A 72,089-nucleotide genomic window follows, 5' to 3' on the forward strand; every position below is an offset into this window, starting at 1 on the left:
ATTCACAGTACAAATATACCCTGCTGGTACATTGGTTTTTTTTTAAGTCACAAAGTCTGATAAGGAGCACTGTTTCTCTTCTCCTCTGTAAAGCCGCTCTGCCCTACAAAAAAATCCAGCCCCCCCCCCCCAACCTGTTCAGTGCCTTCTGAAATTCCAGAACAGATCCACACCGAGTGCCTTATACAACTGGTAGTACAAGGTCGAGAGCATGCATTCCCACACACAGGCTCAGCCAAGGAAAAAAAAAACAAATTCCATGATTATTTGAAATCCACCTTAAGGCAACTAGAGATGTAGCTTCTACCTCTTGCTGAAAATTTTGACTTTTCAAGTTTCAAACATGAAGCTGCAATTCAGCAAATGTTCAGCATAAAGAATGCTTTAACCAAAAAGGAAAAAATGGAAAGGAAATGTTCTTCCCAGCAATAAATCAATTATTTTGTCTTAGTTCTATCTACATTTTGTTAAAGCATTTTATGCACTTCCAACAAAATCAGATTGCAAGGGGGGTTTATTTTGGCAACTTTTTTTTTTTTTAAATAAAAATCCAGACAGTGTTCTCTGTTTGCAATCAGAACCACAACCTTAGTGCAATATTATATTTATTTCTTACAGTAATTTTGGTTGCCATACAAGAGTATTAAGGATTGGGGAAAAGTGCAAGTTACAGGAGCTTGATTTTTTTTGTTTTAATCAGTCGAAATAAGAGGAATTAAAGCACAAAAATTACAGCAACATAGATAACGTGAACACAAGTTGTTACACAAACTATAGCGAGAAACATATTAATATCTAGAAAAGAAAAGAAAAAATGTAATGGAAAAATTATCAATATTTGTGGCTCATACACATAATCATCGCCAGATCAACTGGGTAATGCTTTTTAAGAACTGAGAAAAAAAAAAAATCACTATTTTTATTAACTAAAGTACCACAAATAATTAACTTTTGTGATATGTAAATTCTGTAAATCAACAGTCACATCTAGTCATTTTATAATATATTAATTAAACTTAAAATGTTCTCAGACACCTAGGGAAAGGAGTCTGTGCAGTTATACACAATTTACATCTTGTAAGGTTTTGGTATTGTATACACAAATATTACAGAAACTAGGCATGTAAATGCAATTTATTTAAATTACAGTATATAAACAAAAGTTGATCCTAAAACCCAGAATATCATAACGTATTTCATAGATCTCTAACAACGTGGTTTGCACTATCATAGTAGCATGAAATAAATGGGTCTTCTCTCCTCCCCCCCCAATATTTCCAGACCGATGAAAATAACTCGGAGGCAACGTCGTTATCTGTTACTATTGCTTTCTGGAGCAAAACCATCACCCAGAGCTAGCGACCAATTCATCTCGGCAGAGGTGCATTTTAGTGGTGAAAGCCGGTCCCCTCAGGTCTCCTTACCTTTCCTTTGTAAGACACAATGTAAAAAATAAACTATTTCGTTAGCTCTTTCATCGCGTTAAACCTCTTTTCTACGGATCGCCTTGTCCCTACGCTTTCAGTACCTGAAAAGAGACACGAGCAAGAAACACACCTGCGTAAGAAAGGGATGAACCGCCAACTGCACTTTGCCACTTGGTCAACGTAAAGTCAACAAGAAGGTTGTGATTAAAAAGCAGCTTAAAAGTCAACTTCTACATTTTCTTTTACTACCGTATGTTCTACTGTGTTTTCTGGCACATGTTATAGAGGTAATATCAACTGTACCCAAAGAAACAACAAAACAAAAAAAAAAAAAAAAAAAAAGAGCATGGCATTAGTGGTTTATTTACTGAATTCTGTCGTATCACCAATGGAAGACAATGATGGCTAAATTACCATTTTTTTTACACTTCTTAAAGTATTTGATGGCCTCAAGTTGCCTGTAGCGACTAGCTGAATGAAACTGCCGTTTTCTACACCACCTATGGAAAAATTCAGTACTCTTGGAAGTAAAACGCCTTAGTACTTGGTTTTTATTACAAGGTTACTTGGAACTTTCAAATACAAATATAGCGTAGTAACAGATGGTAAGTCAAAAGATTTGTTGTTCCGTAAAGGGGGCAGGAGGCTAAATAAGTTGCTTTTTTATGAGAATCCAATGCGTTGGTAACTATAACCACTTTTGAAGAAATATTCATCCTCCTTTGTAGAAGTTCTAGCAAAGATAGAAAATATAACACAGCTCTGCTGGTTCAGATGCATCCAAATGAGGTTGATTTTAAAAAGGTCAAGACTTTATAATTGTTCCACAGAAATAGTAGTAAACCACAAAAGTTGTTTTTTTTTTTTTTTATTTTTTTTCTGTTTTTAACTTTCTAGCACTGAAGTGGCACAAAGGCTGCCCAGTAGACCAGCCACTTATTTTCTTAAAATATTGTGCTTATAAACTATCTGTACAACTATTTAAACTTGCAGTAAAGAAAGATATTTAAAATGCTAAACTTTATGTACTCAGACTAGGGCTGTTGCAGACCTAATTAGACACTTGTTTGTGAGCAAAAAAATAATCACAATAAAAAAATTAGAGATAGGCTGGACCATATCAAGGACCATATCAAGGAAAGAAAGTTCAGGTACCTTGCAAAATGGAAGAGAACCTGAACGAATGGTAGGTAGGCAGTCTGGCCATCCACACACAATTTACCCACCTTGAACATCTTGAATGTTATGTTAATAAAGACCTATAAAACTCACAGATATTAAGAGGTGTTAATTACAAGGGGAGTTCAAACATGCAGAGAGAGACTTGTTAACTTTAAAAAAAAATAAAATTTTTTAAAAAGTCAGATTAACCAAATCTGTGTGTTTCTCCCTTGGTGACGGAAGTCTCCTGGCAAGCTCTCCAGCTCTGTCACCCCACCTCCCGGTCCCCACTCAGCCACAGCACCGCTCCCGTGAGCTCGCTAACAGCCCTGCAGCTGCAGAGAGGTCCCCGGAGGCAGACGGGCAGCATCCAGCTCCCCGTGAAGCGCTCAGTCTGCTCTCCTTGTCAAGAAGCCAAGACCTGTTAACAGCGATAAAAATGAGAACCTGGCTACCTACCCAGTTCCCCTGGCCCCTGGAACATGGGCATCCTGAGACACTGTACGCCTCTTTCCATCTTGGCATTACCTTTTTTTTTTTTTTAACAAGCTGAAACATTTCAATTTCTGCTAACAGGCTGAAATCCTTCTCTCTTAAAATACTGGCAACCTTCCCACTGACTTCAATGGGAACATTCATCTATCTTCTTATTCTTTCTCGGCCTGATGTTCAAAATAGCTCTAAGCACTTACCACTCACTGAATCAAACAGCATCTCTCAGGGTTCAGCATATTTGTCTGTGATGTCCCAAAGATGCGTCTGCCCATAAACCCCATTTTTTACTGGCTTGTAGAGTTCATGGTGCAATTTAGCAGTAGTTTAGCTGGTTGAAAACTGGGGGATCTCAGGTTCAAACTAGCTTCATTTGGTTGTACCTCTAAGTGTGCCTTCCTCCTCAGTTTTTTATGCAACGTCTGCATCGTCTTACAGGTCAAGTCAATGGAGCATGTATTGAACTTGTTCTGCCACCTTGGAAGAGCGCTAAGTATAACTGCAGAAATAAAGAAATACCAGGTAAAACAGAGCAAGGTTACCTTCGAACTAATTCCAGCAGAACAACCAGCTTCACTGCCAACAAATCAGAGAGCTAAACTAGTAAAAACCAGTAATATGAACTCTGTACCTGGCTTAATATTGTGCCTCGGCTACTAATAAAAATGGGTTTAAATGGTAATGAAGCAATCTGTCGTCTTAAAATGAACACAGGGTTGGGGAAGGAAGCCTGCTTGGAGACTGAATGTCAAGAAGAGAATATAGTGCTTTTCAAGAAAAAAAGGAAATGCTTGCAATTTTCAATGGAAAGAAAAGTGGTATGTAATGGTTCCAGCAGAAGGGCGTTCTCAAGAGATATTATTTTTGAAGTTAACAATTTTCTCTCTCTCTCATATCTCCCCACACCTTTGAAATAAAATGGCCCCACTCATGTAACATATTTAAATTTATGTTTGGGCATGTAGCATACAGTCTGCAGTACCTGAGTACCAGGAATTAAACTCTCCTCCCCTCCCGCCCCCCAATTTTGCTGGCACTCGCAGACAGACAAGGCATTTGGGGTATTTCAGTACCAGCCCATCTCTAGTTCTCAACAGAAGGTTGTGAGGCAAAATAGCTATTCTTATCTGTCCAGCAGCTGCTTCAAAGCTCTTTCTATGTTCATTCTGTGCCCAACTCTAGTCACTCCAAGGTCTATCAGATCTTCCTTTTGTAGATTTGGTAAATGAGTGCCATCTATTTCATTGTCCATAAATGTTTCTTTATGTTCACCTAAGTTTAGACTTTCCAACCAATCTGCCACATCTGGTTTAGTCCACAGGTGGACAGGCTTAGTTGTAAAAGGCTTATTTGAGATTGGCTGTTGTAATATTGAGGGAGAAGGAGACCTGCTGCGCCCTGTGGTCAAGCCAAATAAGTCCCCAGAAGGGGGCTGGCTGGGTAGGCTAAATACATCGGACAAAGTCGGAGAAGGAGATGAAGCTGAAGCAGAAGCAGTCAGAGGAGCAGGCATGATGTCTTTATTAATCTCTGTTGGTGAAACCACAGGGCTTGGAGCATGTCTTGCTCCTGAGGTCCTACTGTCATAGTCTGGGGACCTGCTCTGCAGTGTGATCGGCTGGCTGGTTCCAGGTCGGACAGTGAAAGTGATTGTTGTACTTCGTGTACCTGAGACAGTACTCATGACTTCCGTGCTCCTGAAATTGTAAACAGACATGGAAAGTTAGATACATCCCCCATGAGCTGAAAGGTTGTCCATATCAACACGTGGTAAATACAGTTTTGGAACGCTTGAATGGCTTCATTTTTTAAATGAGCAATATCAGGTTAAAAGTACTAAGATGGTATCATTAGGTCTTTCCCATCAAACAGTCATCAATGGTAAGCCATGGTTAAAAACAAACCTTTGCTTATGAGCAGTTCAGAGCACATTCTTCCTTTGTAAGGCTACAACAAATTCACTCCTGGTTAAATGAGAAACACCAAGTGCTGCCAAGAATTGATCTTCCCTTTGTGGTACAGAGGGGTGGGATCCTTCATTTCACTTTTAACCTGCCACGTTTACCCACTGTTAGATAACAGAGCTAGTAACAGTAGTTATGGAAAGTGTTGGAAGTGTATTATTTTCTTGGATTTTGGATCTTTGGGCATCTACTCAGTGAATTGGAGGGTATGTTTGTGTTCCCATTCCTTCACAGAACACGCTCCACAAGCTCCTCTTATCTCCCTTTCCGTTCAGCTGGCATTCTCCTGCTTTAAAAATGGATCAGTTCTTCTAAGCTTCATAAAAGAACATTTGTGTCCATTTCTTTCTACCCAGCAACTATACTTTGGCAGTTCCACTGCAAAACTTAAAAGAGACAAAATTCTTTTTCCTGTGCATACCCAGAGGTGATGTAGTTGAGATCAAGTCACCAGCACCTATCTCTTGCCTAAAGGAAATTTCAGATGCCAAGCTAAGCAGGCATGAAACCTGCCGAGAGGCTCTCTCTGATGTGGAGGCTGAGGGGTTGGGTGCAGATGAGTCTGCTGTTGGCTAGCGGCTATAGAACAAATTTAGAAGCAGAAGATCTGCGTTCGGGTCTGTTCGTATAAAATGCTTAACCCCTCAGCCCTTACTTCTCATGAGAACCTTCTGCCGGTCGGCATGTGCACGTCAGGATCTTCTGCTGAGCCCTTGGGTGCCTTAACCTCGGAAGTTTTTCACTTCAACTTCCTGACAAGTAGGAAAACCTGCAGAAAACTAATTTCGGGGACTTCCAGACCGAAATAAGGATTTATTTATCCTTGAAGCAATGTCACAGACTCCAGAGGACCATCTGGAGGATGCCCTAGTGAGATTTCTAACCCAGACCCTGTCTGAAGCCCTCTGTGCCGTCGTGCCTGGGCAGAACTGAGGCTGACTTGGGTGCACAATGTCAGATAGAAATGCCTTCATTAATAATGCAGATCCACCGCTGCGCAGAAAAGATCTTACGGAGCCAAAGGATGTTGTTCTGGAGCCCCCATATTTGAAGTGCTGTTACGGAAGAAACTGCAGTCTCGTCCCAAGTCAGTGCTTAAAGATTTTGTGCTAATTGCCAGCAAATGAAGTACCATAAGTGATCCACACAGCAGGGGTGAAACCCCCGAGGTACGTCTCTCACCACTAGATCTGCTTTATGCCCGAGAGGCTCTCTCCTGCTCCTCTGCCCGGGTTGATCACGAAGGCTCTGCTCCGTCCTGTGACTGCTGGGGAGGAGGATGCGGTGCATGGGGTTATCCTGCCTTACTGGATCCGCTCCCTCGTGCCATGTAATTGCGAACGCCCATGGAAGGGCAGTGACTTGACTTTGGTCACTCAAATCCCAAAGAGTGGCAAAAATTTTTAAATAAAAAGATGGTGGCACCAGCACTTCCTCATCTACTCTAACCCACTCCCCCTGTGCAGCACTCATCACTACCAACATGCAGAAATACAGGCAGCTGACCTGAGGTGATGAGAAGGGGTTATTCATTCCTTTCTCATTAACAAACCTGGACACCAGGTAACCCACAGCACTGCTACAGCGAGGCTCAGAGCTCGCTCCTACCGCAGCCAGTCTCATTCAAACACAGCTCCAACACTGTGCCCATCAGAAAAGAACTGAGAACAACTTTTTGGAGAACGTACGTGTTATTCACAGGAGCAATCCCACTGGTTTCCCACAAATTGTTCCATAGATTTCAGTGGGAACAGGGGGATCTTTTTGAGAGCTGAAAGATTGGTACTTCACTTAAAACACGGTAGGAACAACACTTGTAGCACTTGTGTCTTTGTAATCTAACAAAGAAGGGAAACACTTGGCAACGTTTTGAGTGTTTCCTGGGATTTTTTTGGAGCTTACTGGCTCTCATTGTCTTCCAGGACTGGAGCTAAGCATTCCTATAAAAAGTCTATGGCAAGAAGCTATTAAATTCTGCTAAGCAAGGGGAGCAAGTTATTTCTACCTACTTTAACATTAGGAGTCTCACACACTCTAATAAGGCATGATGTAACTTTAAATCAACAAAAACCTGCTTGGAAAAAGGTGGTGATGATGCTGTCCTAGCAATTGTGAGAAGAGCAGCATGGGGTTTGTACAGGGGTGGAAATGTCTCCCTATCTCTTCATCTGCAATTACCCTTTTACTTAACTTTCCTGTCTTGCAAATACTAGAAACGATGGGTTTGTATTCACACCCATTGTGGCAATATCAAATGGATGATGAAAATCTATCTTCTATTATGCCAGATGCTGAAAGATCACTTCTGTTACTTGACTGACAGCTCCAGGCTCCACGTACTCCTTCTGCTTCGGAACTCACTTTTGCTGCATCTTCTCTGTATTGTTCCTCTCACAGACTCTCTGCTCATGTTCAGGAAATCATTGTCACTGTTCCTTTAAAGAAACTATATTAAACCACTAAAACAAAACCCCTAAAAGGAAACTGGGGGGTTTTAAGTATTCCTTAGACTAGTGTTACCCAACCTCAGCCCCACGAGCAGTGACACTGGTTGAGCAAAGCGATACAGGCAACGTGGTGCTTGGCTTTCTGTCAGCCTGCATCACAGGAACAGCTTCACGTGGCCACAAGCAATAGGAAAACATCTCTGGGCATCTTGCTTTTTTCAAGCCATGGGTTCAGGACTACTGACTATTAAAAATACATCTCTGGAACAATGATAAGAATTTTTTTTTAATTTTAGCTGATTATTGAGACTTCAATACCAGCTCAGTTTAAAGCCACATCAGTACTTAAGCTCTTATAAAATTAACCCTTTCATTAGAAAGCTCAGAGCACTTTGTTAACATGAACAGATTTAATCCTACAGCAACGTACCTTCTTCAAGAAAGCTGTTAGTTCTGCTGCACACCAGGGCACACAGACAAGCCTGTGAGGCAGGAGATGTCCCCACTGCTGCGGTGAGGGGTCCTCTTTAGGACGAGTTTTAACCACAGCAACTTGAGGTCACTGCTGCCTGCACAATTATTTGGCAACCTGCAAGACTGAGTTTGCGCTCGGGTCCCAGCTGCTGGCTCTGCGACCAGCTCCACAGCCTTCCCGGCACAGACACAATGCTTGCGAAGGTCACACAAGGCTGCTGAAGCCCACAATTGCATTTCCAGGCTTTCAGTTCAAAGTTTTTAATTCCAAGATTCATTTTTTTACCTTTCTTTTTCCCCTCTTTCACCCGCCACATCAACATGTTATAGAGAGTGGGGTACTGTAATTGTAACCCAAGGAAAAACCCTCCCAAGTTCGTGTAACTCCTCTGCATCCTAAATGATCATTGATGACACCTCCAATACAACCTGTGCTGCAGATACAGCCTTGAAACCATCAGCTGTCTTACATTTTACTGTTGATTGGTATCCTGGTCAATAAGGAGCAAGTGCATTCCAGCTGGAGAGCAGGCATGGTTTATTGTCTTGGGGGTTTTCCAGATTTTTAATAAGAGCAATTGCTTATGCCTTATTTGATCATCTGTTATACTAAACATACTAAATCCATATTAAACCTGCCTAAGCCCAAATTTCATTTTAAAAAGGTGAAAAGTCTGATAATTATTTTAAATAAGATTTTTCTGTTAGAACCAGGCAGTAATTTCTACACATTTGCTGCCTTAATTGCAATGCCCATTATGTTGCCTCACACGAAAATCACAATATATAATTCCTATGTCACAACGGTGTGGCCTCCCAGCATAAATTCTTTTAAAAGAAATTCTTTTCAATCTAGAATGAGATTTGCAGGATTCAGATTTACTGTCAACTTAATATCAGCAGCAAATCAGGGCAAGAAGGCACACTGCAACAGCTCCTAGGAACCTCCCATGGGAAAACCCAAACCCCAAACAGCTCTGATGGGAGCTGTTTTATCCTGCAACTTACCAAAAGATTTCTTGATTCTGACAAAGCTTTTCCAGTGTGTCAGAGAAAAAAATCTTAACAGCCAAGAGGACTAATGAGTGAGGTGAGGCTCTGCCCAGAGGTACTGTGTGAAATTTAACTTTTTACAGATCTTTGAGAACATACAACCCCAAAACTTGGCCTTCAGCTTTTATAATATTTTTACTTTATTTTTGGATTGTCTAAGGAAAATTGTGTGGTAGGAAAGTAAGGCAATAATTGCCTGTTTTGGGGGAAGATTAAGAACAAGGGCTGATGTGATGACTGGCAGGATACAGAGCTTCTTATAATAGCGTTCCTTTAGTGAGAAGAATTGAGAAATGGTTGGTGTCTGTTGCAAGTAACTGTTCAGTTGGAGCGGAGAATAATCATTAAGGTCTGTGGGTGTCTGTTCAAGAACAAGTTTCCATGTGGATGGCACAAATATCTGGAAAACAGCAGCAAGGGAATGGTGTTGATGAGGGGCAGGGTATGGCCCCAGCCCTCCTTCCCGGGACAGCTGCAGGGAAAAAGGTCAAGGGAAGCTGGAAGGAAAAGGGGGAAATTCCCCAGCTTCCAAGGATGAAAGACCCAACAGGTATGACTGCAGCAGTGCTTGATTATGTTGAGGGCTAGTTTGTCTTTACTTTGAACCTTACATAGGTATGTAAAACTGCACTATTCATCCCTTCCCACCCCAAAGCGCTCTCCCAAAATCCCAGCAGAATTTGGGCATCTTTGAAAAATCATGCTCCTTATTTAGGGGCTCAGCCACAAGTTCAGGAACCTGGTCTGACGTGCTCGTTTGCTGAATACTTCTCTGATGAAAGTGGCTTTTATTTCAGCTTGCGATGACGACCTATTTCTGGTTTTGAATGGCTACCATTTCTGGATTAGGATGATCTAATCCACATTGCACTTTGTAACAAAGTCAATGCCAAAAAAAAAAAAAAATCACTAAATTCAATAACAATGAGTGAGCATTGAAGAGAAGCAGAATGTACAACATAGAATAGTCTAGGCTTTATGGTCATCACTTACTTCATGGCACTTCAGCACGCCCCTCCTCTGACAACAGCAGTCATGAGAGCAAATAAAAATGACAAAATGGAATGACTGAAACACTGCAAGAATTACTGACAAAGCAAGCAATCCTGTGAAATTGGCTGACAAACGGTTAACGAGTGAAATGAATCGAATGGGACAGCGGTAAACTGAAAAAAGCAAGGCTTGAGAATTATTCCACAAGATACAAATTTCACCATCTGCAAAATCCAGACATCCTTTACAATAAACCGCATGTAAGATCAGTCCCTATGCAGGACTCACTGCTAAGTTCAGTTCTGCCTTACCTGTTCGTGAAAAAATTGGAACTTTTCCAGCTAGTCATAAAAAAAAAAAAAATCAGAGATGAACAAAAACCTTGGTCATAGGCAGTTTCACTTTTAAAACTTGCTATGCCAACACAGGAGGGGTTATTTTTCCTAGAGGACTTCATCCTGGATGGTTAAGCACTCCCACGTTTACAAGGAGCATTTCCTACTACCAGGAGTGATGCCCAACCTGCCCCAGAGAAACATAAGCACTGTTTGACCTAGGAATTGTTTGTCCCTATGGCAAAGCTTTGCATCATTTTGGTTTGGTGATGGCAGAGAGCAGCAGCAGTTGCTGGTCATTATTCCTTACTGGCACACCGGAGTTGTGGCGGAAGGATGCCGTTTGCACTGGGAGCTGGGTTTTTTCTCCTTCGCTGCCACTGGGTCTATTCTGCGTTAATGATGCTGATATTATTGAGTCCATCTCGCAGGCTTGCACTTTTTATGTTGCTAAGCGACTGCTGGGTTCACAGACAGAGCGAACGCTCCTCCCTTAACCTGATGAAAACCCCTGCATTAGTCTTCTCCCCATTTCTTTTATCAGCTCCATAAAAAGTCAGTAGCCTCTCGAGTGAATTTATAGCACAGCTATATTTATAGCATCACGGTGATAGTGCTGTTACACATCTCCTCTTCCCCTCCCTGCTCGCCAATGGCAGAGCATCACCTGCCAAGAGCCCGGGCTGGGTTCTCCCATCGCTGTCCCTGTGCACACCCAAACTCAGGGACGGGCAGCAGGACCAGAGCATCATGAGGGCTTTAGCGCTGGGGTTTGGGGTCAAATGGAGTCTTGTATCCAAACACCCTCAAACTTTTCTGTGAGGAAGGTCTGATCTCTAAAATTTCATAAATTGGCCAAAAATGGCCAAAACCAGGAGTGGTATTAGCTCTAGTCCAGAACCTTCTGATCCATCCCTTTAATTACCCTTCTATTAGTACAAAGTCAGCAAGCACATCCGTTCACTTCTTCCTCTCTTTCCTTCCCCTACCAGGTTCCTTTTTCCTATCCCGCGGCTGGTCACTGCCGCTGAGAAGCAGATGGTTTCCAGCCAAACATTTCCATGCTCTATTTAAAAATCTTGAAACTCGGTGTCTCCATAAGAACCATGGAAAACCATAAATACTCTGTATAAAATTATTGCTAAACCAATGTGCAGAGAAAAAAAGCAAATCTAGGGTCATTTTTTAATGTGATAATTGAGAGAGAAATGCTGCTCAGTGCTGTAGAACAATCTCTTCCCAATCTTCATTTATCAGAAACATAGAGATAAGATATTTTTATGGGTTTCTGCAACAAGCCATTATCCAACTATCTACATTTTAATTCACCTCTGTGTTCCCCTAATGGGGCAATTGCCCTGAGCGAACTACAATCGCATGTCTGCTGGCTGTGCAAAAGTAATTCCTAGTGACGTGCAGGATTGCTATCCGGGCTGTAACTTCATCTATGTCTCAATGTGCAAATACACATTTTTAATTTCATCAGGCTGCTAGTGCTGTGAACATAACCCAAGCGAGCCTGTGAACAACGTTCCTATTTATAACACTTCCCAATACTTCTCTTTGGGTGAAGGATACGAACAGGCGTGCTCATTTTTCATCACTTTTCCTTTAGCAGCGCTGCTGAGTTGTTCTTTAATTTAGCGGAATCCTTGCTTTCTGTGAGCTAAAATTCCTTGTGCCCTTTCTAATGCTACCTCACAGAAAAAGGACTACAAGCTCTATAACTGATTGTCCAAGTTTTTACAGTGTTAAAAAAAAAAATCAAGAAATGAAGAATTTTAGCTTTAGAATTATAAATATTAGCTTTAATACTTGGGATTTTGGCAAGATGGTATTCCTTGGTCATAATATTTGACAGCTTTGTAAAAAATTGTGTCAGCCATGCAATTGGGCTAGAAAGGCTGTAATTTATATAACTTTTTAAAAGATAAGGCAGGAGTAAAAGCAGTAAATTAACTTTTTAAAAGATAAGGCAGGAGTAAAAGCAATTCAAAAAAATGTCTTTGTCTGGGAAGCGTTTACCATGCATCCACTGCTTTTATGCAGCACCTTTGAGAACAGAACTGAAACCTAATGCAGACAATTCAGGGCACAAACATACATAGCACAATAAAAAGAAATGGGAACGTTTTCTCCACTGTGATAAATTTTGCTATTAGCCTTTTGCTCCCTCTTTCCCACTCTTTATCAAGCTCTGAAATCAATCCTCTCTCATCTGCCCGTGGAACGTGGAGCTGGTGAAGCTCAGAGAGAGGGGATGGGGCCAGCCCTGCTCCTGGGCAGCTGGGAACCAGGCACGACACAGCTGGGCGGACAACGCTTACAAACCTCCGCTGGCTGACCAGTTGACTTCTGAACCAAAAAGTGAACTTCTCCATTTACATCTCTCCCCTGCACTCCTGTTCAGATGAAAAGGAATCCCCTGCAGCACCTTTTAAAACGTGTTTTAATGGCTGTAGCTAGTTGGCTCTCTGCTGCTGTCTGTGATTTATTGCTCAGCTTAAAAAAGAAATCCTGAGTAACCTTTCCTGAGCATTTTTAGTATCTTCAATCCACCTAATTTTCTGCAGCTCAGTTTAAAAATTGAGTTTTGAAAGCAGAAGGAAACAAAATGCAGTCCTCTTACTTCCATTCCCCCGGGGAATTCTGTGGAGGTGTCCTTTTCTCCCACAGTCAAACGGCAGCCAAGAGCTTGGCTGCCACTGTCAGCTTTTCTTATTTATTGCCTCGTGGGTCCTTCAGTAGTGTTATATCCCAAGATCCTCTCTCTAGTTTGCAAAGACACCTATTTGGGTTTATTTTTCAGGAAAGAAGCAGGACTTCAGACACATCGGAACAATGCTTTGTGTAGTTTTGTTTCCAAATGGAGTCTCTGTATTCCATAATGAAAACCATGTAATGTGCCAAATCTGAGTTATAAGAGTTAAAAAAGTTAAAGGACAGAAAACCAACCCAACTTTCTAACAGTGTCCAAGCCAGATCTTTCTCTAAAATGTAACATCTATGGGACTATTCTTGCTTAGATGATAGCTTGCTTTTCTCCAATGAAGTGATATAGTAGTTTTTCAATTTTTTTCCCATCCTTTATAACCATTTAAATGTCTTTTCACAAAAAAGATGTATCTCTATTTGCTTCTACGTTTTATTTTCCTCTCAGTAATGATAATACAGTACATCGCAGTTGCTAGCCTCAGTTATTTTCTAATAAAATAGGGGTGCTGAAGATCTCTACTGTAACCTGACAATAACTATCAGTTTAAATAGAAAAGATGATAAATAATATTATACATACGAAGCTAGAGGCAACCTGTTCATATGGCTTAACAAGAAAGATGATCGAGCTCTAGCAAAAATAGTATTCTTGAAGAAGTAAGAAAAAGAATATGAAATAAATCTGTCAGAATCATCTGCAAGACAAGACTTACGTAAATTTAAGATCAGTGCACAAGTATAGTTTAATGCTTGCCTGAGCTATTCGCAGACGCCAAGTGTTCAGCTGCTGCACTAACTTTGTTTAAAGACTGTCTTCACCAGGCAGCCAGTATATAGTTTTTCTTATACCATTTTCATTGTAATTTTTTTCTGTGTATTAAAGCTTTTCCTGTACAGGCAACTCAATTTCTACTCAGTTTACTCAAGTGTCACTGACAGGAATTCCAGAATTTCAGGTTTTTTTCTTCCATCCCTTCATTCTAAAAATTGTAGAAGCTCCATACCTCCCAGTCACCAGTTTGACAACTTCCATCTTGCAGGAAACAATATAACCACCCAACTCTGAACCTTTTGATCACTGTTTTCTGAATGAGCAATCATTTGCAATTAGCAGTCACCCTTCCCCTTAAACCAAATCAGCTTGCTGTATGCAAAGAACCGTAGCTTCTCAAAGGCCAAGTTAGTTATCACCCAGCAGAATAATTCCAATTAAATTTACTTAGACGGTATCTTTTTTAAAAAACAAAGTCAGCACTGCATTTCTGCAAAAAATGCATTTCTGTGGAGCAGTCTGAGCCAAACAATACGCAACACTTCAGTACCAGGTACATTTAACTGCTGCGTGTAAGGCCACACCATTCCACCCCACAAAAAAAAAGATACCTCCAGCTCTCAATAAGACAAAAATCACCTTTTTTTTTTCACAAGCATGGATTTCATGCTGTTATATCCATATTCCACACATATGTGACTACACAATTACTTGTGCATTTTCCCAATGGTGTCTGACTGTTGTAAGTTACTCATCACTTAAGTACCTTTCGCAAACCACTTATACGCAAACGTATTGCACTGCACTGCCAGGGATGGTGCTGCTGGGAGGAAGGAGCCACATCCTTGAACCTGCAAACATCCGAGACTCTTCACTAATGAGTGTGTACAATAGAGAGTAAGAACTTAAACCCCATAATACTAAGTTGGTAGAGATGCAAAATTAACTTTTTAGTAATAACATGAATAGCGCAGTGATTTCAATGAGTGATTTTTCTCAGATAGCTTTATCCTTCCTGATAAAGAGGATTATCAAGAATCAAACGGCATCACACAGTGAATGTGAATTAAGCCCAGGCAGAAACACCTTTTTACCTGTTTGAAGCCAAAATAAGTCATGGGACTGAAGAAAAATTAAACTATTGCCACATCTTAATTTTTTTTTTTTTCCAAGAGAAAAGTACTACTTAAAAGTAAATCTACCTCACACCAAAACAACTGCAAGGTTTGTGGAAACTGTCTTGGAAGCTGGAGAAGACTGAGAAAGCTCCTGTCCTATGGTGCAGACTAGAGAAACACTGACAATGTTGGAAATTCTCCTCTGTAAAACTGTCATGGAGTATTCATTAAGCAAGCATGTGCAATAGAAAGTACATTCTTCATTAATCTACGTGATTTACAGGGGAAATTAGTGAAGGGATGGAAAAAAAAGTCAAGCTTTTATTAGAAAAATTATTTGTTTAATTACGTTTACCTTGTACTGAGACTTGCAGTTTTTGTTCCGGTAGGTGACTCCAATCCTTCCCCTGGCTTTGAGGATTTCTCTCTGTTCATTTGCTGGAGTATTGAGTTCAGTTCACTAATAACATTAGCCTTTGGGCCTGAGAGAATTGGGCTTTTCACCTCCGTCACATCACCCCATAGCTTAGATGTCCTTTGGGGGACAACTTTCGCCATATTGGGCTGTGCGCTGATGGGAGGTGGGGGCGGAGCGGGAGGAGGGATAACAAAGCTGTCTACAGTTTCTTCAATGAGCGCATCCTTGTAAAGTGCATTGCTTTTGTTGATTATGGGCTTCATTTTTGGCTTAGGAGGTACTGGGGGTTTGTCCACCAGAAATGTTTGCCCATCTGCATAGACTGTACAAGTATCCACGTTCTCCCCCCCTTCCGAGGATAAGGTAGAGATGCTGGACACCGTTGAGATAGTGCTGGTTGTCTCTAAGTGATGGTCACTACTACTTCGACTGTCTACCTCCTCAATCCCAGAGTCAGTGACGTTATCAAAGCTGTCAGGGGGCGGCAGAAAGGAGGCAGGCAAACAGTTTGAAAGACCCACTTGCTTTTTACTGTCTAAGGAATTTGTTGGCTGGCTGGGGGCAAATGGCGCGGGTGAAGGCGTGCCATTTTTTCTTTGCTTAATTAAGTCTGTGAGAGCCGAACCAGGAGCTGCGCGGTCGTCGGGGATATCAAAGCTGTTGGCAAACTCTAAGGGGGGTGGTAGTGGCTCAGTAAAAAGAAACTCTTCATCGATATCAACTGATGCTAAGGGTGGCGGAGGGATGCGGAACGGCAAGATGACGGGGTCGTCGACAGAGCCCGCTGCTACGATGGTTTTGCAGGGAGATGCCGGTGGCTCAGGCGCAGCAGGCACGTTCAGCTCGCTTTCTGCTTCCTCGCTCCCCTCTGGCCTCTCTGGTGGGGAGTTTTCAGGGTCCGGTTGCATTTCAGCTCTCTTCTCCTCTTCATCTTCAGGCGTATCATCTGACTTTGCTGTGTCCACGGTATGAACCATTAACAAGCCAGCTGACTTTTGCTGCGAAGTATCCACAATGTTTATCAACATGTTTTTCTTCTCCTCTGCTTTCTTTTCTTTCCCCGCATCTGTTTCATACTTGTTCTCGGTCTCCTGCCGTCTCAACGGGCCACGAGTATTTTGCCTAGTGACAGTAGCAGTAACAGGAAAAGTCGTTTCAATATTGGGTCTCAGCTTCGTATCGATGTAAAGTGGTTTATTAAGGTCAGCTTTAACAGCCTCTCCTTTGCCTGGAATCTGCTGTGTTTGTTCTTTCATGGCTCTGTCCCTGGCAGAGAGAGCGAGGGCTAGCGGTGAGTTTGGATCTAACAGCTTTCCTGTGACCGGGTGAACGTAATTATCTGAGCTGGATGCGTTTGTGGACTTAGCTGCCACTGTACTGTTTTCAGTACCTTTCGTTTTGGATGAAGCGTTTAATGTCCTTGAATCACTTTGATTGCTGGGTTCGCTGCTATTAAAAATATTTTCAGGCTCTCTAGGTGCGGGAATCGGAGATGGTGACATAAGCTGTCTAAACCCATCTTCACTACTAAACATTGCTTCATCGGTAAATTTAGATTGCCTCATACGGGGTGTTGGTGGTGTTAGTCCAACATCCTCATCTCCTAGGTCTGTGGAAAGGAAGGCTGGAGAATTACGCCTTGCTTCCAGCCTCTTTTCCCTGTCCCTCACTGCTCCAGCAATGGCTGCGGCGAAGGGGCTGCTGACACCTAAGCTATCGTCGGGTCGGAGCTGCCCAGGTTGCTCTGAAGACTGAGGATCAATTTCCATGCTGCTCCCTTGGCTGCTTTTCCCACTGCTGCTGGTGGACGGCTCTTTCACAATAATTGTCGGGATTGGAATAGAGCAGGTCTTTTCCGGACTGTCTTCAACATTGGATTGTTTCACCAGCATCCCCTTTCGCCTGGCTGGTTTGGCTGGCACGTAAACTGCTTTGCTTGCAATCTTCCCAACCTCAGAATACGGGTTTTCTGGCATCTGACCCCTCTTGTTCCTGAAATTTGCCTGAGCTGCGGCACTCCGACTGTACAGGTCTTCAGAGTCCAGAGAGTATCGGTCCAGTTCTCGTCTGTAGTAGATCCCTTTGTCCCTTATCATCGTTCCCACATTCTCAGGCCTAACCAAAGAAATTTTTGCACCTGAATTCTGATTAAACAGAGGTTTGATAGTTCCATAGCTCCTTGATGTTGGGGATTTGGGAGAGTTGTACAGAGAGGGAGAAGGTGGTGGTGGAGAAGGAGGTAAGGACTGTGGTGGTGGTGGGATATCTTCAGAGGTGTCAGGCATTGAAAGACTTCTGGTAAACTTCAGCATAGGAGGAGCCAAAAACTGCCGTTCTTCCTCTGTTATTCCTGAAAATCAGAAAGTATATTTAAAACAGTCTCCCACTGGGATCCCTCATATGGTGTTATTTCTGTATCCAACCTAAAATGCCAGGGTGCATTTCGTATGACATGAGGCATGCACAAAACTGTCAAAGAGGTCTTTTGGTTGATTCCTACCATAAGTATTCTTTCTTGTTGCACTTCCAGAGACCCGGATGCCAGAATGAAAAAGGATGCTACAGAATTTTAATTAAATTGATCATTGATGTGTAGGCAAATGTTTTGGTTTTATGTATCATCAAGGTAGCTGTAGAAAAGCACATTTTCTTTGAAAATTATTGAGCAGAGAAGACATTCTGTGCAGAAAAGTAGCTTGTGCCTTGCTCTAGCACTCTATAAATGTATATAGTAATGTAACTTAGAAACCTAATGAATTTTTAAGATGCATTTGAAACTTAGCAAAGGGACTGCGAAGACTCTACTGGGGAAAATAATCATAATGCTTCATTTCAACAGATGGCATTATATTATTACGAATACAGCTTTTAACATAAATAAACTGGATAATATTGGGATAATTTAGATGCTAATTTTACATCAGCATAATGTGTTTCTAAATTGATAAATATCACTGCTAAGATTACTACCAAGAACAAAGCAAACCCAAATTTGGTCGGTTCTTTTTTTCTCTTTTGTAGAAACATCCATTGCCGTCATTTGGAATGAAAAAGAGGTGAATTTTATGCCATTTGATCAACAGAGTTTCCTTTGTAAACTACACAGCATTAAACCACTTTTGCCTCAATAACAAAGAAAAAAGGAATAACATTTTGCCCTAGATAATGCATTGCAAAGGGCTTGTACTGATCTTATTTTTTTTTCCTTCTTACTGCCTTGTCTTATATATTCTAAACAAAGGAATTAAATGATAATTCCATAATAGTTGCCTACTGCCATCAAAGCAGAAGGTGGAAATAATGTCATCTTACACACAAACTTATTTTCTCATTAATTTTGTATAAAAATGAAACAGCCATTCACCAAGGTAAAGATGTTGGAGAAATATGCTTTAAGAAAGAAGCAAAGTTACTAAAGGTATGTGGTTAATGCACAAGCAAACTATACACGAGAAGCATTTTACCTATAGATTTTTGTCTTCTCATTGTACCCCGAGGTATACCCAGAAAAGGACCTTGAGGACTCCCTGGTACAGTGGGCGTCATCACAGCAATACCCTGTCTCTCATACATGGACTAGAAGAAAGCAAACAAAAAAACCCCACAAGCATTAAAGCACACAAATCTTTTACATGGCAATAACTCTTCTGTCATATCTGTTAATCCAATCCCCTTTTGCTTGGGATTGGTATTATTTTGGGGAGGAGATGAAGAGAAAGGCAAGGCTGGGCTTTATTTACATGTAATTAAAATGACAACAGCTGTAAGTGGAGCTAGCTGAAATGCTTTACGAGGCAATTATGTTAAGTTTGCAGCACATTTTGTGTGCGGTAAGAAAAATGAAGCACGAGTGATTGCATTTTGTTTCACTGAATTCCAAAAACCTCGACACACGCTGCATAGGTGTCAATGCTCACTCTGCACCAAGCTGTGTGATCTCTTCCCTTCTGAAGAGCAGCCCTGCTCTTGCACAGCTCAGGGTGTCTTGCACAAGGTTACACTGGCAGTCAGCATCTCAGCTAGGGCCTGAGGAACGCTGCCGGAATCCCAATGCACTCAACTGTCTCTCCTTGTAGGTCACCACAAAACTCTTTGTTTTCTGCCTCTTAGAATAGCCTTAATTTCCTTTCATCCCAAGCTGCTGAGAACAGCAAAGTGCTTGTTGTGTCAGGAATGATGCTCTTTTGGAGGGGTGGGCAATGCGAAAATACATCTAAAACGCAATAAAACCAATTATTTTTTTCACATACGAAGCTCTGTAAGAGCAAATTCTGCAATTGAGTAATCCAATTTCAGAGTCTGGAGTTTAAATCTTTAATACATGCTATAGTACTAATGTCAATTCCTCCCTTACAAATCATCATGTATTATTTAATCAAGATATTAACGCCATTAGGAATAATAAAAAAAACCTGCAGCAGGAGAAACCTTCACATTAGTCGAAACCATGTGGCTGCACTAACTAGCTGAACTAAACTAGCACACCTCGATTTTCAGCAAAGTTTTTTAGCTTGGGTTTAGCGTTGTACTGACACCTTCAAGTTCAGAACTTACTGGCGTCTCACCAGCTCAGATTAGAGGCAGAACAAGTTCACATCTGTTTCAATACCACTGAGGTAGCAATGGTGTTGATGCGACAGTCTCAAAATAGATATTAGGATATAACGAGAAAAGTTTTACAGGGCTACGTAGATTCTTCTGTTAAAAAACTATCATTAGAAATACAGAGTAGACCACAACTTAACAAGACAATAATAGCAAAATGAGTACACAACGCAATGTTTGTAGGTTAGTTTTCTGCTTCTTGCCAAAAGACCCCCTCCAATGTGTTTCAGAAGCGAAAGCAGTACTTCATAGCTACCACTCACATTCATATCTGTAGCTGAGGGAAAGCATCTACTAGAAGGCCGCTGTTTAATAGTTGCCACTCTTGAGTCCACAGTTGCATTGTCTGCAATTCTTGATGGCTTGGAAACTGGTACTATTTCATCCACCTTATCTGTAATATAAAAGTATTCAGTAAAATAAATATCATTTGTCCAAAAACTGAAAATCTAAGTATTGCAAGGTCAAAGGAAGAGATTTACTTTTCAAAAAAATGCAAAGAAAAAGTTTTTTTGGCATTTTAACAAGGCAACGCTTGAGCATCATAAGTCGTGCAAGCCGAGCACTTTTTATTGCTGCTACATAACATGCATGCTTTAGTTTTAAGCCTGCATGCATTTAATGTTTACTTAGTGTGACTCGAAAAACAATCCTCTTCTTCAAACCTTCAAAATGTGAAGGGAGAATATCTATATAGAAATGGAAAGAAGACCTTTAGAAATATTGAATCTGTACAGCACTGTTTCAAATAGAGATAAGCAGACTGTACTTAGTCATCAGAATTTCAGTGATATTTTGGACAATAACAAGTACTCCAGTGCTCTTTTACGCCTATTCTCCTTAAGTAATCACATCCTAATTTGTTCACACTCTTGGATTATTAGATTAGCATTAGTAACTGAGTCCTTTGTTCAAATGGAACTTTTCTATGTCTATTTTAATAACTGCACAGTCTGGGAATGTATTTAGCTGCAGTCATAAACAGACCAAATAGGTGAAGTCCAAATCTGAATGAGAACTTCAACATTTGGATTTGAGAATCTGATCTACCATATGCTATGATGCTAAAATAGAGGGAAAACGTTAATCAAGATCTTTTGAAGTTTAGAGTGTTAGTTTTAGCCCCGTCTCCAACTTTGGTCACAAACAAGGTTCATCAGTATTTAATAAATAACATTACTCCCTCAAACTGAAGACCTCGAAGTACCATATATTCAACTGTAGCCTGGCAGCTCCTTTATTGCCGCTTCTACTACCATGAAACTAAGGCATGGAGAAATTAAAACACCAGCCTAAGCCAGCAGAACAGTTTGATTTTTGAACCTGTACTAGAATCCAAACTTGAATCATACCAACAGGTTTCCTTACTATGCCTTCCATTGCATTTGCTCTCCCAAGAAAGCACAGACTGCACTGTATCACGTTAATTTAGTGGCTTTTTCTCTGAGGTGCCACCAAAGTAAGGATTAGTTACGTAGCCTGTGGTATGTATGTGAGTGCAATACCTTAGTCTGGCTCCTAGGCTTCCACAACCTGAGTCAGAGCAATGTTATTTTTTAGCAATTAGATCCATCTCCCAAATGAGTGATTATTTGCTTCAGCAAATAAAAGATAGCTACTTCATTAGGATACGATAGACTTAAACCCCCCAGGCTTTTGGTGGCCTAGAGATGGTGTTACTGCGCCAAGTATCAGATTTAGGGATTTAAGTTTTACCTCTCACTGGAGAGCAGCTCAGGGCCCTGGGTATGGATATGGATGGGAATAAGGCAGGAGGAGGAAAAGAGCTTTTGATCCCTCTAAACAGTAGATCTGGCTGATGCAAGGATGAGATTTTAAATGGGAGAAGAGAGGGAAGAACATTTAGCCTTCTGGTTAGGGAGAAGGTTGTTCTAGAAGTGGATATTTCAGTGTCACAGAGGGTCAGGGAGCAGGCAGGAAAGGAAGGGTCGAGCAGACCAGTAAGCTGATCACCGTTGAAAACTGTCTCACAAGGGTAGTGTTGTTGTTTCTTTTCAATTGAAGTTAGCAGTCAGTTATTTTAATTGGTCTGCTTTATTTTTTTGTGTGTTTTAAATCATCCAGTGGAAGGAGAAAAGGCAAAAAAAAATTCTTAAAATCATCACATGTATTCAAAAATAAAACAAACTTCAAGTCACATTTCATCAGACTTTGTAATACAAACTGTGAACTTCTGAAAGAAAAATATCTGCACTTCTGCTCAGCAAAAGGCATCAGGAAGCAATGGCGTAACCACGAACATTTGACCTATGCAGCAAAAATATGGCTAGACTGTAGAATTGTCCTCAGGGGATCTATCACCAAGAGCTTCAATCGGGCAGAGATTTCCTTTTAAGTCTCTCCCACCCTTTTTATCATCCCAGAAGGCAAACCTCTGGTCTTTGGGATACAGAAAGAAAGCGATTTTGGAAACTGAAGCACTAGGTACTCAAAATCTGTAAATAAGAAATATAAATATACCAGGTAAGAGCTGATCCCCTTTATTTGTAACAGACACATGTAACCATATACCCATTCAGACAACAAAAAGCTACAGGGGAAGAGCGATGAGGCTATGACAGACACTTGAAAAGCATGAAAATATTTGTTTGGGGATGAAACATACATACCCTCCAACTGCACTGATTTTGCTAGACAACACTAGAAGTCAGATCCTAGTTTTGGATCTGACCAAAATATCAGTTGGTACTAATTCTTCACACCATCTACTATTTCCAGTTGGAAAAAAAAAAAAAAAAACACCTTTGTTTTGTGTAAGTTTATTGCAGGTTTCTTGTCTGTAGACAGGGTCTCGGTCCTTCTATAGCTGCTCCCATTCGAGTGGTGCTTTGTGCCTCGCCAAGTCTAGCTAAAGCACTTTGAAACGGGAGAGGAGAGCAGGTCAAAGCTTAAGCTGCTTTGCAAAGAACTCTTTAGGGGTTCCTCGCGTAGTATTTCCAACGGCAGCACTGCTACATCTGCGCAGCTTCTTCTTTTGCTCTTACTGCCTTTGATCAGAAAGCCAAGGTAGGGTGGAGGTTGTCGTTTTAAAACTACGACAGAAATATTGGAAGCTACAGAAGCAGCCAGCGTGTGGAATGAGATTTATTCTAAATGGCAGCAGCTACATGGCGGGGCCTGCAGAATACGTCAAAACCTTAGCACCTGGCCGCGACTGCACCACACTTTTGAAGTGAAAGCACCATGTGAAAATAAAAACAACCTCACTGTCTTATCCAATGTGCTAATTAGGCCAAGAAAATTAACTGGCTGAGTTGTATTTAGCTTCATTCAAACTCATCCCAAAGAAATAAGACGTAAGCATATTGGGACAAAGTGTCAAGAATACGTCAAAACCTTAGCACCTGGCCGCGACTGCACCACACTTTTGAAGTGAAAGCACCATGTGAAAATAAAAACAACCTCACTGTCTTATCCAATGTGCTAATTAGGCCAAGAAAATTAACTGGCTGAGTTGTATTTAGCTTCATTCAAACTCATCCCAAAGAAATAAGACGTAAGCATATTGGGACAAAGTGTCACTTGCCTTTGCCTTTAACTAGGCTGGTCATATCCCCAGTACCAGTGTGCAAACCATGAATGCACCAGAACCACATGTTCAAAAGGCCGCACATACTGGAATAATTTGTCAGGCTTACTAATTGGCTTTTCTTCCAACCTCCGTGTGCTCTTGAATACCCTGCAGCATGCATTGCTTGTACCAATGAGAGGGGAATCTCACACGCTTGTGTTGGAAATTCTCTGAGGATACCTTTGCAAACAGTTTTAATAAAAGAGATATCAAAAAAGCCACAGAATGGGTGCAAGGATTGCACCTGGTGTGAGGTGTGTTGACAGTGTGGCCAAAGAAGCATGCCTCCAACAGTATTAAAAGGAACGCAGCTGGCTGTAGGTGGAAGGGAAGAAATACCCTGTCGTGGACAAAGCCTACACTGGAGGTTGGCCATGCCAGCTGCATTTCGTCATTAAACCACTCATTTAGCAAAGTACAGCCACAAGCACGCACGCACACACACTTATAAGGGAGCAATTTGTGGCTGACTGGCAGAATAACAAAATACTATCATCTGCTTTATTTTGAATAACTTCAGTCTCGCCGAAAGACAGGGAAGAAGCGTCTATGGCTCACTGGACAGAGAGCGCGGCTCAGTTGTAATCCTAGAAGAGGATTTTTAGCCTACAATTATTCTCTAGTGTTTGCCAGAGGAGGAATTAATCACTGCTTTTGCCATATAAATTCTTCTGAACCTTTACGAGAAGTTACAACGCTGAGAGTCAAACACAGGAGCCATGCTACACCTGTGAGGATTAGTTACCACCGCTCGAGGGGCTCCTGGTGACAGCATCCTTTCGGAGCACTGTCAGGGCTGTCACATGTATAAGCCAGTCTGATGCCTCTGCATGCATATAGCAATTTGAGTGCCACTAAATCAAATTCCCCCGAGAGAGGCAGCACCAACAGATATAAAAAAATTGATTGCCAAGTGCGTTTCCATCTGCCCTGTGGGTTACCAATTGCACCCGTCCTCTGCTCAGGGTGCCAGCCCTCAGGAAATTAGATGGCCTAAAGGCACAGAAAGTGGTTGCATTTGATCAACATGTAGGTTGTCTCTGATGAAAAGCTCTGAATCACAGACATAGTAGCACAGTACCCAACAGCATGTCATGACTTTTACGTTCTCAGGAGGTCTGGCTGCTAGGCAAGATGCTTTTTCTTTTCTTTTTTTTTTTTTTTCTTTTTCTTAAATAATTAATATCTGTGATAATTACAGGGGACAGTCTCCTCCTAATAGATTTGTTGCAGGAGATGGCTCTTATCCCCATAAACACGGTGCTTAGCGACTCCTGTTTCAAATCCCCGGACTCTCTCAGAGGAAAAATTATAATGCTGCCCATCAAACCACCAGATCCATCGTAAAAGGAACTTTGAGAATGAGAGTCAGGTGCCTAGATAGATCTGGTGGCACATCACTATCCAGGCCCCAAAAGAGAAATATGAGGTATGATCCTGGCAACATTACTTATTGTACAACATAGCCAAGACATGTGGATTAGCTCCACCGAGGGTCTCAGAAAGTGAGCTGGTCAGACCCACAGAGGATAAGAATGATCATGATCCGGTACAGGCTAACCCCAACACCTCAGGCTGGCATGCCAGAAACACCAGGCAAAGACTGATCGAACACAGTTTTGGAGGCGAGTATTGCCAAGACCTGTATACTTACCACCGAGTCCCGAATGCTTGCTCAGAGGGAATGGGATAATGGAGAAAGAAAACTCAAAAAACAGCTGCCTCAAGAAATGACTTGTATTTGTAAGAAAAGCAATGAATGCCTGGCACAGAGTAAAAAAATGCTCGTATGAAGTTAAAGTGAAAGAACAGAGGCAAATGTTCTTCAAATACCAGCAGCACACATCGTTAACAGTGCAAATATAAACTACAAAATGTTAGACTAATCTAGTCAGCCAGAATACAATGGTAGCCAGTGTAGGAAATGGTTGAATTCTGCCACCGATGGCCTTATGGCTAAGAATTAAAAGGACAGGCACATTAAAAAAACCCCTAAAAATCCTACGGTGTGGTTATTTTTTCTTCCCTCCCCCTTTTGCCTGGCGTGTAGGCATGGGCAACGAGGCCCTCTCGGTTATGGCTCTCTGCAGCCGGCCACTGCGACAAGGCAGCGTGGCCTGCGGTGGTTCTCGAGAGTCGCTCATCCCTTCGGCCCCTGGTAAGCACACAGTGGAGGATGCCACTGCGTCCTCACCGGTCCATGTCGAGGCACAGGTTAACTCGACATGAGGGGTGGCTCTTTGGGAGATGCGTGTTTCAAGGACCTGTGTCCTCGGCTGCTTGAGGAAAGCTAAAATCTCTGACAGGTAGTTATGGATGGCTCTTGTGGAGGTAGCCACAATGCCCAGCTGCAGCTCCATACGGCCCATGGACTGCGACATGAGGCCCATGGACTGTGCATGCTCCCTCTTGATATTTTCCAGCAGCTGCACAATCCTACTGTTGGTTTCCATCAACAGCTTCTCTCCCTCTGTTAGCTGGGGCTGCCCTCTCCAACCCCGATCCCTAGGGACAGGCTCAACACCGCGTTGCTCTTCATTCATTTCATCATTTCCCTCCTCCTCAGGAGAGTCACTTTCAAACTGAGGAGTCCTACTGAGTGACTGATCCCCGGGAGACTGTATGTCCATGGTACACTCCGGAGTCCGCGCTGGCGTTTGAAATCCCTCAAAATCCTCCCCAACGTTGCTGTGCGTTTCAGACGAGGACAACGGCCACTGCCAGCTCTCTGTGGTCCTGGCCGGTGAGTCTTCGTCAGAGGCAGGCACCGAAGATTCCTGTTCTTCGGCCGGCGTGGATGGCGAGCTCCCTCGGTGACGGCCGGCTTGCCCCGAGGATCCAGGAACCTCCCCATCTTGTTCCCCAGTGACATCTGGCAATCAAATAGAGGAGCAACAACCACTGTATCTGAGGCCAGGCAGATGGAGGTATCTACATGCATTGGACAACACATAGAAAGAAGCCAGTTGGGAAGCCAGAGTGTATGTGTTTGGGCAAACGGAAGGGCGGACTAAAGTTTAGTGACTGCTTTGGGCACGTGGCAGTTGACGTTATTAACGGATTTGGTTTAAATGCACACTATCCTGTACCCATAACACACACAGCCGTGCTGCATCCCAAGGCAGGAACTACCCATTCACCTCATCGTGACTGTGACAGGAAATGTCAGTGAACCTATCGAAAAGCTCACCTATGCACTGCAGTGGTGTCAGCCAGAAATCCCTGGGACGAGCTCAGGGCCAAGTGTCCAATTGAGCTTCCTGGGGTGCAGGATGTGCTCCACCACTGGCTGAGGGCAGCCCTTTGTTGTTCTGAAGCACTGCTGGCTATCTTCGCTTTTGTCCGACGTCTCACGTCACCCCCACCCCCAGTGCGCTCTCTCCCAAATCACTGCTGCAGCACCAGGGGGGCCGTCCACAGCATTTATCCCGCGAGCAATGCCCTCCCCAACGTTTGCCGGATTTTCTTGGTCTTTTCGCCAAACAGTAGGTAACACTGTCTGAGGGCATTGCTCGCCAGGATCTCATCGGCTTCTGAAAATAAACTTAGTTTTCATAGAATCATAGAATCACAGGATGGTTTGGGTTGGAAAGGACCTTAAAGATCATCGAGTTCCAACCCCTTACCATGGGCAGGGACACCTCCCACTAGCCCAGGTTGCTCAAAGCCTCATCCAGCCTGGCGTTTTGCCCTCCCCTGGCTACCTCTTCCCTTCCTGAGGGCACACAGTGGAAATCTGGGTGCAAGTGGTTCCCTGCAGCAGCTTAGTGTGCAAAGAGGCATTGCTACAGATGGTAACCAGGAGGATATTACGTATGTGCTTACTCTAAATCCTCCCCTACATAAAATGCACTCCCAAAGGCATGGCTAAGCTTTGCACCTGCAGCGACCACTGGCTCACGGTAGAGTGCCATCTGCCCAGCACCATGCTTGATTCCATGAGTCAGTGGCCGTAACTCTCACTCTTTACATGTTTTCAGAAAAAAAAAAAAAAAAAAAATGAGTCCACGTTGGCTTTTTGAGGGGGACAATTTGGTCATCAGAAATTAATCTGGGGTGGTCTGGCTAAAATCTTGCAGTAGGGTAGCCCAAAGAGCCGGCGTTCCTCACGCTCAGGCAAGGGGAACGTGGGAGAAGTGCTGCTGTCGGTGCGACCGGGACCTGGGAGCAGGGGCTGGCTGTTGCTAGCTGGCTGGCTGTGCTGCTCAGTGCTCTGAACGCCAGATCAGTAGCATGCCTACCCTCTGGCATCCCAGCCTTTAAAAATGTTATTCCTTAAGGATTAATTTCTGCTCTTTGAAATAATTTATACGCTGCTCTTCAGACCTCAATTTGATGCTGTAAGCTTGCATCTGGAAGGTGTTGCTGAGGACATGTTAAATGATACTTCTGGTTCTGTTTAGGAATCAGGGGCGGGAGTGTTTTATTTTTTATTGTTTATTCTTTTATTTTATATGGTTTTAAATGAAAGCTCCTTCTTACAGACCCAAGGATCCCTCCTATATATATCAGCCCCTGTCTAGCCTAATGTGGCACTCTTTATTTCTACACCCAAGTGCCTCCACTATGATGCTGCTCTAAAAAAGGAATTCTGTGTGGCTTAATATAATTATGATTTTTTAAAAATACTAAAATAATGGATATTATGTGCATTTAGCATTCAAAGTATTCACATTCAAAGTATTCACATTCTCTCTGTGTCTGGCTGGACTGTCCAGTTGCATGTTTTATGGAAAGTGAGGATGAGATTGTATTTGTAAAAAGGCATGAGTTCCTTATGAAAATGGATTTTAGGGACAAACTGTCATGCAATCATTGGCTCTTCCACTCCATGGAGATTTGAAAGGGATTGTAAATCAACATAACTGCAATAACTGCTTCTTCCTTTCCAATTCTTCTTCCCCTTTGCCTAATACAGCCGTAGCTGCAATCCTGCATTAACAAATCTCTCTTAACAACTACAGTGTAGGACCATGAAATTATTTCTCAGCATTATCCTATTTGAATACACATTAAAAAAAAAAGAACAAAAAACCAGGGGACCTATTTTTATCACACATAGCAAACACACAATTCAGTTAAATTCTATGGAATCGGAAAAAGACAAGGGATCATATATATTCATTCTGGCAGAGCCACTGGTCATATGAAATGTCTTTGTATTTCCTTTGACATGTCATCAGAAATTTCCCTGTATTTGTAAACTCCATTTTCCTGACAAGTGTTCTAAACAGAGCCCACCTAGCAATTGGTAAGTAGTGGAACCAAACTAAATTTAAAGTCAAAAACTGAAGCAACACAAAATAAAAAACCTCCAAACCCCACATAAACTTACGAATATTTCTGTAAATAGTATCACTGAGTATAGTTTGTTCAAATTCAGGGGCATCATAACACTTTTGTTATTTGTGCATGTTTCCACATTTGCCAGAGGCTCGTGAAGAACAGTTTCTCTGAAAAAACATATTTTTTTGCAAAGTTACTAATTCTCTATGAAAATTTACCACTTGCTATCCTCCTGATCAGTATTTTCAGCCTTTCAGGGTTGAAAGAACAGCATCTGGCATAAGTGCTGCCCAATAACACAAATGACAAAGAGGACAAGCAAGCAGTCTGTGAAAACCCACGGGCAGAACGTTAATTGTGGAAACTGTTGGCGAATACTTATGAATAATGAATACATTCACAGGTTTTAGGGTAGGTTTGTTTACTTGACTAGCAATGAAAAGGAGGAATATTCATAACTGTTATCATTCTTAACAAAGTGTTCAACAACTCTAGTAACTCCAGTTCCTGGATGATTTTTGAAGTATTGACATGGGGCATGGGGAAACCGAGGCTGTGTCACTGGCATGGCCTTACAGAACCAGCCATGGGAATACTGCCTGAAGGTCAACAGCTTGATGAATGGGTCAGTCTGCGCCCTATCAATCCATTCCTTGATGACCAAAGGTCGCCCTAAATTCAGACTGGATCTTGGTAAGATGATTGCACCAGTGGCTAGGTTGGTGCTGTGGAAAAGGTGTGCCAGTTACAGGAGGGGCACTGGAAAACCTGGCTTGGCCAGGAACTGTCCTTATCGGCCAGGGAAGAGGCTGACTGCTGTGGACAGCTCCCGACAGCAGGATTAAAGCTGGCTTTGAAAAAAAAAAAAAAGAGAAAGAGGGCACTAAGACTGTCAAGTCAGAATTGGCTATGGACCAAACTACATATCAACATGGTTGGTCTTGGTCGTTAACTGGCTTTAAAAAAATCTCTCTCCTTTAAAACCAAGCTTTAAATGCAGTGGGTACAAAGAAGCACAGCTGGCTTCCTTAGGTGGGAAGCAAAGGGAAGAGGGCAGATTCTCCGACCTTTCTAGTTGTTTCCACCTTACACACCATTGCTACATGCAGCGTTTTGCTCACAGTGATATATACAACTTACAGGCGAAATAGGTCACTTATGTCTTTTACAGATATTTCTATATTTACACCTAGTGACACAAGCCAAGAAACCGGCAGGCTCCAAAGCTGTGGCTTGCTTCATGTTCCTAACCTCATGTCCCTTGCTCTGATGGGGCATGACTCCCATTTTGATCCCTAAATGACCAAGTAAGGGAATCGGAAAGGAGCATGCATATGGGCTAAAGGACATGGAAACATCTGGAAGTCAGTGACCCCTTGCACTTTGACTTCAGTGTTTCCTCGCTGTGAGTCCTATGCAGCTATTTCCAAAAGCCACAATGGGACTCACAGGTTTCCAAAGACTGTTTTTTGTTTTACCTCACTGATTCTGTTATGTTTAAAGAAAAAAATAAGATCTGTTATGAAAGTGATCATGTAACAGTAGCTAGTGAATCTCCACCAAAGTCCTGGCTATCTTTCTTTCCTGTTAGGCAGGTGCTCTGTTTCTGCAGCAAAGCTTGCAGCCAGCTGCCTGTACGGGTGTTGCACTGGGCTGGTACTGAGCTTGGTCTGATGGGGTAGAGCAGCAGTTGCTCCTGGCGGCCACAGGAGAACTGCTGCATCTCTTGTGCCTGCAAAGAGCAAAGAGCAGGGGTGCTCTGTGGTGTGCCCCATCCTGGTCTGACCATGGTGATTAGCAGCCAGGTTGATTCCAGCCTTTAGGTTCCCATACTGTATCTTTGCACCACAACATTCATTACCAGTGAGAGTTAAGTTTGTTATTAGACACATTTAGGATTGTAGCAATTATTGGGTTGAGATACACAAATAAATGAACGGTTGATTCAGCTGTAGGGATAGAGGACTGAGACAGAGGCCAAGAACAGAGCAGGGCTTTGGATACAGACAAACTTTAGAGACATCAGAGGTATTTCTTTAACTTTTGCTCACTGAAGAACATTTGAGATTTATGCCTGTGTTGTGCCTTACCTGCCACTTGGACTGGCAGTTGATCCCTCCCCTGAGATGTGCTGCTCTTTAAGAATCCCTCCTTTTGCAATCCCACCATTTCTGTTTCACCTCTGCTACCGGATCGTTGCCTTTTCCATTATCTTTCCTTTTCAGACTCCCCACCAGTGGAGCTGGACGTGGGGTACCGTCTTCCAGGTACCGTCTTCCGGCTGACAGGTAGGTGGAGATGTTCCTTGGCCACAACAAATGGGCCAGGAGCTCAACAACAGCAGTAACAGAGTTGGGGAGCTTCCTGGGACCTGCCTCTGCTGCTCTGGACCTGGGCCTCTGCCTGTATCTGCATCATGCCTCCTGGGTGGGTGCATTTTTCAAACTGCTTAGGTACCAAGGTGAGAGATGCCTTGTAAATACCTAAGATAGATACAGACAAAAACTGTACCAGGCACAATCAGTTACGCAAAACTTCATACAATGCCAACGGCACCTATATGCTGTAGGATCACCCACCTTTTCTAGCATCTGCAGTCAAGCACAGTCAAATATTTGGCACATGTGTTTTTCCTTTGGAAAAAGTGATGGGAACACAGGACATTCATTCTTCCTTGGTGGCACATAGCCCTTAATATCAGGTACTGCACATGCACAGAGTTTGTTCCATCGCCTTCCCTAAATACGAGTTTGCAAGTTTAGTTTAATTTTTCTCATTAGCTGACAAAACCCGTTTCTTTGTAAAAAATCTGCAAAAATCAATTTCGTAAGCAGTACTAAAACTAAAGGGGTAGTCTTTATGTGTGCTTGTTCAAAATGCATAGAGACACTTAAACTACATAAAAATATGGCTGTGGTGTTGCTTTTATCTTATGGATTAATTTTTAAAATTTCTTTTATTTTTAACTATAAGTAGCTTGGTTTTAGCATAAAGACCAGGAGTTATTATGTGTATAATTTTTAATGTCTGGAAAAAAAACCCAAACGTCTAAACCAAGCAGGTGTACTTATTTACATAGAACCCTTCTAGATTTTTGCCACTTCCCATATTTATGCAAAAGACCTTGTCCTGCTTAGTTTGTAAAAGAATATCTGGGAAGTAACTTGATAAATATTTCCGGGTGAATATCTACGAGTGAGGGGAACTATGGAAATGACAATTTGGGCAAACAGTATGTATGGGAATCTAGACAACGCTTTCAAAGAAGCAGATGAACAAAATTCTAGACCAGTTTCCCAGTACTGATGGGGTGGTAGCAGAAAGATGAGAACCTACTGATTTCAAAAGAAAGCTTGATCATACTATAGAAGTTCATATGACAATGTTGCTTGTCACAGAAGCCATTGTACTTGATGAATAAATCTCTAGTGCCTCTGGGGAAAAACAGGTGATTCCTTTTTGCAGATGGTTAAAAATGGATCTCCGTTACATTACCTATGCCCACTGAAAACTAGTGTCTTGTTGGCTATTCACATAGGAATAGATGTGCAAAAATTCATCAAAAACCAAAAGTAGGTAAAGCATAATTAGGCCTTCAACATATTGCTAAGAATTTAAAGACTAGCTAAAGCCTTGTTTCAGAGTAAGAATATTACTGGTTAAGATTTAAATTTAAATTTGTTGTTTATGACCATATTTAGGGGAAAGAAACAACTTCAGCCTACAGTTATGTCATGTAAATGTATGGTTAAAAAAATAGAGAAATGGAATTATTTGAGTTTTTCGTTTAGACAATTAGGCTAATCCTCATAAATCTGCCACCACGAGCACATTTTAACCTGGAATTAACTTCTTCCAGCCCCACCCCAAATGAACAATTTTCAGGATTGTGCTTAAATCACAATGCCAAAATCACATATTTACCATACTGCAAACAATAGGCAGAGAACATTACTTCAGCAGTTAGCATAATGAGGAAATAACAGAAGTGCTTTGCAATACAGTCAAAAACATAAGCCATTTGAAACACTTTCCTTCTATGAAAACTGAGTAAAAATACTTGTATGTTCTCTGGGATAGTGTAAACTCTACAAAGTACACTAAAATCCAAAAAAGGGAAAATTAGGTAAAATAAATCAGTAAAACATAAAAGCTGCTTAGTGACTAAAATTAATCATTTAACATTGAGTATCTATAAATACCATTACATGATTTATGAAAATGATTTGTATGTATTCACAATAAAAAACTATCAAAACTTTCTTGAAAGAAAGTCGTCTGTGTGTTTCTAGGGCTGAACATATCTTCACATTAGTACATATAAGTCACATTTACATATTATCATCACACCATCAAAAATAATTTTAAGGAAGGCAGAAAACTATGTTCAAATTTTTTCTGTAGATACAATTTTCAAGTACCAGCTCTTTAACAGTATGTTCAATTAATGAAATAATTATACAGGCATTCCAAATGCACCTGCAATGCTGAAGCCTTACAATTCAGCCTACCTTGAAAGAGGAATGGTCATTGTCTAACAGTGGTTTCTGTTCAAGAACAAAAACAAAGCAGAGAATATAGTCAATACCCACTCCTACCCTGCAAGCCAGGTGGAATTTAAGCGGCAATTTGATGTTCTGTTTAAGAGACAGCATTTGAAAATTTGGCCTAGCCACAAAAGAAAGACAATCAACTGAAAGAAACCAAAAAAAGAAAGGTGGAGGACCTAGGACACTTGCAGCCTTCTCTGTTCTTGCACTTACTCTCACGCTTCCACACCGAGGGGAAAAACCAAACAAACTATGATGGATGATCTAAAACCATTTATTTTTAATTAGAACTTAATTAACATGGGTATTGAACATTTGAAGAAAAAAAAAAGAAATAGCAGCAAAGGGAGTTTTGAGATGAGGGAGATAAGTCCTTCATCTCCCTGGCTCCTGAAAAAGAGAGAGAACACATTACAAATGTTGAAAAAATTTCCCACTGCCCTAACTGTACCATGTGGGGAAACACATGCAATTTTTACTGTTCCTCAGGCACTCATGATTTGGAACATTTGGTTAGATATTCAATTAATGATGTCTGAGTATAGCAAGTGACACTCACATATGCCAATGTATTTAATTCGCCTGTTTCCAAACACTACAAAACCCATATTTTCTTTAACACTTACAATTCCTTTTCCAACTTCTTTTATACCATTGTCTTGTTTGGCTGATGCAGAAAGGTTTTGAAAACCTTTTTGTTTACTGTCCTAGAGTAAAGAAAAACAAGTGTCACCAAAGGCTGCTATGTACTCCAGAATAAGCTGATAAATTCAAAATAACAGTAGCATAAATGAAGAGAACACCCACATAGAGACTCAACTAACCTCTGCTCAGGATTCCCAGCCTTTTCAAAATGTTAGTTAAAGCTGCCCACCTTGAGCAACATAAACCCTGGTTTGAAGAAGTGCTCAGTAGTAGAGAGTTACCTGGTGTTTTAATATTCTGTGCCAAAAATTGTTAATCACCACATTGCCAGACAGGTGTCAATTTTTTTTTTCAATGGAAAACATAGGGTTAACATTGTTCTCCTTGAAACACGCCGATTTTCAACACTTTTCTCTTACAAAGTGTTTTAGAAGCATATATGTCATAGGCATGGTCCTAATCCTAAAACAACTTCTACTGCTGTGGACTCCCCACAAGCTAGGCTGCAAGTCACAGAGCCTGTAACCTTGCTACACCAACAAAAAGACAGGGCCAGTATTTTTTCACGCGTATACTTCACAAATTCCACGCAGAGTCACTGCTTTATGCTCATAAAAAATGACAACCTGATGACACCCTTTATCTTATTCCTATATTGCTATCTCATTCGAGTTACAAATATGTAATGCAAATCAGTTACTTACGAGGATACCCTTCAAGAATTCTTCATTAAGCCTGATGCCTTTCGCTCTCATCTTCTCACACACAGTGTCTGGTGAAGATCAGAAAACCTTCTTCCTACATAGAAGCACTGCAGATGCTGGAAACTATCAAAGGAGTTGCTGCTGTGAGTGCTGTAAAAGTCGCTTTGACGGTATTTCCATTGTTTCCTGCAGACAAATCTCCATCATCAACTCCACCACAGTGAAATAAAAAAATGATTTTTTGGAACCCAGACGTCTTTGTGAGTGGTTTCTTCAAACATAACATAACACTGGGAGCTAATCCGCTGCTTGGCATTCAGTTATATATATTTGCTCTGCAATTTCATTGTTTCAGATGCCATTAGAATGTGCCACCTTTGAAACAATGGACAACAGGAATGGGATGAAGTGTGAATGCTTATTGCAGACAGAGCTAATAATATTTCTTTTGAATGCCATCAACTGATATTTTTTCTGTGCAAAGGTTGCTATAGCCATAGTCTGTGTGGATGATATCACAGTGATTCTGTATCTGAGAGGTGGTACTAGCATTCTAACTCTTCAGAGGAGGAAAAATCTTACATTTGTAGCTTGTACTGTAGCCCACATGAAAACCCAAAGATCAGTGTCAACACACAGAGACGGATTATTTTATATTGATTACCATATCCAATCGAAGGAAAAACAAACCAGCCCCCTAGCTCACAACTGCCACTCGTGTGACACTCTCAAAGTAATATTTATTAATGCAGAACAATTATTCACCTTGCCATTCCCATTTCACTAGGAAAATTTAGTCTGCTCTATTCTTAATTTTGTACTTTCTCTTAGAGCGTTTTTATGTTAGGTTTTAAAAAGTGAACACTGTCCACTTTGCTTTCACTGAAAAGCCCAAATTACTAAATCAAACCCATTTCCTGGCAGTAAGAAAAGCTTAGGAAGATGAAACTTCTCAATCATGTATCTAGACATTTACAGATCCTAGTTTGTGGATGTGTTCCTTAACTATCATGTAATTTTAAAATTCTCCATCCACAAGAAGTTAACAATAAATAAAACTGAAGGAAAAATCCTTTAAAAACAAGCTTTTCATAAGCCACATAAACTTTTTTATGAATAGAGATAAATTTATTATTTTAAAATATTAATTTTGAAACTCTTATGATACCTATTTTTTGTGGTGATGATGAAAATATGACCAAGAAAAATGCATTGGGAGTTTCATAAATTTTCTTTTCATGTTTTCCCTTTAGAGTATTTTCAAATCTTCATTTTAATTTACCGCATGAATACTTTGGTTATTCTTCAGTATTAATGGGCTAACTACACTTAACCTAGAATTATATTTTAAGTACTGCCTCAAAAAAATTGCTGCTACAACTATTAGTTTACATGTTGCCATAACTTACTCATTCTACAACTCTTGAAAACCTACAAGGCACAAAAGAAAAAAACCCCACCTTTTCCACCTCCCCGCTATCCCGTAAAATCCAGCAAGTGGTTTCACTATTGAAGACACGTCCCCTCCAAACACACAATTTGAAGTTGGATGCTGTCTTTCTGATTCAGGCAGCTACTGTCAGCAGAAAGTCAGTGGCACGGATGAGGTATGGTTTATACTTTAGTAATTCGTGCTATGTAACTGCAGTGAAATGATAATACTGCGCATGCTGTACTGCTGTGAACCTCAAGATTTTACTGCCTCTCTCTCTTTCACCTCCCGATGAACCAGGAGCCCTCTCAACAGACAACCAACAAAGCCAAACAGACCCACACAAGCCATCATTTCCATCTTAATGCCTCCCTCATCTACGACCCAGAAAACTGAATTTTTGGTTGACGGAAGATTCTACAAGAACAAGGTGAAGATTATTTTTATATGCTGCCAAAACTTATTTTTTCAGAAAAAATACCAGTAGCAATGGGGTTTATTCTGTCATATTCTCTGAATGGAGAATAGAAAACATTACTAGCTGGAACCTCTGTTAGTGACCTGAAAGGCGGTCAGGAAAGAGCAGAAAAATAAAGAGTCAAAAATAGCCTGATTTTATCCTGTTTAACGTTAAAAAGAAAAAGCTCCCCTGTTGAGAGAAGATGCTGCCTACAGGCTAGCTTTCCTGTCTGTGACACTGAACTTTGTCAGAGAGGACATAGACTGTTCTACCAGCTATCACCTGGGGGCTCAGGGGGGGTTCGAGACTCTTCCTTGGGCTAGATGCTATGAAAACGTGCAAATGACACAGTCCCTGCTCAGGAGAGCTTACAATCTAAGAAAGCAAAATGACGTACAGGAGTATGGAAAAATACAGCTGAACAGGAACATACTTTGTATACATAGAGATACAGTTACATTTATAAAAACTATTAAAATAGCACCACTATTTCTACCTACCCCTCTGCCTAGCCAGCATTACTGAGATGATTGCTAAATAGGGATCGTAGGGGAAGTGGGTCTTTAGGAGAGATTTCAAGGAGAAGGTGGTGGCCTCATGAATCAGCTCAGGGAGGGCACTCCATGCATACGGGACAGCGTGGAAGATGTTCTATTGAAAACTTAATTGTGCAGAGCAGCATTTCTCCAGGACAAAAGTTCAAGTGTTGTGTGCAAGATCCCTATTTCCTGAGACAGAGACAGTGTGGTCATGGGACTAACGTCTGGCCATTAAAAAGACAAGTGAAAGCACTAACGTAGGACTACACTGAGGATATGTCACCGGCCACGTATTCTCGGTGGCTGCCAGTTAGCACAGTAACTGTGAGGAGATGGTATGGAAAGGTTTGGAAAAGAGTCGGATACAAAGAAGGAAAAAAAAAAAAAGGCAAGATGAAGGAAAGGAGACAAAAGGAAGAAATGGGGGGAATATTTTCAAATGTAGTCTTCTGTTTGAGTTCTTAGTGTGTTTGCAATTTATTAACTAAGTAACTAAAAAACATATACAATAATTAATGTACATTTGACACCATAAAATAAACTGGACCATATGCCAACATTTACATTATGTTAATATCCTTCACTATGGAAAGGTGAGAAACAGGTTAAACAAGAGACAAAATGCTTCCCCTTACCCTTCTTCTTCCGTACTGAAGCTTGGAAATAGAAAGGGAATGAACTGTGAATCAATTCTGTAGGTAATTTTTATATGCTAAATCCTTGTCTGTTATTTTGAGCATAAACATTTTTTTTCCATCTAAGACGTTAGTGTCTCCTCGCTAGCCTCTGCTATGCATGAATCTATCAAACCACAGGAGATAAACAGCTCGCAAAAGCACAGCTTATCAGGGTTTAGACCTTAACTATAAGAAGATGTTCCCCTGTAGATATTAGAGATACATGTCCAATTTTTTTTTTCTAAATTATTTTCTAAAAACAGTAGTTGGGGCAACTTACTGATACCAGGGCTTTCAAACTACAATAACAGGGCATTTTGAGATCTTTACAGATTGAAGTGGAAAGGAATCATTAACACACGTTATCTGCCGTATTTTGGATTAACTCATTTGAAAGTGAACAACTGAGATGGTCTGCTCAGTATCATGGGGAACAGAGTAGCTAAAAACATGCCAATAAAACCATAAGTATTGTTCAGAGCCAGGCAACAGAAGTGACTGTCAAGACTGCAAGATGTACAATATTTTTTTTAAAATTATGTTGTTTAGTTTAGCTAGGAGAAATTACAAAAACATACACTCTAAGTGAAAACGAAGGGGGAATGTCTACGTATCTTTTTTTCTTCTATTACATAACAAGGGACATTCAATAAAATTAAAGGCATCACATTTAAAGCCAATAAAAAGGAAATACATTTGTACACAGCACAGAATTAGCCTGTGGAATTCTTTGCCACGAGACATTATTAAGACCACGAGCTTCTTCAGTTCAGAAAAAAAGATTACACATATAGATTGATGAGAACATCCACAGCGTTCATCGAGGCATACTTCCTGTTTAGTTTGCACATATATGTTATGAAACAAGTTCTTATTCATTAGGTAGTTTAATGGGTATAAAAATGTGGGTGTTCTCATAGTTTGTACAGATGTCCACTATGTACACATATACATATAGAGATATATAAATTATATATAAATACACACAGACAATCTGTGGTTTATGTCAGAAGACAACTTTTAACTGATGATAGTGAGAACATTTTCTCTTTGGAAGCTTGTTCCGTTGTTGTGCAATTTAAAAATTCTTGCTCCTTCTGATAATAGCCCTTTTACAGGGCAAATACGAAAACAGGTAGACCACAGACGTTATTGATAACAGCAGTTATATTGGTTGCTAGGGTGGCAAATGTTCAGAGTATCTGGGAACTGGTATTTACAGTCTTGTTTGGGAAGAAGACAAATTTCTGCCATGCTCTAGCAGGGGACATACACTTCAGGAACATGCTTTAGGACTATTCTTTAGAATATAGTAGTGTCTTGCCACTGTAATATTTGCCACATCTGGATAAAGATACGGATGGCAAATGTGCTTAAAGATTCAAATATGTCCCGTGGCTGCTAGTCAAGAGTTGCAGTGGCTTCTGCCAGCTGACGAGAAAAAATAACAGATCAAGTACTATAACCTGAAGAGGGGGGTGAGAGAGCTCAAATCTGATGGTCTTCATTGCAGAGGGGACTTTACTATTAGTAAGCTATTTTCCCCTAGAATAGAGTGCTGCTTCTTTCTGCTTTAAGAACAGTATCTACTGTGTGATATTGAAAAGTAAGAGAAATAGAATACCCTCGGTTTGAAAGTGATTTGCAGAAGGGGATAATGAAGGGGGAAAAATGGTGCCTAGGTATTTCTGTCCCCTTTGGAAGTTTGTTGATAAGCCAGTAAAGTCTTACAACCTCTCGGCACTCCATGAAAGGAACACAAGTCAAAACACCCAAACCCCCAGAGTGGCTCCAGAAACACTATTTTACATTTTAATCCTGGAAGAAAAATTACGGAGCATTCACAAACTGCTGAAACCTTTAGTCAGGCTCCTAAACTTCCCGGCACAGAAATATCATTTTTTCAGACATCTGTCAGAGCTAAATAGTCAAGACTGTTTCATTTTGGTCTTCATTTGGTCGTTACACCATAGAGAAGACAGTAACCACCTCAGCACCCTTTGTCAGGTCAGAACTCCCACTGAAGCTGTGTCACTTGACTCACTAAAGGATGGATGGGGTCCATCTGCCCCAGGAAACACTGACTTCCTGGGAAAAATAAAGTGGCCACAAGGCTTTGATTCGTTCCAGTTGGCTTTCATATGAGTCCATGCCAGAAATAAAAATGATCACAAAATGTAAGTATTTAAATCAATGTAGGGTTACACGGAAAAATGGGTTTATTGTACGATAGACTCTTACTCTGCAGTGAGGGACATGGTTTGTTTTTATACCCAATTATCACTTGCTAAACACACTGTTCCAGTGTAACAGCCATATATGAATAGGCACTGGACTTTTCTCTTTGAATGTATGGTTCATTCATAACATATTTATTAGTCTAGCAGCAGAAATTCTATTTTTAAATGACCTAACACATTAAAGCCGAGAAGAAAAGAACTATTACCTTCCTCACTTCTATAAAATAAATCAAAATTCCCAAAGAATTATGCATATCTATAATGTGGATGATCAAGCAAAGGAATCTACAATCACAGTTCTTAAAATTAGCAAATAAAAGACTGAATGCTCAATATTTTTTTTATTACCAATAATGAGAAGAATTAAGTTTATATCATGCACAGTGGTCAAAGTGCACATATGTGCTTTCTCAGATCAGGGTCTAACGAAAACAAGTTGAAGTTGAAGCTGCTTTAACACTGTCAGCTTTTTAACAACAGCTTCTGGCAGCTTACCTTTATCCACTAATGAGAGGCCACAGAAATTTAAAATAAAACAATATTAGATGAAGTGAAAATTTAGAAAGCAAAGCTAACAAAATATAATACAGCATTACTTTTGAGTAGATGTGCCAAACTTTGATGATGCATAAAATGTATCAACATTCTCTTGCGTAGCAGTAAAGGCACAAGTTTAAACAAAAATTATTCATGCGAGTCATGCAGATTTGAACTCTCCAAAGATGCAGCATTCTTAAAACCTTTTCTGTTCTATGTACTGTACACAGTGCAGTTCCTTTTAGCCTACTTAACACATATATACATATTTTTTTTTACATTTCTATTATGCCAGCATGCTTGTCAAAAAACACTTTCTTACCAAGCTCTTCAAGCTCTGAGGTCATTGACTTAGACCGCAAGGTCAGTGCAGTGGTTGGAGCTCGCTTAGGAGGTGGTGGGGCTTTGCATTAAACAGAAGGATACACAGTGTAAGCAAATACATACCTCTCAAACACTATATTCACATACACATTTATTTAAAAGAATATGCTACATTAAATAAGGTAATATTAAATACCTACATGCGGAGGAAAAAACCCTGAGATGCTTTTCATGTACTGAATTTCTATACCGTTTCTACTTTTAGCGTAGGTGGTTTGACACATCAGCAAGCTTTTATGTAACAGGATACATAGAGACATTTAAAGCTAAATAACTGTGCACTTCTATTTTTCAGTAGGAGAAAAGACTTTCTAGAGAAAGTGCCTCACAGCAGTTATGCCCCTCCTTCTAAGAAATACACAGAGCTAAAAATCTCCTGGGGACCAGCCAATCTCTGCCAGATTAATTTCAGCTTTGAAAAAACTGCTAAATCTGAGAAATACAAGAAAGAAGATTCAAATTTCTCTCAGTAGTTATGGTGAGACATGGGAAAACAGATGATCCTCAAAATAAATAATATCTTAAAACATCAAGGCAATCATCTAGCACAGAAACGCCTCATGATAAATATTTCTGGCGGTCAGAAAGGGGCGTAACATCAGAAAAGATTTTGTCAATGTTGATAGGAAAGTTGGAGACTTCCAGTAAACAGGAATGGCTCTGGGATACCAGGAAAAAATAAGGTTTTTTAAGTGTTTTGGTCAATACTATACATCAGGCTACACCATTTTGACAAAAGGTGGCAAAGCAGTTTGCGGGCGAGAGTGATGGAGGAAAGAAGACAGTGTTCATCCTGTATCGTCTATATCCACTATGTCAGCGTCATCCTTTCCCTGTTAAGCTCCATCATCTTCTCAGAAAGGCTTGAACGCCAGTGTGGCACAAGAAAGCAAAGATATAGCTCAGGTCTGCCCTTGCCCAACAAGAAAAGCAACAACAAATCTGAGGGAAACTGCCCAAGATACTGGATTGTTTGATGAGGTTGGTGTCTGATACTGATGGCGAGAAAATCCTTCCACACAATTCCCAGGGTACGATGGCAATTGCCAGGTGACATGAAAGGCTACCAACTTGCGTCAAAAAGGGACAAGATTCAAAAGTGAATGAAAATGACACAGTATCAATAGAAGGCTCTGGAAAGATGAGAAAGAGCTGGGTTTGTTTTTACAGAAGCAGGTTCCCTTTGGGTTGTATACAACAGCACTTCCACCGAAGGCCAGTATGACACATCCCGAAAGGCAGAGGTGAAAGGTTTGTTCACAAAGTGTGAACAGTCATTCTATCGAGCTGAAAATAATAATGCAGGACCATGTTTGGACATTATTTACTTTAATATAGCTTTTTTTTCCCCCTGAGGTACTTTTTTTTTTAAGAAAAAAAAAAAAGCAATAGATGTCAAGAGCACTTAGAGCACAGACAGTCAGTTTTACTCATGGACACAGAGGGGGCCCTCGGGTGCCAGCTTCGAGCCCGCTCTTGTGTGAAGAGCCAGGCAGCTGTGAGTGACAATCCAGAAACCAGTGGGAGGAACAGGAATTTTCAAAAATGTGATGCTGCTGTATTGAAGACTAGTTAGCAGCAGCAATCTTTTCTGCTTAATGGTAATTATGAGAGCTCAATGACTTCCCAGAGTTGCTTTTACCTGAGCAAACTCAGGGGTATCTAAGGTGAAGGAAATAGTGCAGAATGCACTTTTTTTTTTTTTGGTCTTTTTGGGTTTTTTTGTGATGTTTTGGTGGTATTTTGTGTGGTTGGGTGAGTGGGTGGGAAACACAATGAACTTCTCAAGGGAGTAGCCCAGACTTATTATATAGGTTAACCCATAACATCTATTAAAATTAATATATTAAAAAAAACCTAGGCTGGAAAAAAACCTTGTCCTCTTCGCATGCAGACAATTCTTTCCCAAAGTGTTTGCGGCACATGATGCTTTACCAACCTCTCCTGACGTAACTGCTTTCTTGCCTGCAGCCAAGTGGCAGAAAAAGAAGCTGTGCATGTTTTCTACTTATGGCAGGAGGAGGGATTTTCCCTGGCTGGAACAACCTCTCTAGTTTGAATTAATCTAAGTAATTTTCCCATTACAATGCACTTTTCTACCAGAAATTCAATCTAAACATATTGCTTACTTTTCTTATTCTTACAGAGGTCCTTTCTACAACATATTTCGCAAAATTGTTAAGTTCTCAATGGTTTCAAGAAGACTTGAAATAACCTCATTTCAAATACGTTTGGAATTAATCAAAAGATAATCTGTTCTCGGTGCTTCTTCTCTCTCACTGCTGCAAGAAACTTTACTACAAGATCTTCAATCACATAAATGTATAAAGATCCATAAAGATGAAATTTCACAGCAAGCATGACAAAATAATATTATCTTTTTTGTCACATATTAATGTCAACAAAATTAAATCACTCTAAATTGAATAACAGTATGTCAAATTTTAAAAGTGAAATCTATGAAACAGAATTTTTAAAACAGTAATTTCAGGTCCATATTCTGTCTTCTAGGGAGTGAGAGCAAACGGAATCCATTAGGAAAAGTGAAAAATGTACCTTTCTTTCTAGCTGTGTCATCTGGATCAAGATTCCTGGTTACTGTGACAACCTTAAGAACTAGGTGATTGCCCCCTTGCCGAATCATGTTCACCACCTGCCTGTGGCCAACTTTCACTACATTCTCGTTATTAACCTGCAAAGAAAGAAAACAGTCTTTTAGATCAAAATGCAGAAAAAACCTGTTCTTTCAGTTTTACAAACAGAAGAAGGAAAGAAAAGGAAAACACAGAATTTCGAATTACTGTCTTCTAATAAAAATACATATTTAAGAAAAAGTGTATCGATGACACTAACAGGAAAATGAAGCTAGCTTTTCATGAAATATACAACTCATTTCCTGATAATGACCAGTTTAAAAACCAAAAAAGTTAATGAGTTCAACCAAATTGTTTTTGCATATTTCCAGCAATTGGTGTGCTACATCTCTGCATTTCATACACTAAAAATATTTTCTTAAATGATAGTCCTTTTCATGAATGCATTGTCCACAAATGTTTATACGGATTTTATGCCCTCTAACGTAACCAATGAGATACTAAGAAGCTTTTCTTTTCAGATCATTCAGGAAGAGAGCTTTTCACTCCTGAAGCAAGTTCTCATGTTCAAGTGACGTTCTTTTACTTTATGCACTCTCCTCATTTCCCAGCATCTGATCTGACGTCCTGGACGCAAAGGCAACAGGGCCATAGCAGTCCAAAGGAGTCTTCATGGAAAAAGAGGAGTTAATGACATGAAGCCCTGACCAGCTATTACGGTCCTGCCAATTCCAGTTTGAACTGCACTGCAACGTGAAACTTTAACATGTATACTCTCTGGGTAATTCCTAGTGCTACGTCATCATTTTTGCTGTCTTTCCATACGTCTTTCCATAATGTTAATTAATAGATACAGAAGAAAGCATAGGCGTAAAAACTGCAAATAAGCATGGATAATAGTAATTTATTTATTAATTCAGTCTATAAGAAGTCACTGAAAGTTATGTGAAATTAGAATGGTAGCAGCATATCAGACTGAAGTGCTGCTTGTGCTATTTGAACATAAAAGATATTGAAGAACGGAATCAGTGAAGAAGAGATGCTGCCAGAATACATGCTGGGAATTTGATCTCTATCCAAAATTCAACTGACTCGGTTATATTTCATCGAGATCACTTGGTGCCTTCCAAAATGAACAGTCATTTTCAAAGTAAGTGTTTTTAGCCTCCTCTATTTATTCTGACAGGCTGGGCATCTCACACTCTAAAGAATTTACAGTTTAGAGCTCAACCTCTCATTAAATATTATTGCCATTTAGCAGAACAACAAGCACAAGCAGACCCATTCCAACTTGCAATCGTTTTTCCATCCACTGTATCAAAGGAAAATCTTGCCTTTTTTCAGGATTTAACTGAGACAAAATGCATTAAGATGAAGTAACATCTTGGTAAACCATATTTTTAATCCAACACTGCAGTCAGGAGTCTGGAAGTATGGTCTGTGTACTATGTCTATAAGCTTGAGGTGCTTTTTTGAGACCCTTGTTTAGTTTTGTATACAGGGTGTAACACATGCTGAACATCCAGACCTGTTGAGCAGGCAAATACAAAGTTCTCTCATTCTGTAGGTGGAGGATATAAAAGAATATCAATTTGAATAGCACTGTTGCTGTTTTGTTTTATTTTACACTTTCTTAGCATCTGGTATTTAATTCCAAGATAATTATTTAGCTGGACCAATAGCATCTAAATTTAATCTGTCTGAAACATTTTAGCAGAGTTATCCATTTACTTCTGAATTCCTTCCAGTATTAAAACCTCAAACAGGTAATTCTTTTCCATAGCGAAAAGGTTCATGCAATTAAGAACCACAGAATACATCTACTCTGTCTTCACTGGAATTAAATTTTAAGGTTGGAAGCCTGTAAAGATTAGAATATATCCCTTAATGCTCTCAAAAAAGAGAGACCTCCAAATAAATAAAATGTTAATATTAATCAAACACACGTACACTTTGCTAGTGTAAAGAGATAAATGTGTAAAATGACAAACAGCTTATGCAGCCATACCATCTGTTTGCATCGTTATGTGCAATGATATTTAACATTTAGAGCAAGAGCAAATATATACGACATGTTTTTTAAAGCTGTCTCAGAAACAGAACCTGTAAATGACTGTTTACAGCAGCTTTGTTTAAAAGGCACAGTTACAAAAGCTGGTACCAAAATGATTTATGTTGCAAAAAAATAAAAATGTTGATAGGAGATCTGAAGATTATTTACCTCAAAGAGTTTACAGAAACACCTGATAACAAAAGAACAATGAAATCAGCAGAGCAGTACCTCGTCTTCGCTCTCTTTAGCACCTCAGTGGGTAAAACTGTGGCATGATTACAAAGCAATAACATGGGAAATGGCAATAGCTTAGAAGGAATTAGGATTTCAGTGCCAGATTCTCTATTTGTTTTAACCTTCTTCAATATTTATATGTAAGCCCAATGACTGCAGAAATGGTCATCAACCAGCACGACACCACAGTTCTGCCAGGTTTGTTTGAGAGTTTTAGGCTGATATTGTTCAGCAAAACTTTTTCAGGTGTGAATAATTTGATGAGACTGTTCCTCTGCTTCCACTTCAAGCTTCAGCTTCCCAGAGCAATGCAATGCACTTGAGTACAAACCATTCAGTTCTCCAAGACAAAACGCGGCGTGCTGTGTCTGCTCTCCACCTCCCACCACTGTGACCACAGCAGACAGGTCGCCGTTCCCTCCAACACCCTCTTGGACACCTCACAGTGCTTTGGGGCTTGCATTCAACGTGCTTCACAGTCGGGATTCACACCTGCTTAAAGCTCCAAACTAGAGGCTGTGATCAACAACGACGTTCCTCTTGCACAAAGAGCTTTGAACGCCAGCGATGAAGAGTTGTCTCTCCAACACAGCCATTCTCTCACGAGATGATTCAAAAATATGGAGTAAACTTGTGGCAAAGCCAACTGACAGTCATAAACCTCACTGTCCGGAATATCCAAGCCCACCACTCTGCCTATCTTACTGAGCATTTATACAGAACAACATCTAAACCCCACAAAACCCAATAAAAATAATGAAACTTCATCCAAGAATGAATAATGATGCAGTCTCTCCAAGAGCAAATTATTAACCAGATAATAATTTTTTTTCTGTATGAAATATTCCCTACATGAAAGAGCCCTCCATACAGATGATATATGAAAACTCCCATGACATCAATACATTTCTCTTGAACTTTACAAAGAAAAAGATGCTCCTGTTCAGGCAACCATGTAATCCTGATTACACCAGAGACGAGCACACAGGACTGAGAGTAACAACAGCTTATGAAATGGAAGAAGTTTAGGAAAGGATGGGATAGGGTAGACAGTGGTTTACAGCGCATATGAATGAAAGGCGGTAAAATCACTTGATGGGTGATTTCGAGAAATGTACTCTAGCTGGAAAGAATACTAGAACAGAAGGCATGAGCCAGGAGCAAAGGAGGAAGGCAGAAGCAGTACTTAACGTGAGATGACTGCTAACAGCACAAAGGAGAGGAAGGAGGTATCTTCTCTCCTGGTCTGTTTTTCCAAAGGCACTCTAGGAAATCTCCAAGGCAGCAAATGGTTGAAATATGATGCAGTAAGAGAGAGGACTACAGCAAGATGCAAGGCAGTGTAGCCACACAGATGCTGCTGGGAGCTATAGAAAATTGTAAATTGATTGTTTCATGTATAATTGCATCCACACACTGCTAAATGATCACTATACTGCCTCCGGGGCAGCTGGTATTTACTTTAGAAGCAAGGTTAGAGATAGAATTACCCGGAAAATTGTTTCCTGAAGATTAAATTTACCCCCCTGCCCCCCCAATAAATGTATAATTCCATATCTTAAAGAAAATGAACGAGTGTATTAATCTCCATAGTACTAATTCCCCACAGGAGCTAGCTGGGTGGGTCCCCATTCTTTTCCCACACCCCACCACCACGCAGTATTTAATTGCAAATACTTTTCACTGTGTAAATATGTGCATTTAGTTTATTTACATGTCCAGATTTAGGCCAGGAAAGAACAAATGCTATTATTTAAAAATGCGGATTTTTTTTTTTTTGAAAGACCACGTTAATGAGTGTCCAGAGATGCTGGGGTAGATTTTACGAATATTGGGACAGGCTGCATAAAGGCATTTTTTCCTGAAATGTATAACTATGCCATGGGTTGAAAAATAGAACAAACAAAAATAAAATAAAAAATAAATAAAATAAAATAACCTGCATATTGTAGGATAGCAGATGCATCAGCTGGAACACATTCACCAGAGCAGCCTTCCCGTAGGAAGGTGCAAAAGAAAAAACACTATCAGAGAAAGAGACCTTTGCAGAGTTTGTTCTATTAATAAAAAAAAAAAATATCTTAATCTCTTCAATGCATCATCCTAATCCTTCCATTATTGAAACATTCACTCAGTGGAAAATGCAGTCAATTATTTTTAACAGCAATTAAGTAGACAAAGCTCAGTCATTGTGCTCAGAATGACAACTGCATTGGTGCAACGGGGAATAAATTCAACCTGCAGTTCTGAATGTGCATTCTGTCCAAACAAGCTTCTCAGAAGCTCTTCCTATCCATTGAACTCAAAAAAACCCAACAAAAGCCCAAACCTGTTACACATCCTTACAAACCCTTGCTTACATCTTAAAAATCCACCATTTTTCACAAATACTTAACACACCCATGTCCAAAATTTGCACTCTACAAGAATACTTAGGGTCAAAAAATCCTGTTATTTGCTTTATGTTAAAACCCCTTAATTAATTCTAAATGCTGAATGCTTTTACCAGTGCTTGCCTTCTGTTGTCAGTATTGTAAACCAGCATCATCCACAGGCACCTGAACAGCACAAAGGTACATAGTCCACCTAGAAAAGCTTCTGCACAAAGCAAATTTTAACCAATTCTGTTGGCAGCGTACTTTTCCCTGGGTATTACAGGAAAGGACTGAATTAATACATTTTCTGATAAGAGTTTGGAGATCCAAATGAGGAGGAAAGTCAAAAAGTCCAAATCCGAAACACGTTTTGAATTTATATGACATTTTATGTACTTATAAAATGCATTTAACCACAAACACTTTCAAGATTCTTTGCCTTAAAAAGCTGGCACATGAGTTTAATCTGTGTCTCAGCCTAAAATAGAAGGTAATAATATAATAGATCAATGAGCCCCATAATGGAAATCGATTTATGACCACATCCCATTGTCCTGGGTTCAGCTGCTCCAGCCAGGCACCAGACTTTTCCTTCAATAGATGTAGCAGTGGCCAAACTGTCGTCTTCTGAGCTGCAGCACTAATCCCGTCTCTTTCCAGAGACAGCAGAGCCACGCTGTTGAGGAAGGCTTTAGGCTGCATCTCTTCATATCCTTGGGTAGCATCAGTACTGTAAATCTTCAGCTTCACTTTGGAACATCTATTTCTGATAGAAGCATCAGAATGGAGGCATCTCAGATCATCAACTCCAGACTCCTTTGTTGTCATGGCAACTGCATCACATAATTTGTTTCTTAACATTTAGCCAAGCTCCATCTTGGAACTTCTTGGATTTCTTGTCCCTGTTATTACTGTTAGGCCCAGAACCTCTGAAAAAAATATTTTTCTTTTTTTTTTTTTTTATATAATTTCCATCCTAGGTGTGACTAGTTGATATTAATCCCTTTTTCCTGTGCCAAACTGCCAATATCCTAACGAGCTGTTTTTCCCCTACTCTCCATGCATTCTACTAAAAGATCAGGTGTGAGTAACATCCTGTCTTGGCTAAGCAAGCACTTTAATAACTTATTATGACAACGAGTCTAAAACCTGAATGGAGCACAGCAGCTGTCCAGAGCTTCAAAGCCAGTTTTGTTTTGTTTTGTTTTTTTTAAGTGTGCCTAACTTCAGTCCAACTAGCTGACAAAGATGACATTTTTGAGTATCTGACAGAGCTGCTTACAGACGGCCAGTGAAACACATTTGGGACTTTAAGTTGAGCAACAAAATATTTGACCTTAATGTTGGTTTAAACTGTAAAAGCCCTGACCTTTTTCCACAAGAGTTAAGTTGTGAATTTTGCCCGTGTGACCATGTACATATCTATACAAACAAACACAGCAGAACAAGAAAATATAACCGGATATTTTAATGGAATGTCCCTTATCCCCAGTTTAATTAAGGGTGTTCGATAATAATCCAGCCTTACTAGAAAAAGTAAGCAATGGAATAATACATCAAAGTGGTTTCTCAATAACATATTGCTTTGTCCCATTAAAAACATTGCCAAATAGCACAAACAACAGTATTGTTTATGTACAGAACTCAGTGATTACGTTTGGGGCCAAACTTGGAAGAATACACCATAAGAAAAGCAGCAGAGATGAAGGTTGCTGTTTATCTCTTACCCATGCCATGGTTTAAAAGGTGGAACCATGTCAAACTAGCATTTTAATCTAAAATTTTGCATTTTGTGCACCAATACCTAATCTGAAAGCTGTTGAAAGTAAATAACTACTGTCCTCATGAGACTACCTTATACAGAACATTTAAACATCACTCAATTACTTGGACCCATTCCTATTAAAAATAATTGTCTCCATTAATCAGTAGCTGTTACTATTTTGGATTGTTTGGCTTAAATCACATTTCTTAGGAAAGGTTCAATTAACTTTATTGCAGTTGATTGAATTGCAGTGTACCGCAATCAATTAAATTACACTTAGGATGAATTTGCCCAATGGCTTTCAGGTGCAAGAGGTGGCAGTTTTTCATGTCGGAGCTTCTCTTAGGGAAAAAAACCAAGTGATTTGTGCACATCTGGTTTGTTCTCTCATACACACACCTGAAAAGGTTTCCATTTCTGAGGAATCTTCAGAACAGCGTTACACCTAACTGGTATAGATTGATACACTCAATATTTTAACCTGGTTTAAAGAATGTGACTTATATTCACTGAATGCTTAATGGGCTGGGAATGGGAAAGATGACCAAAAGGTGCACAGCGGTTGTCTGGGCAGGTCTCTGCCCCGTTCACAATTTCTGCAGGCTCAGAGTAGTTATCAGACAGGAGTTTGCACCTGGGAATAAGGTTTAGAGGTCCCCAGCTAGAGTCTGGGCACAGCTTGGTCCATGGCTAGGCAGAGAGTCTGGGCACAGTTTAAGATCTCATCTCCTTTCTCTACCAAATCCCTCTCTTCTTCCCTCCCCCTGATAACTCAAGGAGTACGCCAGAGCCAAGTATGTCATCTGGCTGGTTCACAAGGATCCTTAGGAGGAGGGTGGCCTAATTTAATCACAGAGGTTGGGTTTGGCATTCACCTCACCCCTTGTCCTGGTTTTGTGGGCATCCTATTTATTTGCTGCTCCTTTTGCCTTGGCAGCATGTACTCATTTTGTATATCCGAGTTCCAGTAGTCCACTTTCTGGTATGTTTGCTTCTTTTTGCCTTAAAATAAACTCCATGAAAATAAGCTGGGTGTTTTGGTTTGGTTGTTTTGTTTTATTTAGTTTTTGCAAATTCCAATGCTTTATAAGAATATGTTCTAATTTAAAATTCAGTAAAATTAAAATGCAGTTTGAAGTGCAACAGCGAGTATATTAACATTCATTTCATGAACATGCCTCTTAGATTTAATTTGTTCTCACATGCTTTTATAGCCTATAAATTACGATACACAGCCAGCACCAAAAATAGGGTACCAAGAATAGCAAACTAGAGGTCACCCATATACTAATGAAACATCTCTAGCATATCTGCCCTTCACAGATGAAAGCATGCACGAAAATCTAAAACTACTTTACCATTGCAATCGGAGCTGCTTTCAGCTCATTTCTCTGACATATCCATAGCTACCCACCTCTGCTGGGGTTTGTTCTGAGCAAACTGTTTTTTTCAGATGAAGAAAATAAACACAACTCAAGCTGCTCATTCAAGCAGTGGTTCTGCAGTGGAAAAGCAACTCTTACCCCTCTCTGCTAACCACACATCCCCGTACTCGTTCGGCACGCTCACAGCAGAGTCCCTGATGCTTTGCGAGGCCCTTCTGAAAAACTGACTCCAGATTAAAAAAAAAAAAAAAAAAAAAAAAAATTTTAATCTGGACCATTTAATTCCAGATTAAAAAAAAAAAAAAAAAAAAGATAATTTTAATCTGGATCATTTAAGTGTAACGCTTAACACTTCGTGGTTTCACAAATTGTCACTGTGATCTGCGAACGGCACTCGTCTGCCGCGCTCTGACCTTTGAAGTGATGAAATGCTTCAGACTGCGATTAAACAACTCCTAACTTAACGCTTTATAAAAACATGAGGCTATGCTGAACCCTAAAAATATATCCTTTTCAAAAATCAGGAGTACAGCAGTATTATGAAAGCAGTGAGAAGACAATAGATCTTTATTTGAATTCTGAATGAACCACTTGATAAGTATTTACAATGGGTAGAAGACAGCAGGCTGAGCTTTTCTATTTTTAAAACTGTGCATACCTACATTAAAGGCCATTAGGCAGAGAATTCTAAAATACGTATCAAAATACAGATCTCTTTGTGAGTATTAATAATGCAGTCCAATATTCTTCTTCATTAGGTAAGCACACATTAGTCAGGCAACACAATTTAAAACTAAATATTATACATGCAGTATAAACTGACTGGTTATGGACGTGTCAATGATTTTCAGTTGAAACCTTCACAGAGATTGCACAGATATATTGACAGAATGTGCTGTCATCAAGCACAGTTAATCTGCATTTCCTCCTTCCACATAGAGTCACTTTTCAGAAGATGCATCTGCACTAGCAACAAGAAAAAAATGTATTGCTCGTGTATTTGGGCTTATGTAGGAAAGCCAAAGCCTAATCCTACAGCATACAGAGGTAATTCTCTTAAAGTCACGTTAGCTTTAACCGCCCTGCCTTAACCTTGGAATTGGTTGCAAGTTTTTTTTGGAGGTCATGGATCATGTTTTTAAAACTCACAGAATAGTTAGGTTAGGATATATATGATGGCATTTCCTATACAAACCTAGAAGAAAATGCAGTAAAACATTAAAAGCCAGACTTGTAAGCAATGATTTTGTTCTTCATAAATACACGCTGCAAGGAAATAAGAGCTACATAAGAAATCTTTAAACAGGTGACACAACCGTAAGCAATATTCCTTACTCAGGCGTGCAATGCACTCACTATCTTTATGGAAGAGCACACGCAGGACTGCTGCCAGAACCAGAAACCTGAACAGGAACAACTCCAGCTTCATTTTCCAACCACACAGACCGTGCCTCGTTGTAAAGCACATTTTCCTTGATGTTTATCTTCAGTCAGTAATGTTGGGAAGGAGTGCAGTTTTGTGTTTTAATACTGATTAATAGGTTACTATCTATATGGACAGGTGTTCGAATTTGTCACCCACCAGGTGACATCAACCCTGCATGCAGGCCCCAGGTTTGCATCATTTGTGGTTCTAAGGTCCTTGGATCATTTGCCTGCTGTTTGCATGGTAGAGTCATGCAGCTGACCTGTACTACAGAAAAGCATCCTTTGATTCAACGAGGTCCTGCTTTGATTAACTTTACGCTTATTGACTTCAATAGCACTTCTGACTAAAGAACTGATGAACAGTTTATGGCAGCAGACCATTTTGCCATGGCTGTGCCCGAGAACAGGAGCGAATAAAGGCTGAAGTCTGGACTTAAGAAATGCTTAAGCACGCAGAGAACAATCAAACTCCCATAAAAGTGTTTTCTGTATCAGATTAAAGAAATACGCATCAGTCAGTTGAGTCATGAACTTGGCGATGTTAGGAGTGTCCCACTCTTATTTAGAAAATTACTAATTGCACTAACCAAACTGCAGTTTTCTATTAATTGCCAAAAGAACGTGCATGTTTTATGCAAGGCTTCTGAAACTGAAAATAAAAACTAAAAGAGCTATCAGTCATAGAGTCATAGCACACCACAGTTACAAACATGGAAATGTTTAGTTTGAAATAACCTACCAAACTAGATTACTCATCAATTTAAATCTATAGGCAAAGAACTGGAATTACTAAGGAAAAGAAAAATCGTCTCCAGCTTGGTTGCAGAAAGGGATGGTCCTCCAGATCAGATTGATGGCTCCTGGAATGCTAACCGTGAGGTGTAAAACTCAACTACCCACATTGGCTCGCTTAGAATGTATTACTTGCATGGTAGATAGAGTGTGTTGTGCTTCACAACTATTTATATTAAACCTAGTCTTGAATATTTTGGTTCTTTGTTTAAGAAGACTAGATAGAATTCCATTATTTTGTTTCACAGTTATTCTTCCTTTAATACTGCATCAGAATTGCACTGCAACCCCAATTCAGGCTCCCATGCACCTTGTGACCTTTAAGGCTGTGCTTTGGTTCAACAGCCTTGAAAAGGGGAAAAGAACTAATCCACTGTAATGTACCTAACCAACCATCAGCCGCTAAGGCCCAGTCAATGGAGGTGAAAAGCTCTAACAGATTTGATTAGGAAGCACATCACATTATAAAAAACAATAATGGACAATCCTCTTGTATCTACTTTTGCTGAGAAGTGTCGAGATTCACCAGATGCACTCTCAAGGCCAACAACAACAATCTTACTCATCCTACTTTGTAGAAGAATATCAGAACATATATCCATAATTATAATGTCAGACACTATCCCCAAAAACACAACATCAACTCAACAAAAACTCAAAAGCAACAAATGACAACTTCTGCAGCTCTCTTTAAAGAAAACAAACTCGTTTATAAGAGCAACTTCATTAATTCATAATGAGACTCTGTTGCCACTTCAAAGAAGAAAGGTTCTAATTTACTTACTATCCACACAGAATGACTTTTTATCATCTCAAGCAAGGGCATAAGTGCCAAAAGCTTCTCTGTTAAGAAGGAACAATTTATTTTGGTTAGTGAACGAGCATGATAGAAGCATAACAGCAGACTCCTCAGAGCATTTTGTCAGAGTGAATAAGGATCAGCAACAAACCTTCCATTAAGTTTGATTTTATTTGTAAATAGTTAGAAGTAAAAATCTATTTTTGTATGATCTGATGACTCACGGAGCACGAGGAAAATTTCTGGCCTTTAAAGCGGCTCCACCTAGCCTACACAGAATACCAGTCCTGAGGCAATATCCTTGCAAGCAAGAGGCAAAACCAGTTGAGCAATGTTTTGCCTTACGCGTTGCTCCCAGTCTGTGGGTGCCTGCGGTGGCAATGAGATGAAGCAGCCTGTCCTTTGGAAACCTTTGCTCCGCGGGCAAATTCTGTATCGAAACAAGCTGGAAACACTTCTTTGGAAACCCTTCTTTCCTTCTAGTGGCCAAAAGGAACCCAAACCTGCCCTCCTCTTTCTTTCAACACCTAAAGTTAGCAACAAAATTGCCTGCTTGGCAAACAGAAGTCAGCTGTGCGATGGGTTGGATGAATCAGTGCTGTTAGGCGCTGACATTTTAGGAGCACACTGAATAGCTCTACGACCATATAAAAATGTAGCAACTCATCAGAAGCATATTATTGAAATAAACATGCCACAAAACTGAACACAGGCACCGAGGGGAAGGAGACAAATGAAGCACAAGTGAAGATAACAAGTTTTTCAATTAGAAAACAGCAGCCTCATTTGTAACAACAGTAATTTTGCAGACTTGTTATCCCGCCGCTTTTATTTTCTGTGCATAAAAAAACCCTCTCCAAACCCAAAACATTCACACATAGTAATACCAGTAGGCTTGATTCTGTGTTAAATCTTTTAGAATTTGAATTAAGTCTAAAGCAAGCAAGGAAAGATCAGAAAAGGAATTTAGGAAGCAGGTACAACAAAGGAAGAACAGAAAGGGACAATGCTGCCATTCACTGAAGGGCAGAAATGCTGGGTGCTTCCAAAAGTAAGGAAGAGACACTTGGATTTAAACACTAAGTATTATACAAATCCCTTATAATTTAAATTTAATTGCTTCATAACTAAGTGTTGTAGAAATGTCAACCAAGTTCTTATGCAAAGGTTTAAATCTTACAGGCACTGTGGGAAGAGCCAGTGTGTTCCATAAAGTTAGAACGGTCAAAAACTATGCCCAGGAGATGGATTACCTTCAGTGAGACTTAGGAGCTCAAATTCCTGAAATACTGAGCAACCTGGATCCCACTGCAAAGGAGATACAACTGCCCAAGGTGTTGGGATGACTCCTGTGAACACTTGATGTGCCAAAGTTTTATCCTAAATCCTCACCACCAGCGAAGGGCCAGTCAAGCGCTCGCTCCTGACAGCAGTACAGATGGCAAGTTACGCACCGCAACCCGGCCGCCTTCCTGCCTGCTGCACTCCCTGCTGGGCTACTAAACCCTCTCTGGCCAGCACCTGCAAGGGCACTCCCGCCAGATGCACCGAAGGATTTGGGAAGCAGCATGGGCCAAGGACCATTTCCAGGAGACACGATGGATGCAGCTGCCCTGCTTTGGAGGCTGATTCTGATTGTATGATAGTGCATTGTTCTGTGCCAGTGGCCATCCACGCCAGAAAACCTTAAATACTTGAATTTACTAGCGTGTGCGAATTTTACATGGAAGAGAGAGATCTGGGAAGAAATAACTTTGCATTTTGCCAAACACGCATCAAGTAATCCCATGAGTAGTGACTGGTCTCATTTCATAGCTAGCAATAACAATTTCTCTAATGACATGTTGCTCACATGGCTTTGCAGTGTGATACACTCACATGGAGACAGAACGGTGAGACAGAGGTACACTCGCAAGTCTAACACATAAATTTTAGATGACTTTAAGGCAGTAATTGATTCTCTTTGAATAGCATCTTTTTTATACCAGCCTCTTAGCTCTTTGTTTAATTGCCCAAATCGCAGTAGCATCACAACTGATTTCTCTCCAAATATCTCAACCTAAATCAGTTTTGTCCCAGTTACTGACATTGACAAGTCAGTCTGGCAACAGCAGAGGGACAATTTCTGGGTATCCTAATACTGTTTTTATTGATTTCCAGGTGGTTTTTTTAGACTACAAGGAAGACAGGCAGGAAAAATGTCACTTAGATCCTGAAGTCAGACCATGGTAACAGGAAAGCTTCAGTTCTAGGAAACTTGCTGTAAAAAGTAACCTTAACGTGTGCTACTCACTCACACTAATGTGTACCCCAAATCCTGCACAGGCAGCACTGCTGGAGTTGCCCCAGTCTGAGGCAGAATGTCTTCTGCCACTGGGTTCATTACTGAACGCTTCTCAGTCTTCATAGCGTCTTCCTGCAGAATGCAAAGAATTTCTGATCCATAACCAAAGCTCCTGAGAGCTTCTGAAATTAAAAATATTTTTAGACATTCTAAATGGATACTGTCTGAAACAGTTAAGTGATCAATTTTTAATAATATATAGTTTCTTTCACACACATCTATAATATATGCTTATCAGTAAGAATACATTTCTTACGAAGAAGCACAATTTTGTTCAGAGGAATGGAGAAAAATGTAGGTGTGCGTTTGACAATATAGAGATCTACTAGAAATAACTCTGTTAATAGGCATGGGAACACTAAAAACTGTGGTGTTTAGCGGCATCAATTTAAAAATAAACAAATAAATCAGACAAAATATGCCATTAATTAATCCTTAATGTTTTCTAAGTGGGGAAGAGCAGCTAGAATCTGATACAACCTTTATTTACCCCATCAAATGGCTAATCCTGGTATAACAGGCAAGGGCTACTTAAAAATAACGCAAAAGGACAATGGCAAAATAATTCAGTCTTCTCAACAACATATTGACTCCAATTTTAGCATCGTCTCAACAGAAAGCTTTAAAGCAATTTTGCTCATATTCACACGGCAGTTGTTTCTCAGGGTTCCTGCTCAGAAAGAGACAGTTGGAAATTTTATCCTCCTGGAGGGACTCACTCTGCTTACTTAATTCATAAATTGCCATTCTGCAAATCTGGAAAAACTAAGTTGTAAAATTCACTGGTTTTGTTTGTCAAAATCAGGGAAAATATTTAGCATTGCCTGAATTCCTGTGCTATCCCCACGGGCTTAATGTCTGCCTTTTGGGGAAGCCCTGCAATCCCTGTTTAGTGTGGTAATGCTCCTGTGCATCCTTCCAGGCACCACTCTACCCCCAGTGAATGGCCATATTCCTCTCCTTTTCTTCTTAAGCCACTGAAGGGCACTCCATCCCTTACCTCATTGCGATTTATTCTGAGGACATGTCTAGGACACAGAGAGAGCGCGATTCCCAAGGTGGGTGAGAGAACACTGCGTGAGAAGCACCTGAGCTAGCTGGCACACCTCAATGCTGCAGCGTGGCACCGTGCTGAGACATGAGCTCCAGTCCTGGAAGAAGTGCCATCATATCAGCATGGTGCTGCCCTCAGGCTAATTACCACCGCATCAATACGTTTTTGTCACTTCTGTTTTCAGAGCCAGTACATTCAATGCCAGCTCAAGGCTCCTTCTACCACAGGCCATGCACAGGGTTAATGTGTGCACCTACAGTACATAGGGACACCAGTCAGGGATGACACATGGAGAGGGTTGTTGAAGGTGCCAAGTGTAGCTTTTGAAATTTCATAGAATCATAGCGTGGTTTGGGTGGGGAGGGACCTTGAAGATCATTGAGTTCCAGCCCCCCTGCCATGGGCAGGGACACCTCCCACTAGCCCAGCTACCAAAATCGGCTCTCATTCTTTCCCAGCATATTCACATTTTCAGAAATGAAGTACAAGATATCGTTAGACATGCAGTTCCCTGTCATTAATGGGGTAAAATTATTTCCCCCCCCCCATATAACCTGCATTTTAAAGTTAAAAGAGACATTAAGTAAGATTGTAAATCTGGAAAGAGAACAGGCTTTAATTTAGCTACAAATGCACACTTAGCTGTTTTCTGGTATATAAGCTGTGATTTTTTTTTTTTTTTTTCTACAATAAACTGTAATACAGATGGGCCATTACATTGTTCTACCTGTATGGTATCTGCCTCATCTTAGCTTTGTATTCTTCTGTTTTCTCTGTGTTCTTTAGACTGTGAAAATATTTTAGACATACGTCCTGGCTAAGTGATATTTTTTAATGTGAAAGACTACGAATTTGAATTTATTTGCTTCTTACATTACATTATTTAGAGTGCTCACTTTTTTTTTTTTTTTAAAGTGGTATGACTTTATCAGGTGTATAGCACATACAGTCAGTTTCCTACACTGGTGTTAGCAAATAATTTTTAAGAAATTACACTTGGATTATGGAGTAAGTCTTTGCTGCAACAACAACAAAATCCAACCTAAAGGCCAGGGACTTCCAATCTTGAATAAATACTTTCCTGGCTCACTTTATTTTCAAAGAGAAAAGAAGACAGTGTATTGCAGAGTATTACTCAGAGTATTACTCAGAAATGGAGGATATGTCATGAAATAGTAAAAACTCTCCGGAAAGTTGTCCCGTGTCTATGGAATAAACAAAACTTCCATATGTAGGAAGTTGTGTGGATGCAAGAACTCTAAAACCAGACATTCAGTCACTTTGGTTATAGACCAGACCTAGAAAACATGATGCAGCCTCCTCAAAGGATCAGATTCTCAATTTACCTTCTAATATGTTTCCAAAATAAGTAATTATTATCATAGATCTTTCTTATGAGGCAGAAATATTGTACATACAAAACATTTTCCACTATCTTTATCCCACTCACTTCAGTAATATCAACTAAATAATCAGGGAAACAGGAGTGAAGTAAGAATTAGGATCAAACTTTGTCCTCTAATCATGGACAAAGTTTCTCACAATACTGAGGAGTTAATCCACTATCTAACAGAGCACAACTGATAGGTAGGACAGATTCTGTTGTCTTCAGCCAGAAAGATACATTCCCAAACAAGAGGGTGAAAAGGAAATTTTTTCAAAGCCAAAAATAGAAAAGGATGGAGTGCTGGTTGTGATAAAAAATGAAGGCTATTTTTCTCCACCTGGAAAAGATGAAGCAATCTTTCTCTTTTCAAACCAGCACGGCGAAAGTGATATATTTTACTTTTTTACTTCTTGCTTTGCCTTCTAAGCAGGAAATGCAGCTGTATAATTTTTAATTTTTTAAAAAGTCTTATGTACTGCATTCATCATAGCTCCAACTGAAACATTAGCAAAGTCCTATTAAATCTTTCCATCGGGAAATGATAATTACTAACTGGAACTTGAAGGCTTATCAATCATCTGCTTTGCTCCTGTTTTTGCTTTTCATTTGCGCTGGAAGAGTCACAATCCTTTTGGCTTGAAGCTGTCTTACTATTTTACTCTTCATGCTTTTTAAAATTAGTACCACCTGTTTACAGAGCTACATGGGCAGCCCCTCAGAGTACCAGGCTGCTTGCTTCTGAAGCATCTCTGAGCCGCCTCCCTAGCCAGCGTTCCCACCGTTGGCCCTCAGGTTAACAAAGAACACCCTTACTTAACGACGTATATCTGGATTTATTTCTTTTTTTGTCTCATCCCAGGGTTATAACATAATTTATCACGAAGGGATGAAGAATTTTGTTTGACATAACTGTAGCTCATCTGGAAGGTTGTAGGAAATCTAATGTGGCTGAAATCTATGATTTAATACAGCACGATGACAGCTAGTAAAAAGCAGCGGACGACAAAAACCTCACTGAGCATTACAGCTTCAGAACTGTTTTCACTGCAGATGCTGGATTAGTGAAAAGCTTCCTAGAAAATACTTAGTCACAGAAACAATCACTTGTGGTTACTTATTTTCTTTCCCATTGTGGTGCAGCAAGACACAGATTAAAAAGACAAACAAAGAAAAAGCACGCCCTTGGAGGGTTTGCCAGTATTTTGATTAGTGGCCAAAGTCACTGAACTGCACTTTGTCTTGTCTTTTATGTAAGAATAAGGATGAGTCACGCAAGACTAAAATAAACACCTTTTTAGAGGCAGTCTTGCTAATAATAGCTGCTACGTCTTTACAGAATCTTCCCTGCTTGGAACTATTCTGTTACTAAAAGAGTAGCATGGACCACAGTACAGTCACAGCTGAATTTACCTCAGCTGAATTTACCTTAGGGATTTGTTTTCATGTTGATATCAAAACTGACAGTTAACACTAGACAGTGGGGCACAGCAACTCTAGAAATGTGCTATCACGGAAACCTTTATGTATGCATTAATCCTGCATGACTGTGATAACAAGAGGAAGCTAGATTTCTGACTGCAATACTAACCTAGAAAAGAGGAATTGTACTGACTCCTTAAACATAAATCATGTCTGTGAACTGTTCTATACAAAGAGAGGATATTTTCAACATATGCATCCTACAATAAACACATGAATTCTATTTTGACACTTTGAGAAAGCTATTAAACCATTGCAGGTCTTTCATGTGCATTGCGTAAGAATGAGTATAACCATCTCCAACATCTTTTATACAGAAAATTCAAATATTAGATATATGTAGAGTGCAGAATACTACACATGATGTTAGAAAGGAGAAAACCTTTTATAGCACAGCAAAAGTCAATAAACAAATCGAAAGGAAAACTTCCCTGACTTACAACTAGACCCAGAAAACCTGTTTCTGCTTATCCCAACAGACAAGCTCTTCATGCTTGAATGTGCATCAGACAACCCTGTTGGATTTATGTTTCTCTGGATTTAAACAGATGGTTTTCAGATGCTGTCAAGCTCTCCATCCTCTCCCTAACAACAATCACCTCCTGTTCCTTTGTCTTAGGGGCTGACACAACAGCTAAACAATTGACTTGATATATTGGTGCTCATCCTCAAGACAGCCTTTCCATTATCCGATCAAGAATCAGTCACTTTTTCTGGGTTTCATCAGCCTTCTGTACAGGGAAGGCTTATCCTAGTTAGAACCTACCCCTGCATCAGAGTCATTTTATTTAAACATAGCCAGTATTACAAGATTTTTAAAACAGATTTTATAATTGCTCAGGGGAGGAAACATTTTGTAGAAAAACAAGAAAACGCCCTGCAGGTTCCACACAACCGACTTTCCATTACAAGCCTGAAACAGAACTGCCATCAGGTCACTGAATTTTGGCCTTCAAAACTGACAACCAAGACTGGCTGTAATTATCAAAACATTGCCAATAGCTTTCTCTAAGATCTGAAAACCCCACTTAGCTTTTAATTTCCTCTGTGAAGATGTTTTAATTATGTAGCCAAACTTGGAAAAGTGAAGCAACAACAGATTAATTCATGTCTCCCATAGCCCTACCGTATTATGAACATATGCCATTTGTGTTTTATCAGAGATAGCAAAATAGTTTAATATTGTTACTTGTGCACTTCTGAATTATTTCTGGCAAAGAGACGTATCGAGACTAGAAAATGAATTGTCCTGGCAGCAAGAGCAGTTTCTTCCTAGCCTCTAAAGAAATCAAACAATATAAAGTTATACATATATATGAAAACTTGGAATAATTTCCATCCACAGTCATTGTCTAGGAAGTCTAGGAAGCATCAGGCACACTACTTTCATACCACGTGCCTTGTACCAATGTAGTAAATCTCAGATTTCTGATTATGTAGGGAGACAGCACACACCTTTCCGCAGTGGAGGAACTGTGCATCCCACATACCTGCAAAGCTTGATACAAACCTTTACATCTATCTTTCTTTTGTTTCACAGAAATTTTAAGATTAAGCATGGCTGTCAAATTCTTTTTCCTAAATTCCTTTAAGAATTTTTTTCCTTATCACTGTCCCAATAATAAAAGAATCTGACGTTTTACAGTGGCCTTTGACGAAGGCACAGATCATCTACAATCGATTTTTAGCATCCATCTCTACATCTACAATTACATATTACAAGCCTTTGTAGCTGAAGAACTAACACAATATATGCCATCCATGAAAAAGTAAAAAAAAAAACACCCTGCCTGTTGAAGTATCTATTTGGAATTTTGTTAGTCTGTGGCTCTGAAAGACTAAAAATAGGTGAGAGAACACTCATTCCAGAAGTGGCATCTCTCACCTTCTGATGTATTGTCCCATGTACGTTATTTTCTGTGTGCCAATACTGGAATCAGCTTCCGAGAAGCCAGGATAATGAAGGATGCTGCTTGGACCAGGTACAGCCCGAGTATGCACTTGGGCAGCTCTCTGATGTGTCAGCTGTACCCTCACTGCTCTGGTGCCTCAACTATCTCTAACTTCATCTTCCCAGAGCCTCACCTGCGTGTTTGTATGCATATGAGCCTGAAGAGAATTCAAGACTATACTGGTCTAGTGACAAAAGGACAGGTTTCAGGGTTCAAATGAAAGAGGAAGGCAACAGCTTCCTACACAGCTGCAGCCAGCAAAGGCCATGGGGCCACTGCCGATGTCTGATCCTGCTGGGGATCTGGAAGGGTCTATTAGCATTTCATACCTACAGCCTTGCCTTGTACTTCTTATTCTGCGTCACATGTAATCATCTTATCACAACCTTTAGCTATTTCTGACCTAATTTTAATTTGTGATCTTCTCTGCCCTAATAATGTAAGTGATGATACTCCTTTGATCTGAAGCATCGAGATAACTTAATAAGTAACTAGGCGATAACGTCACGCCTATATTCCCTCTGCCTATGTCATTTCATGCATGTTTTTAGACCCTTGTAATCTGTCTTTTCTTCTAAATGTGGCCCCCACTTTGTTTGGGGAAAAAAAAAAAAAAAGTAATTTTCTGTAAAATGTTGAAAATTCTATAAAGTTATTTCTTCAGGGGTTTTCAGTCCCCCAGACTTTGAGGTGGAAGTGGCTAGAGAGGATATCAAAATTGTTATTGATTCTGAATTTGAAGAATCTGCATATTTTTGAAAATCTGGCCCTTAAAATAATATGTATTATCTGGCCTTCCTGTACATTGTGGGGATAAAACCCAAGTTATTTCTCAATACAGAAAAGGAATCAGGACAGCAGAAGTACAGCAATCTCTGCCTGAAGGAGTAATGAAAAGTTTTTAGGAACAAAACCTGCCCAGCATATTCACATCATTGCACCTTAATCAAAACTAGAATCTGCTACTCCAGTCAGAGCAACGAACGGCAGTATAGCGGTTTCTGTGCATTAACATAAGCAAATGTATAGAAATACAGATTCTCTCAAAGTGTAAGAGACTCATCTGATTTTGACTGCTATCGTGTTAAGAGGAAACATGACAAGAAAAGATGTCACTGGTTAAGTGTGGCTGTGAGCAAAGGCAGTTGCTGTAAGGAAGGGCGTGTGGGTGGAGATGCTGGAATCTCTTTGGGATCAACTGTTGCGCTGTCACATATAGAACTAGCACTGGTGAAGCAAGTCCACAAATTATAAAATAATATTTTTTTTTTTACCCTATTTCTTAGTGTTCCAGAGCACTGTTTCCCACTAGATAGCACGTTTGTTTCTATTAAACCACTTGTTAATAGGAAATTAATAACAACTGCCACAGCAAAGCAAGTAACATCCGTTTGCCCGTCTAAACTTTCACCACAAGGAACTGAAGATGTCGTTTACAACAGATTAAAAGAAGACTGAGTGAAGTCCCTGTGGTATTACTTAGGAAGTAATTGAAATAATTTCCAGCTTTGTTTCATCTTCTTTCAGATTACTGAATCGGCTCCGCAGATAATTCTCCATTTACCCAGTACAAGAATTTTGAGACAGACACAGAGGACTGACATTATAAAAAATGTGTCTTGGCCCACGATAGCTCTGATTTTTCAAAAGGCAGGAGCAAGTCCAGACTTTCATGGAAATCCATAAAATGTGCAGGTGAGAACTTTTCTGATGGGAGGAAAGTTAATCTATCTAAATGGCTAATTATAGGCACGTGCATTTACAAACGTGAGCTCAAAAATCTGCTAGCTAATTCAGTTTAGTGCTAAGTTCAATATTCAAAGGCAAAGTTGATTGGTATTTTTATTATTTAAATAAAGGAAGCGTACCAGTTACAATATACGCACAGATATACGTGTGTCCCTAAAGAACTATCTCAAAATGACCAAACTCTGAAGATTTGCTTTCTTCAAAATGCTGGGCAGCAGAGAGGAGGGAACGAGAGCTCAAGCAAGCCCCTTTTAGCAGATAATGAATTCTAAAAAATAAAAGCAACAAAGTAACCTAGTCTAGCCAGATTTATTTGGCCTAAAGTAACACGTTAATCATAGAATCACAGAATAATGGTGCATTTCTTAAACTCCTCTGGGGAAGGAATCAAAAATTGGAAGTTTCCCATGATCATGAATAAGGTTAGAGATATTCTGTTGAATAAATGGACAGAAATACAAGTAATAGCACGATTTGCACTAAAGGAGTCCTCCTGTACAAGTACCAAAGTGCGAATTTTAAGCTTACCGACTGCACCATAATTTCAGCATACACACCTGAATTATGATTCCTTTTGAAATAAGAAAACTCACATAGATATTGATTTTATTTCAAAGAATTGAAATCATTTGCCAAGACCTATTTAGAGAGCTGGAATAGTACTTTCCTTCATGACCTTTTTGAAATGAAAACTGCGCAGTGTATTAGGAACTGAAACTGCAAAAATGTGGCAGAAGCAAAGTCATCTTAAAATAGTGGTGTTTATTTCTTTATTATTTCTAGTATGTTTTAATGGTTAGCTGACTACATTCTTTAATATCCCAGTAAGACATTTAATACTGTGGCCCTCAATTATCATGGCAAAAATGGCATGGCATTTGGCTCCTACGTCAACAAGATGTTAGGTTGTCATTACAAGCTGATCAATCTCTTGTGAGCTAAAACTTGTTAACTTTCTTTAGCTAGTCCAAAATTAATGAATGAAGGTAAGGAATAGTCAATAATAGCTAAAAATAATCTAACAGTAGAAGCTTAGTCAAACAATGAGTTATTTAAGCCACAAACAATGACTTATAAGCCACTATCCATCATATTTGAGAAGTCGTGGCAGTCTAGTGAAGTTCCCACTGACTGGAAAAGGGGAAACATAACCCTCAGTTTTGAAAAAGGGAAACAAAGACTTAAGAAATAACTTCAGACTGATCAGTCTCACCTCTGTACCTGGCAAGATCATGGAGCAGATTCTCCTGGAAACTATGCTAAGGCACATGGAAAATAAGGAAGTGATGTGACAGCCAATATGGGTTCACTAAGGGCAAACCACGCCTGACAACCGGCTCTAGTGGAAGGTGTCCCTGTCCATGGCAGGGGGGTTGGAATGAGATGATCTTCAAGGTCCCTAACAATCCAAACCATTCTGTGATTCTACAATTTATTTTTGTCTTTATGTAAGTAAATGGAAAAACAATGAATAAAGCAAGAATTTTTATGGGTCAGGAGCTAAAACAGTACGGCTATAATTTGTCCACTACAAATAGCACTATGTTCATGTTCAGCATGGTATCTTGCAGACTGATTGTACTTCAGCAGAGGAAATAATCCAGCTGGTGTACTTTGATCGCGCATTTTAATTCTATGCCCTCTCTTCCTTAGGCAGAAAACATATGCTTTGCTTGCTCAAAAGTTCTTCAATATCTATGTACCCATATCGCTATCAAAAAAATACTAATGATATTCATACATAGATAATACACATTAGCAATCCAAGAGGATGGCAGCAATATTTGTTAATCTTTTGTCAATCCTCTTAGTAGTCAGGAAAAAGTTAAAACTTATACTGAAAAATAATGCTAATAGGGGAATGAAGCCTTAAGCAACCGCTTATTAGTTACTGCTATCAGCAAAACAATCCTCTGTAGAATCCTTTTTGGTTTTAACTTCGAGCACACATACCAAGTAACAAAACAGACAGGAAAATAGTTTGTTAGAACATGCTAAGGTTTCCTTTTGTAATGGTCAGAATCCGGGTCAGAAGAGAATGACACTGAAACTCCTCACCATCCAACATTTTCCAGGAAGATCTTTAATGCCAGACAGGCCAAAGCAGCCACATCCAGCAGGTGATTCCCTAAGCCACCATGACGCTCACCATCTCCAGTGAAGCTATGACCCACATCCACAAAGACATCTAAGGTTCCGTTCAAATGCACAAGTTGTTAATGGCACAAACCCCTGTACACCTATGCATAGGTTTTGAAATTGCTCCTCATGTATGTTGGTATGTTTGTTTGATAACACATACTTTAAAAAAGGCCATTATTCAAGAAGTATTATAGAAAGACTTCTGAGATAATAAAAGAAGTCCAAGGAGTCCCATTTGACATTGTTAGAGTTATGCTGTAAACACACTTTTCTAAAGAACTGCTGAAAGCAGCAGATTTGAGAAAAAAACAGAGGTCGCTCGGAACGAGGGAAAGGTCAGCATAAGAGACAGCATCCAAAAATACAGATGTTCACTAGAGAAAAATACAAAAAAGACCAATAAAACCTGAAGGTTGCTTGGAAAAAAAAGCAGAAAGTGTTCTGACAGATCTAGAAAACGTTTAAAGTGACACAGTGTTTCAGCTGTAGCCAGACGCTGAATGGCAGAACACCACGATGCTGCTACAGAGGTGTCAAACATTATTTTGGCCACAGAGATTTATTATGGGGATGGAAGACAAAGAAATAAGTAACTTCTGAAGAGAACATAAAGCAAGAAGTATTAATTCCAGAGATCAGTTAAGGACGACAAAATAAGAAAGTGAAATAAGTTTTTAAGCTTGTGAAAGACAAGATAAAGGAAAAAAGACTTCAGAACATTTGGAGGTGAAAAAGAAGGGGGTCGGTGGGATGGGAAACACATGTGAAAGAATTACCAGGACAAAAATACAGGGGACACAAAAAATTACTTAAAGAAGCTGGGCAAAAGACATATCAATTTGCAGCAGGAAGCCTATTTCATCTTCCCAAGTGAGGATTCGATCCAAATGACAAAGGCAAAAGTAAATACTATTCTGTAACTGCAGAATGTGAATTATTCTAGAGATGGTAATAAAGGAAAGAATAAACACCAGCTGAGAACACTGGCATAACAAAGACTGACTGAAACAGAGGGGATTCAAGCAGCAAGAATCTCTTTCCGTGTTTATATTGATTTTTTTCCCCTGAATGTTATTAAATTAATGCTGTTTTTCACAAGAAATTGACCTTTAGAATCCAAGTGAAAAATGTGAAAGAAGTCCATGTGAAATATTGGGAGGTACAGTATTAGTTTCTCAAACTCTGGTATATGAAACACATTTCAAACTGCATCCATTTATTAAATGGAATAAATTACTTTTTGTTTGACAGGAGATAGGTCAAGTTAAAATACCACTGAGATGCAAAATAATGATTTAGTAATATTTTTGCAGGAACTCAGCACTACCCTACAGAACCCACTCCAGAAGGCACTAAGTCACTCCTAACAGCAGCAGAATTTAGGTTACATCCACTTCAGATATATTTAAGGATGAGGAATTCTGGCCTATTGCTAACCTGCATTTTTATTCAATAAGCCATTAAGGTTAGGAACATATTTGTGGACAGCACTACTTAAGATTATGATGTTGAATGGAACAGAAAGATGCTGTGACGATAGGCAACATCAAATTTTGTCTTCAGAATTAACCAGCTCTGTTGTAGAAGCTGGACCTTACAATTAACCATGTGTCTATCTTTTACAGAAAAATATAATGAATACAAATTTCTACTGGTAAGACTACAGGTTAACTTGGGAAACAAGGGTTATGACATCAGATACGCTGCTAATCCCCGCATCGCCTATATACACCTTTTCCCTCAGTACAGCTACCTTGGTTGGTTGAAGTGATGACCTTTTCCCTTCCTCCTCTCCAAAAATGCAAAATTAGATAGAATGATCAAAGCCATTTTCTTTTTTTTGAGATGGGCAATCCATTTTAAGAACTAAATTTCTTAAATTTAGTCTCCTAAATTTCATGATTCTGCTATTCATAGTCTTATCAGTAGAGTTTTAGGAGAATTTATATTTAGAATTTGCTTTCATGCACAGGATCTGAAGGTGAGTTTCCCCTTTCAGATCAGCCCTTTCAATTGTGTCAATTTAATATTCCACACAAAGTGCTACAGATCACTCTCTTTAATTTCACAGATACTACACAGCACGTTATTGTATCTGCTCAGTAGAGCCCGTCAGCTGAGATCCACTTACACAGAGATCAGTGTGTTAACAAAAGGCCTGATGCACAAAACCAGTTTTCATCAGTAATATTATAAGTAGCTTTAATCATTCCTATCTGTGTCTATGAAGACTTCAATACATTTAAATTCTGCTAAATTTTTGTTCAAAGAAAACACAGAAGAACGTAAGTACATTTATATGGAGTCGTCTTGTCCACATGAGCTGAAAAGATATTGGGATAAAATACCTGGGGTCCTATTTTCCTTTCCAAATTACCTCTATAGACAAAGTAATTGATATTCCTGTTGCTGGTATCATGATCTACATAAAACAGGAATTTAAGTTTTTTACTTCGTGTTGACATTGCTATGTCTCATAACTGAAGATTCTGTAATCTACCAGACTATGTCAGATGCTTAAAAAACCATCTGATGTTTGGAACAAATGGAAAATATCCTGGTCTAATTTCCTGCAAAGCAATGAACTTTAGAGATGGAAACAGATCCTTACACCACACTGTGCTGCTCTCTAGCAACGGCATCGACATGTGAAACGTTGCTCCCTTGTTCGCAAAGCTGCTTATGTCCGTGGCTTGCTCTTGTTCCAAACTGTTTGGTTGTTAAGAGCAAATCACGGTGACTTCTTTAAATTAGCGATAAAAATGCCACAGGCGGCATTTTGGAACGTCAGTAAGCACTTAAAATAATCTGTTGTAATCGCAAAGCAGTTCAAATAAATTTCATTAGCTTTATTACTCCTGAAATCACTAAACTGTCTGAAGATCACTCCAAATATAATTTAAGAAACTAAGTGACAGCAATCGCTTCCTCACGGCAAAAGATGGCAGCTGCGTGTAGCCTTAATTATAATTAATTTCCAACGAAAAAAGGGAAATTCTTAAGCATAATGTAAATTTCAAAATATGAGTAGGTCTACTTAATTATTTGTAGCAAAATAGTTTTGTATATCACTAAAAAAACCCCATAGAGATACAAGCCATAAAAAACCCCTATAAAAATGAAGCTGTGAATTAGGCTGCTATAGAAATGGAGAAAACCCCACTACATGTCCCTGCCAGAGAGATGCTCTTAACAACAGGGAACACTTAGCCTTACCATTCCTATCACTACCAGAAAATAAACTTTCTTTTCTGGAAGTATTCAATAAAACTACTACTCCACCTCCATCACTTATTGATTAAAATCATTGTTGTGTTCTATTTATTTATACACCAGGATTTTTAAAAAGATTGTTTTTATGAAAATGTAGAATCCACTTAAGATAAACCCCAAGGTCACTTGTTTATGCGTAGCTGTTGGGAGTCTGCTTAAAAACCTGATGAGAGCAGCAAGCTAGTCTGGGAGCAGCAGTTTTCCCCACGTGGCTTGTGTCTGCCAGTGCGGAGAAGTGCTCTAGAGCTCCTGATTCCCTCACCAACGCGTCTAGGAGGACACTAATCACTGCGTGATCTGCTTCTATTGTACGGCGCTCTCCACGGCTGTCATTTCTAAATCTTGATGCTGTTACACATATTTGATATCATTTTATGATTTCCAAACAAGCTTGATTGCTAATATCTTAATTAGGATGTCTAGATGCAGACGTGATAGCAACACCTGCACCAGCACGGACTCCGAGAAGAGGGTTTTACGCAGGGTGCCATGGCGGGACTGCATCCACTCTACAGCCTTGCTAATTTTTTCCAGCACAAGTATTGCTACATCATACTCCAATTACTTTTCTGACTGCAGAATAGGCATATCCCGGGATTACTCATCTGTTGCAGTACTTTTGTCTGAACAAAGTCAGAGGAGCCAATCAAGCACCTCCCGTTATCAGCGGCTCAATTAGGAGTAAGTTCGGAGAGGCAGTTAATGACTGTGATTAAACTCATTAGATTGCACCTCCTGTTTACACGCTCAAAATATATTTCAGGTACATTAAATCTAACCCTCCAGCACCCATACTAGGACACTGGCATTAGATTTTTATAGATATTTCAAGAGTCAAAGAAAAACTAGTACCAAATAGGTTTCTATTTTTGTGCACTACTGCTGATGTTTTAAAATATAAAAAGTGCAGTTAAGGCAAGTATCTTAAACGCCACGGAGACGACTTCATTGAAATACGTCTGAATTTTTAAATAAGTATATAAAGTCAGCATTGCAAACCAAAGTTGGAATTTCAAGTTAAAGTTAATCTTTGACATCCAACTCTATAAAGAGCATGGAGTACACTAATATAGAGGTTTCTGAAATGCCCTAAACCAATGTGGGTGAATCATTAAAAGCTCTTGATTTTCTTCTCCCTATTGTACATCTCAACCAACCTTCTCCAAAAATGAACCGTGAGTCCTCAAACCCAGGTAGTCACCATTTGGAAAAAAAAAATATGTGACAACTTCACAATTCTAACGACTTTTCATGATTCTGACAACTTTTTATAGCATTGTAATTTCACTTAAAATCTTCTCACAATTTTGTTCAACAAAATCTGATGCAAAACCACATGAAAATAACAAACCTGTTCATTTACAGCTATAGCAAAGATGAACAATTGAATGTTGATCAAGAGTAAGAAAATATTTTATGTTCTGTTTCATCTCTTTTGCTGCTTTCAATTTCTCCACCTCAGCCTTACATCTCTATGACAATCATTATACAAACTACACCATTCTGCAGCCCACACAGCCAGTTAACAATTTATCCTTGTTGTCTCAATCATATCCCCTTATGAAACCGGCAATCATTCGTGCTTTGAGATTCTGATAAGCCAATATGAATAATTAATTTAATCCCTTGAGTCTCAACACTAGTTTCCACTGTCCCTTTAATTACTTGGACAAACAGGTTGGGGTCTTCATTTCTGCGCCTATTAAGCCACAAATCTTCTAATGCAATCACAGAAACAGTCTTAATGACCTTGATCTCCCCATAAAAATGTACGTTAGCAGTGAATCATGTCACAGTCTTCCACACAGTACATTGCATTGATGAAATTTCAAACATGTGTCAGCTACTTCACTTGCATCTCTTCAATCTACAACAAAGCTGACTACACACTTGTACAATTAGCCCAGCTAAAAACCTCTGCTGTTCTTCTTGTTCAGTCTGTATTACTCTTACAGTAGGGAAATTTCTCTTTCCCCACTAGAAAAAATCCCCTGCAGTAGATGCAAAACTTCAACCACTAGAAAAATCAATCCAGCTTTTGCACAAATTCAGTTTGCTTTGGTTTTTTGGTTTTTTTTTTCTATTGTTCCATTCAATGAAAATATTTGTTACTCGGATTCCTCTCAAATCCCAACATGTCGTCTGTCACTAAATATGTTGTCTGGCTTTCACGCTGACACGAGGATTTCTTTTAAGCTCCAGACCACATGATGTATCAAATGGCTCACCTTCACAAAAAGATAAAATACCCTGTGGCTAGCTGA

The 72,089-nt window shown here is 39.9% G+C and overlaps 1 protein-coding gene across 1 annotated transcript; it reads right to left on the reverse strand.

Annotated features, from left to right (window-relative positions):
* Nucleotides 1-4,014: 4,014 nt before the first annotated feature.
* On the reverse strand, nt 4,015-43,732 carry SHANK2 (SH3 and multiple ankyrin repeat domains 2; the record flags this gene model as incomplete). The annotated part of the gene is given in 8 exon segments (XM_010085620.1): nt 4,015-4,777; nt 15,307-17,749; nt 18,834-18,945; nt 20,238-20,368; nt 37,818-37,838; nt 40,595-40,603; nt 40,959-41,039; nt 43,577-43,732. Coding segments are annotated over 8 exon segments (3,527 nt in total), but the record flags the coding sequence as incomplete, so codon positions are not given.
* Nucleotides 43,733-72,089: the final 28,357 nt, after the last annotated feature.

The sequence above is a fragment of the Pterocles gutturalis genome, unplaced genomic scaffold (assembly GCF_000699245.1).
Source record: "Pterocles gutturalis isolate BGI_N339 unplaced genomic scaffold, ASM69924v1 scaffold13870, whole genome shotgun sequence".
NCBI classification, from domain to species: domain Eukaryota; kingdom Metazoa; phylum Chordata; class Aves; order Pterocliformes; family Pteroclidae; genus Pterocles; species Pterocles gutturalis.